The sequence below is a fragment of the Perognathus longimembris genome, chromosome 2 (assembly GCF_023159225.1).
Source record: "Perognathus longimembris pacificus isolate PPM17 chromosome 2, ASM2315922v1, whole genome shotgun sequence".
Classification (NCBI taxonomy): domain Eukaryota; kingdom Metazoa; phylum Chordata; class Mammalia; order Rodentia; family Heteromyidae; genus Perognathus; species Perognathus longimembris.
Window position 1 is genome coordinate 87,044,127 of NC_063162.1, and position 72,089 is coordinate 87,116,215.

The following is a 72,089-nucleotide window of genomic DNA, read 5'->3' on the forward strand; positions in this document are numbered from 1 at the left end:
AACTTCAGAATGGGTGTGGCAGGATATTGATATAACTGTATTATTTAGCACCTGAAAACAGCCTTCCTCTCTAATGCCAAGTGTTGTATGATTATTTATACATTCATATATATTCGGTTGACTCAAAAATACTTCTAATAAGTAGCTGTAGTAATAATAAGATCTGGGAGTATTTTCAGCTGTCCATTTGAATGGTCTTAAGCTACAATTTAAAAAATACATTTATATTTTCTTTTTTTTTCAAATTTTTATTATCAAACTGATACACAGAGAGGTTACAGTTTCATACGTTAGGTATTGGATACATTTCTTGTACTGTTTGTTACCCTGTCCCTCATACCCCCCTCCCTCCTCCCCCTTTCCCTTTCCCCGCCTGAGGTATTCAGTTCACTTTCACCAAACAGTTTTGCAAGTATTGCTTTTGTAGTTGTTTGTCTTTTTTTACCCTGTGTCTCTCAATTTTGGTATTCCCTTTCAATTTCCTACTTCTAATACCAGTATACACGGTTTCCAAAATACTCAGATAAGATTACAGAGATAGTGTAGGTACAACCACTGGAAGGTGATACAAGAACATCATCAATAATAGAAGCTACAGATACAGATGGGACGTTGAAAGTAGTTACAACTGTGATATAACAATCGTTTCCATAGCATGGAGTTCATTTCACTTAGCATTTATATTTTCTATTTAGCTATTTCAAGCTGTTAAGCTTGTGATACGTTGGACTTGCAATTGATTTTGTTTTTTTTTCTTTAGGTTTTTATATATTTTTCAACTACTGAAGTTAATACATACTTTACTCAGGTTACAATTAGAAAACATCCAACAAAACTTTTCTTTGCACAAACTCTAATGGTTAAATCTAAATATTCACTGTATTTTACGTGAATCTTTACAATTGGTGTGTTTGTAGCACAGTGACCCATAAAGCTATTGCTTCTTTACTAAAAAATATGGTTTATATTCTAATTAAAATAATCAGTCTCTTGGTGCTTGTTTTTAAGATGCAATTCTGAGTATGAAAGAGTAAAGAAATTCAGTGAGACATCCTACAATCACATTCCAAAATCTGGCAAGCATATGTTTCCATGTACCACTTATCTTTTCTCTAAGGTTTTTCTAAAGTCAAAATAAAACTATACTTTTATAGTTTATATAAAAATATAGACGTTATTTCATAAATAATGTGCATCAAAAAACAGAGTAATTGAAGTGAAATAAACTTTTGCCTCGTTTCAATACTTCATTATGTTCCTGCTGCTTGAACATAATGCTGTATTCACTATATGTATTTTATTAATATTTTATAGCTGTCTTACAATAGCCAAGGGACAGGGAAACTAGATTGCTTTAAGAAGCTTAATACAAATTATTTATTAACAAAATTCTGTACATAAGAACACAAACTTTGTTTATAGCTTTAACAATCCTGTAGATTAAAGTCTAGATTTAAGTTAATTTGGTGCTTAAATCTATGGCTTATAACAATAATAAACTACTGTAATTGTCATTTCTAACTATAGCCTAGTGGAACCCCAAATGGGAGAAAGGAAAAGAGTATCAATTTTCAAGAACTGAAAGAATGGGGACCAAAAAATGTAATTAAGACGAATACACATGCTGCCAACAAAATGCCATACTCAGCAGCCAACTTGCCATTGAGATTTGGGAGGACCATGAAAGAAACAAGGAGCCCTGGGGCGACTGCCAACCTGCCTCAGAGATTTGGAAGAAATATGGAAGCAAGCATCTTGAGATGTGTTCCTAACCTTCCTCAAAGGTTTGGGAGAATGACAACAGCCAAAAGTGTCACCAAGACACTGAGTGATCTGCTTCCAAGATCCATGCATTCACTGCCTGCCAGTGAGCTACTTTACTCTATGACTTGCCAGCACCAAAAACTTCAGAATCCCCGCCCAAAGCTACCAAGGTAAATACCTGAAAACCAGTCTAAGTGCACTGGCAATTACATAGAAACTTGCAAGAGGGTGACTTCAAAATGAATATCAAAGTTTCTTAAAGAAAGGCAATGACACAAGGAAGTTAATACCTATAAAGTAAGAAATGTACAAGGCCAGGTGTAATAAGTGTAACTATAGAAATGTAATACTAACATGGATTCCCTAAGCCAGGGATGGGTGTAAATCCCACTACTCTATAAGCCACAGTCCATGCAATTACAAGATTGGGAAATTAAACCTAGAACATATTATCTGACCACTAACTTCACTAACATGAAGCTCCACATGAGTTATCCTCAATCCCAAAGAATAGCATTTCAACAACCCAGAGCTCATAGGCAGAATGTTTTCTTCCCCAACTGCCAATCAAATTGTTTCTTTTTCCTGGATATCCTTTAATGAATAACTCCTGATCTAATCATTCTTTAACAGGTAAGTATTTATTATCTACTACATATAAATCAGGGTATAAGTTACTGCACAAGATTAAATTTTTGCTATCATTTTCTAGTACAGAGTCTATGTTAAGAAAAACATTTTTATATATAAAGTAGAATGCAACATTTTAAGGCCTGAAGAGAATAAGGTAACAAGCCTGCATCACTGAATCAGAGAGACCACAAAATACTCCTGCTTTTTCCCTCCATGGTTCTTATTCCCATATAACTTATTATACCTTCAGGTCCATATAATTTCCTTTCTATAAATCCACTAATTTTTCTGTACTGCCATTTCCCTGGTGCCTAAATCTATGTCTGCTATATAGCAAACCCACAGTATTTGATAGAATGAATAAGAGTGTCACTAAGAAGGGCCCACAAAGGGCTGGGGACAGGGGGAGCCCACAGGGAGAAAAGGTCCAGAGCATTTGAAGAGCTGGAAAGTCATCTCTACTTTGAAAATTCAGAGATTGGCAAAAGAGGAAAGGTTTCCAAGCAAAAAGGAGGAAAGTGACAATGATACTAAAGCAAAGTGAGCCACACAGAGCTGAGGTTCCAAGGGAAAAATGAGGGAAGAGGTAACAAGTTAGATAAGAAATGTACTCACTGCCTTACATATGAAACTGTAACCCCTCTGTACTTCCCTTTGACAATAAAGAAGATAGATAGATAGATAGATAGATAGATAGATAGATAGATAGATAGATAGATAGATAGATAGATGGGAAGAGCTGAGGTTCCATGTGGCTCTCTTCCCTGAGGAGGGGACAGAACATGAAGCAGGTAGAGAAAGATCAGACTGCAGACATGTAGGGCCTAGCCAAGGACTTGAGGCACTGTTCATCAGAAGACAGCAATGATTGCCATTTTTGTTGAGGTCCCAGGATATTATACAGGAGTAGAATTAGGCAACTAATCAAGTGTTAAAAATGGGGTGGTAATGTGAGAGGAAGATGAGTTAACACTAAGTTTTGAGCCTGTATGCCTATCACAAATTCAACCTCCACCAATGGTATCATTTATTTCAGGTGAAGAAGTAGGCAATTAGGACTGTGGATCTTCCTTTCAAATGCTTTTGAATCTTTGTTGCTCCTATGTTCAGAGCCCTCTGTACTGCTTACGTTTCAGGAGAGTGATGTTCAAGGAAATAGAGGATGCAAGAGGAAAAGAAGAGAAAGAAGTCTGGGACCATTCCTAAAGAGGCCATGAATCTGCGGACTGTAATCTAGGAATGGGTCTATGGTGAAGACAGCCAGAAAGAGGGGCCACACTTTTTGGATGGGTTATATCACTGGGCACAATTATTATCTTGAAAGTTCTTAAAACAATTTAAAGAATATTTGTAATGTAAAGTTAAAATCATTGTCTGAATAAAAAGAGTATTGTAGGGTAGATGAACGGAGAAGGAAGGGAGAGAATGCAGTCAAAAATTTATTGTATATATCACAAAATTAAGAAAACTAAGGAGAGGAGTGGGTCAAAGGGGGGTGAAAATGTTGAAGGGATGACATAAATCAAGATGCATTGTACACATAAACTGCATTGTTAAATGGCAAAAAAAATCCAGTACATACCCTAAAAAATTAATGAAAGTGAGGGAAGAGGTGGGCTAAGAGGAGTGGGTAAGAAAGTTAAAAGGGGTGACATTGATCAAGATACACTACATTCATCAACTGATGTTTTGAATGGCAACTCCCTTGTACAACTACTTAAATAAAAATATTCAAAAAAGAACATCGTAAGTAACTAAGAGACTTCTGAGAGGAAAAAGGCTACATCTAATTTTTTAATTAAAAAGAAGAGTAATCTCACAAATATTATAATGAAAATTAACAGGATAACCTGATTGACAAGTGAATAGCAAATCACTCATGAACATCCACTCTTTTCTATTTCACTGTTATTGAAATGTAAAACGTATCATGTCTCCAAATACTATTACAAAACAAAGTAAACTTAGATTTCAGGGACAAAATGCAACTCTTAATTCTATTATCTCTTGCATCTAAATCTACAAATTTGCCTCTGTGTTATTCTTTGTTCCTCATTTAACACTGCAATTTTTTGACTTACAGAAAAAAATCTGTCCATTTTTCTACTTACAATTTATAAATTCAATAAACCACAACACAAATGCATAATGACTCAACTTTAGTCCTAAGAATATGAAGTCTTTAATCAGATGTAACTAGGTTATTGAACTGCCTCAACTCCATAGGGGATACACAGGAAATAGTTTTCTCTTCTCCCATGGTGTCTCTGCTGGGTTGTGCAAATCTCCCACTCCTGCTGGGTAGAGATCCCTTAATGATACCCCGAACAGATTCTATAACTTCCTTGGTCACCTCTTGATATTAAAAAACTTTGTCAAGTGAAATAGAAAACTCCAACCCCACAGCCAAGACAAACTGTCTTCTCCATCACTGGCTGAGCTGGGGGGTCAGAAGGGGAGCAAGTTCTGCTCTCTGCCTCTCTTTCCTCCCCACTATAGTGAGAAAGGACATGGCAGGCCTTTGGAGAACAGTCTCCCCTACTATCCTCTCCTGAGTGTTGACATAGGCAAAGCAGGGAAGGAGATATAAAGTGAAAGAGAAGCTGTTACTTTCTTTTTATATAAAGGTTGTAGAAGACTGACAAGGGCCTTTGCATTGTCTGGGACACTGACCTGAGGGACTTAGATTTTGGTTCATCTCTTATTAATCTTCTCTGTTCTCTCCTTACCCTCGTCTTTTGTTTTCCTGGGTACTGGGGCTTGAACTCAAAGCCTCTCATTCTTGCCTGGCTTTTTCACTCAAAGCTAGTGCTCTACACCTTGAGCCACAGCTCAAGTAAAAAGTCTCATGGACTTTTCTGCCCTGGCTAGCTTTGAACTGCATTCCTCAGATCTCATCCCCCTGAATAGCTAGGATTACAGGCATCATCCACCAGTGTCCGGGCCCCAATATCCTCTTATCGCCAGAAAGAAAGACTCAAGGCAGCCACTTCCCAGTAACCACATCATGCTTAGAAAATGCACACAACCTGACCCCACCAAGAGCAAGGTGAAGGCTCCACTCCAGCTGCCATCCCCCATTTGTCTCCAATCTCTTTTCTGTTTAGGAAGGGAGGATGAATCAATGAATCCACTACCTAACCAAACAGCCACTCCGAAATAGGCCCATGTAACACTTATGACCCTACTCTGTAAAGGGTGTCTTCATCCATTTTCTGTTGCTATTTAAAAAAAATACCCGAGACTGGGCACCATTACTCAGAAGTAACATTACTCAGAAGGCTAAGATCTGTGGGTTGTGATTCAAAGCCACCCAAGGAAGGGAAGTCCATAAGACTTTTATCTCCAATTAGTCACAGAGAAAGCCAAAAGTGGCATTGTGGCTCAAGGATAGAGTGCTAGCCTGAGAAAAAAGAGCTCAAGGACAGTGTCCAGACCCAGAGCTCAAGCCCCAGGACCAGCACCAAAACAAAAAACCTGAGCCAGGCACTGGTGGCTCATGGCTGTAATCCTAGCTGTGAAACTCTTGTCTCCAGTTAACCACCAGAAAACCAGAAGTGGAACTGTGGCTCAAAGTGGTAGAGTGCTAGTCTTGAGCAAAAAGGGACGACAGCTCAAGGACGGCACCCAGGCCCTGAGTTTAAGACCCTTAATCAACAACAACAAATAACCTGAGGCTAAATATTTTATAAACCATTTTAAAGTTCAAAAGCTCAGCTTTAGTGAGGACCTCATGACAGAAGGCATCATAGTGGTGTGAGCAATAGGAGAATGGAAAGCATCCAAGAAAGCTTCCAGGCTCATTTTTGACAATTCATTCTGACCAGAATGCAGCTAGTCCTATGATACCTGCATGCCTTCCAAAGGCCGGGACTGTGTACCCTATTAACTTCCCATAGGGCCCTTTCTCTTAAAGATTCTTCTGCCTCATCTTGACAACACCAGGACCAAACCCTTCCACATATGAACCTTTGGAGAACAGATTAAACAATATCCACATCACAGTGCATGCTTCCAGAGACAGAGGCAACTACAACAGGCTCCCTCCATATCACAACTGGGCAGAGCACTGACCCAGGCAGGACTACTGGCACTCTGCCACATCCTGGAAAACCATTACAGTGCCTGACTCCCAACATCCATGATTTTATTTATAAATGCAGGCAACTTAGTGCTTGATACCTCCAGATCTTGTCCCTAGTGGCTAACTCTGAACATCAGAGAAAGTTTCATGCAATTTCCTCCCACCTCTGCTGGCCCCTGTTGCTCAGCACTCCCCACCCCCATCACTTCATGGTGGCCTATAACCCATGCCATAGCAGTGGTTTGATGCTATGGTTTGAGTGTGTTCTCCAAGCATTCACATGGTGAAGATGGTGTCCTCAGTATAAGAGTGTGGGGATATGAGGCCTTCAAGAAGGGGAGTTTATGCCAGGTGTTAGTGCCTCATACCTGTAATCTAAGCTACTCAAGAGGCAGAGATCTGAGGATGGTGTTCAAAGCCAGCTGAGACAGCAAAGTCTAGGAGATTCTTATCTCCAATTAGCCACCTAAAACACCAGAAGTAGACCTATGGCTCAAATGGTAGGTTAGCCTTACACAAAGCCAAGAAAAAAAAAAAAGCTCAGGGACAGCACCCAGGCCTAGTGATGCATAATGAAGTTACAAAGTAGAACCATAACAAAGACCCCAGAAAAGTGGAGAAAACAGCAGCATACTACCACACCAGCTGCAGAAGCCCCTAGAGCTTTGTTAAATGCTTTGACATCATGGCTCTGAAATCCATCATAATTTTGAACAAAGGGGTCTAACATCTTTATTTTGTACCTGGCTCCACATATTATATAGCGTGCAGTTTCCTCTTAACTTGCTGGCTTCACTGACATTCAATTTCTTCCCTGTGTTTACTAATCTGAGCCTAAAATGGAAAATTGAAGGGAATTCAGAACGAAAGGCGATGGGGTTGGACCATTTTCACCAGGGTGGATGGATTTACTCGCAGGACCCAAGAGATGGCTCCTATCTTTTGTTGGAGACTCTCCCTGCATATGTCTGTCTCCCACAAGACAGAAGCTAAGTGAGGTTGACCTAGCCCTTGCCCTGTCTCGTTTCTCTTCTGGGGTCCTTTTGAGTAGGGCTGGCAACAGATGCAGCCTTCCACACACTTGTCTCTCCAGCTGACCCAATCTCTTTAAGCTGTTTTGGGGGCTTTGTCTCTTTCAACCACTAGGAATGGCTCTTTTCATCATAGGAAAGCTCCTTTGTTGATAAAGGGTAAAATTAAATTCCCACACCTAGATATTGGTAGGGAGCATTCACAGCAAGATGATAACTCTCTCCAAAATAACTCTTCCTAAACCCAAGTAGGTAAGGGAGTCAAGTTGATAATCAAACCAGTTTCCCAATCATTTCCGTCAGGAAGTCAGCTGTTAATTTTTCCTTCTATAATGTTGGGATAGTTTGGCTCAGACTTTTGACAACCTTTACAACAATTTGAGTCTCTTATGAGGAATGCTCATAGCTGCTCAAATGATGTTTTCTCTGAAGCATCGCACATTTGGGTCTGAATTTTCCTACGGTAAGAGTTCAGAGTTCTTGGATAGATTCTCCAAGGATTACATTTTTTATTTACATTAAGAATTATGACAATAGAATATAATTTCCAGAATTATTAGAAATAGTTGATAACACTATTCATCTATAAGTTGAATTCGTTATCAGATTGGGCACTAAATGCTGAGAAGACAATTCTGAAACAATCATAATTAAGGGATTTGTTCTGAACTTCTTCAAAATACTAGCTTCTTACATTGGCATCAAACAGCAGCAAGATGGAGAGATATTCTTCTCTTTTCCAGACACAGCTCCCAAATAGTCTCCCCCTTCTTCTCTCCCCTAACACTGCCCTTCACTAAGAAGATCCCTCGGATTGGTCCTACCCTAAGTCCCAGCTAGCCTGTGATGGGGAGCAGGAGGGGCTTTGGGGAGCTTTGAGGAAAGAGGCCTGATGAGGCAATAATTTTCATGGAAGGTGAATTTCCTGTGATTTCAGTTCACCATTTCATATATCATGCAATGACAGGAACCTTGAAAAACACAAAAAGAAAAAAAAGCACCAATTCTGGTACAAATTTCTCAGTGAGAAAAATGAAAGGTCAGTGTTCACCTAACTGTGACCAACAAAATGAAATAAACAGGGAAGGTGAGAGCGCTGGCCTCCACTTCATGTGCTCGTTTTTCTTCCTGGAATTCTGCTTGGAGTGGGACACTCTTCCTTTGGAAGTCATATTATTTAATGAACACATCAAACATCCTGAAAACACTTGTTTTCCCATTCCTGCTTCTCTGATTTTGGTAATTCCTTCAGCTCAAAGACACCCCCCATTCCTTTCTTTTCACCATACAAATCAAACTTGGATGCAGAAAACGTAAATATTGATTTAACTAAGAGACTTTTTTCATTCTTCTCTAAAAAGGTCAGGAACAATGTAGTTCTGAACTCGTGTGTGAGCTCCAGTTATCAGGGGCCATTCTTGTGTCATCTTTCCCTCTACTAAACTTAGCATAGGTCCCCTAAAAAGCTATACATGTACCATGTAACAGACAGGGAGAACACTGGTGGCCCATACCTGTAAGCCTAGCTACTCAGGTGGCTGAGTACCTTCATGGTTCAAAGGCAGCCCAGGCAGAAAAGTCTGCAAAACTCCCACCTTCAAAATCACCAGCAAAATGCAATAGACTCGTGGCATAAGTGGTAGTGCACCAGCTGTGAGCAAGAAAGCTGAGTGAGAGCATGAGGCCCTGAATTTATGCCACAGGGTCAGCCCAAAGACCTATGAAAAGATGGTCTTTTTCAAAACTTTCAGCTACTTCATGTTCTTTGTAGATGGCTACCCAATCTAGAGATGAGATTAGGAAATGCAGTTCATCCAATGGGCACAGTGCTCCAGCTGCTGTCATTACCAAAACTAAAGAGGGACATTGGGTAGGCAAGTCTGCTCAACTCAAGATGCTCACTTCCTTTGTTACCTAAAATATAGAATCTGGAAGTAGCGCTGTGGATCAAAGTGGTGGAGCACTAGACTTGAGTGAAAAAGCCCAAGAACAGTGCCCAGGCCCAAGTTCAAGCCCCACAACTGACCAAAAAAAAAAAAAAAACATAAAATACAGAATCTACTTTGTTTTCTTTCACTAGACACCAGTGGTGCCATTGGCATTTGAGGCTGGACAAGTCTTGTGATAGCTACCTGGTACAGGCTATGATAGTAAGCAGCATCTACAGCCTCTACCCACTAGATGCCTGTAAGCTCACCTGCAAACACTGCCAAATCTCCCAGAGTCTACAGCATCCCCTATGAGGGATCACAGTACTAGGCTATCCTCTGCACCTCTGTCGTCCCTCCTCTCCCCAGCTGAGAAACAACAGTGATTATTGTTAAGAGCATTATTAATGCTCTTTTTTTTTCTTTTTGTCCAGTCCTGGGGTTGAATACAGGGCCTGAGCACTATCCCTGGCTTCTTTTTGCTCAAGGCTAGCACTCTACCATTTGAGCCACAGCGCCCCTTCTGGCTTTTTCTATATATGTGGTACTGAGGAATTGAACTCAGGGCTTCATGTATATGAAGCAAGCACTCTACCACCAGGCCATATTCCCAGCTCCTGTTAATGCTCTTTTAAACACTTCCCTTGTACTCATTTCTATACTTGAGAACTGAACTCAGGAAGAACTTTCTGACCAGAAGAAGATTTGGAGGTGCCTCTCTTATCAGTAATGAGTGGTTGTAAGGGTAAAAGTGTGGTAGTATAAAATCTGGGCAATTTTTTCTTAGAAATATCGAAGAGGGATGAGAATGTGGCCTAGTGGTAGAGTGCTTGCTTAGCATACATGAAGCCCTGGGTTCAATTCCTCAGCACCAAATATACAGAAAAAGCCAACATGGTGCTGTGGCTCAAGAGGTAGAGTGCTAGTCTTGAGCAAAAAGAAGACAGGGACAGTGCTCAGGTCCTGAGTTCAAGCCCCAGGACTGGCAAAGAAAGAAAGAAAGAAAGAAAGAAAGAAAGAAAGAAAGAAAGAAAGAAAGAAAGAAAGAAAGAAAGAAAGAAAGAAAGAAAGAAAGAAAGAAAGAAAGAAAGAAAGAAAGAAAGAAAGAAAGAAAGAAAAGAAAGAAAGAAAGAAAGAAAGAAAGAAAGAAGAAGAAAGAAAGAAAGAAAGAAAGAAAGAAAGAAAGAAAGAAAGAAAGAAAGAAAGAAAGAAAGAAAGAAAGAAAGAAAGAAAGAAAGAAAGAAAAGAAAAGAAGGAAAGAAAGAAAGAAAGAAGAAAGAAAGAAAGAAAGAAAGAAAGAAAGAAAGAAAGAAAGAAAGAAAGAAAGAAAGAAAGAAAGAAAGAAAGAAAGAAAGAGGGCTTGGGATGTGGCCTAGTGGCAAGAGTGCCTGCTTCATATACATGAGGCCCTGGGTTCAATTCCCCAGCACCACATATACAGAAAACGGCCAGAAGCGGCGCTGTGGCTCAAGTGGCAGAGTGCTAGCCTTGAGCAAAAAGAAGCCAGGGACAGTGCTCAGGCTCTGAGTCCAAGCCCCAGGACTGGCCAAAAAAAAAAAAAGAAAGAAAGAAATATCTAAGAGTAACTATTGACTTTTCCTCTGAAGCAGATAAAATGCTACTGTTGGTAAAAGTCAACTCTGTTTCTGCTCCAACAGTGGTGCTATACTGGCCTGGAGAGGCACTAGAAAATTAGGTCACTGGAAGTGGCCTGGCTGTCCATCTGCTTGGGCATGTCTTGTGCTCCTGAGGAGATTTGCTGTCTGTCTCACTCAAGAATTTGGACAGTGGTCAAAGTACACTGTATACATACATGGAAATGGCATAATAAAATACATTATTTTATACAATATGCATCTATAAAATCAATGTGTCTATTTAAATGAATTGTAACAAAACAGTAAAGAAATGGAAATGAATCCAAAGTTAGCAGGTGCTGATGGTTCACACCTGTCATCCTAGCTACTCAGGAGACTGAGATCTGAGGATTTCGGTTCAAAGCCAACCCAAGCAAGAAAGGCTGTGAGACTCTTATCTCCAATTAATCATAGAAAAAGCCAAAAGTGGTGATCTAGCCTTGAGCAAAAGGAACTTAGGGAGAGAGCCCAGGCCCAGAGCTCAAGGCCCAGGATCAGCATACAAAAATAGTCAGAAGTTATTGTGCCCAGGGCCCACCAGTGTGACGTATATACTAGCCTTAACCTTTCCCCAACATGTGTTGCTAAATGCTCAGTAGAAGATATAACCCCTGGGCTGAGAATGTGGTCTACTGGTAGAGTGCTTGCCTCGTATATATGAAGCCCTAGGTTCAATTCCTCAGCACCACATATACAGAAAAAGCCAGGAGTAGTGCTGTGGCTCAAATGATGGAGTACTAGCCTTAAGCAAAAAGAAGCCAGGGACAGTGCTCTGGCCCTGAGTCCAAGCCCCAGGACTGGCAAAAAAAAAAAAAAGGACAATGTAACCCCTTTCGACCTTGGAGTCAGGATTCAGTTAATAAAACACAAACCTCTTTTTATTATTTCCCCATCTTTATTATATCCTATGCTAATTTGAACTTACCATTTTCAAGTGGCCCTGAAGTGTTTATTAGATGTTGTATATTTTATTCCCTGTTAGAAAAATTTTAAAACTTAGACATTTCACCAGGTCCCACTGGTTCATGCCTGTAATCCTACTACTCAGGAGGCTGAGATCTGAGGATCACAGCTCCAAGCCAGCCTGGGCAGGAAAGTCTGTGAGATTTTTACCTCCAATTAACCACCAAAAAGCTGCAAGTGAAGCTGTGACTCAAGTGGTAGAGAACTAGATTTGAACAAAGAAGCTCAGGGACAGCATTCAGACCCCAAGTTCAAGCCCCAGGACCTAAACAGGCACCAAAAAAAAAATTTAAAAAGAGAGATTTCATCTACCGTTTAAAAAATTCTTGAGGTAAAATTTATTGCAGTAAATATACTTAACATGAGAGACAGGTGTAGTGGCCCATACTATAATCGCAGCTATTCTAGAATCCTATATCAGATATGAAGAGAATAGCAGACAAAAAAAAATAGCAAGAACCCATCTCAACAATTAAACCAGGTATGACGAGTCACACTGATCACCTCAGTTACATGGGAGATATCAGGAGAAGGATTCCAGTCAGAGGAGAGCCCTGGACAAAAAACTAAGATTCTATTTGAAAAATAACAAAAGCATAAAAGGCTGGAGGCATGATTCAACTGGTAGAGCACCTGCCTGCCAAGTGCAAGGCTGAGTTCAAACCCTGCCAAAAACTAAAAATATAACATTTGGTGATATTAAATACTTTCACTTGCCTTTTTGCACAGCCTCTCACTATTCACTAATTATGCTCATATTAATACCAAGCTTTAGAATTATTTTGGCTGCCAAAAATAAAAATTTTAACTCCAGGGATAAGAAGAAGGTTGGCAAGGGGAAAAAAGCAGACAAAATGAAGAAGGTAAAAAAACAAAGGGGTGGGGGTGGGGGCAGAAAGAATGCAGTCAAAAATCCAATGTATACCCTACAATATTAAGATGAGGGAAGAGGTGAGAAAGGGAGGGATGGCTGAGAAGGTTGAAAGGGATAACACTGATCAAGATATATCGTACTCCTACATTGCTTTGTTAAATGGAAACTCCAGAATATAAGTACTTAAGCTTTTTGTCAGTCTAGGGCCTAGGGACAGCCTAGGCGCTGTCCCTGAGCCTCTTTTTGCTCAAGGCTAGTGCTCTACCACTTGAGCCACAGTGCCACTTCCTACTTAAGCTTTTTTTAAAAAAATTATCTTTGGCAGTTTTTACAGCTGACCTAACTCTTATGGACTCACCTATTATTTAGGAATGTTGAATTTTTCACCAGAACAGTAAATTATACTACTTTTAAGCATATCTCAAGAAGGGGGTAACTGTTACTAATCTTTTATCTCCTAATTTCTTTCTCATTTCTTCAGTTCTGGGTTGCTCTGGGGCCAGAGTTCAGTATTTATCTTGGAAATACCTGGGATACAAAGGCTTCTGAGAGCAGCCAGATTTTTTTCCAGATCAGCAATGGAAATGAAGGGTTTGATGAGTTTAATTTTCTTGAGAAATGAGAAATGATCAACCATTATTCCTATGTGACTTTCTAACCCTCTGTTCCATCTGTCAAGCTCTTTCACCATTCTTCCTTACTTCATTTATTTGCTTCCCTGGATTTTTTTATATTAAAGTCAATAAAATTAAGAAACTTTGCACTTAATGTTGGAGCAAACATAGTCAAAAGAGATGCCCAAAGATAACTAATAAAAATATTTCCTTAAAGAATGTATTATGGCATTTTCTTCTTATAACATGAATCTAATGTCACACATATACTCCTGAGTAGAGCTTAGGAAATGGAGAAAATTACTACTTATATCCACATCTTAAACTGAGAAAGTAAGGAATGAATATACCAAACAGGAAAATCATCATTAGAGTCACGGGTGGAATTAAATTATAACTAGTTTAATGTAAGGTTAACACTCTCTTTCGGGAAATAGAGAAATATTATTTTAATTCTAAAGAAAAAATGTCACAAAATTTATGTTACTTCTTGACATATTTTGAAGCATTGGTATATTGTGGTTAATAAAATATAAAATATGCAACAAAAGTAATTAGCTACAGGAAGGCACCAACATAATTTTTACACTGCCTTTAAAATACAGTGTAGCTTTTCCCTTGTGATTTAAGGCTCTGAAATGTAAGTGACATGCAAAATTACTTTTTACCACTAGAGGGCAGAAAATGTTCCATATTTGGAAGTCACTAATTTTAAATTCTTCTACCAAAATGACAATAAACTCCACCGACAACCACAACAAAAAAGTCTTTAAGATCTTATTTTATTCTATATGCTATATACAGAATATGCAGACACTAGCCTTAATTTTTGAATTTTTTAAACAAATAATATAGAGTCACTTCAACAGCTTATAGAAAATAAAAGTAAATATCTTTTTTTCTTTTGCATTGTGATTACAGCTAAGAATTAAGGACCACTTATTAGCACAATGGAATCAGTACATCCTGAAGGAAAGGAAGACGACTCAAAGTAAAGCAGATCAGCATCTACTGAGAAAAAACAAAATTCCCTTTGTTAAAACATTTGTGGCACAATACAAAAGTGCTATATATTATAAAAATGAAATAGCTACAGAATTCACAAAGCTATCCAATTTCTAAGTAAGCTATTTATACTAGAGACTCTTAATTTCTACATGTACATACATTCTTTTACCACAAGCTACCAATAGATCTTAATTGTGGCAAACATGTTTTTAGTTTCCTCTTAATTTATCTTGATGACCGGAATAGCATTTTTTCTTCCTTCCCAAGGAAGCCACTTGCATTACAATGACTAAAGCATTACTTACTCTGATTAGAAACCACAACCTCTTCACTTTTTCACTCTCATTCATTAAAACACAAAGTAGTAAATTAAGCTACTTGGATCTCAGTCTAGGTGAGTGACATTTTAACTACTGTCCCTTCAACCTCTTCTCCCTGTCAATCTTGGCCTTGTCCTACATCATAGGACAGAGAGAGGGCACTGGTGGCAGGCTGATGGAGGACTGGAACCAGCAGGGAGCTGAGGTTGTTCATCACTGACTTCAGGGACTTCTGATACATGAGCCTCTCACTTGTCAATCAAGCCTGTGATGGCTTTTACCTTGCATGACTTTACCCACAACAGTAAATCATTTCTGCACTGTTGTTTCTTAATCTAGACAAACCTGCTTTCCCCACTGCTCAGGTCTGTGGGGGCTGTTCACTCTAACACCAATAAACCACACAGTGGTACAGAGAAGCTGTGGATGACACAGGAAAAGGATGCCCCTTCTTATGTACTGCTAAAAGTAATGCATTTCCAAAAGCAGGGCAGCCATGTGCAAAGATAAATAACCATGCTAGTTTGTCGGGCACAGTTCTCATTTGTATTAGTCTGCTGAAACAGTCATAACAAAACTCCATGCATTGACAAGCTTAAGAAAAGAGAGATTTTCTTTCTTGTAACTCTGGAGACTGGAAGTCCGAGATGATGCCAGTGCAGTCAAATTCTGTTGAGGGATATCTTCCTGGCTTATAGACAATCATGGGCTCCCAGTATGTTCACATGTCTTTTCCTTAATTCTTTCCTTGGTGCATATGCAGGAGCCACAAGCTTTCTCTGTGACTCTGTCTGTCTGTTTCTGTCTGTCTGTTTCTCTGTGTGTGTGTGTGTCTCTCTCTCACACACACACACACACGCACACCTAGAAGAGAAAAAGCCACTGAACACTAGCATCACTAAGGTTTTTTGGATATCACAGCCAAAGGTCAGGTCACAGTAGAAAAAGTAAGTTAAGTAGGACCACATCAAACTAAAAAAAAAGGAAATTAAAACTAGAATTACTTTGTAATCCTGTAATCCCTCCTCTGGGTATACAACCAAAAGAATTGAAATCATTTCTTAAAGGATACCTGCACTCCCATGTTCATTGCACCACCACTCACGATGCCCAAGACAGGTAAGTAACAACTTCCATCAACAGGTAAAGAAATGTGCTACATAAATACAATGGAAGATTATTCAGTCCTAAAAAAGCAGGGACTCCTTACCACTGACTACAACATAGATGAGCCTAAAGTAGAGGGTGCTAAATAAACCAAACACACACACACACACACACACACACACACACACACACAAAATTTCATGATCTCACTTATGTGTATAATCTACAAGGATTCAAATATAGTCATGTGCTTCTTGATGACAAGATAAACTCTGAAGATGTATTGTTAGGTGATATTTTGTCATTGTGTGATCATAGAGAGCATTTACACAAACTAAGCAGCTACATCACTAGGTGATATACTCTCATAGGACCACTCTATTTTATGTGATCCATGGGTGACCTAAATATGATTGCATAGCACTAGAGAACCAGAAAGTTGTGATCAGGGCAAGGAATAGGGAAGAAATGGAAAGACCTAGGTCATAAGTTACAAAGTAGCAGATGTATATATTCAAATATACAACACCAGAGCTTACTGAATTCTGCATGGGTCCCTCAAATGTTCCTGTGTTAGGAACTTAAATCTTCAAATTCATGGTAATGATATTTGGAGATGAGAGCTTTGTGCAGTAATTAGGATTCAGTGAGGTCATGAGGGTGGGCCCCAGTGACAGCACACATCTTATCATAAGACTTATGTAAGTCTTATACTTCTTAGTCTTATATAAGACTTATAAAATCTTCATATAGACTATTATAAGACTCTGAGTTAGCACCTTTATTCTGTGCCTTCTGCCATGTTTGAATGCAGCAGGAAGCCCCCATTGGATGTTATGCAGATGCTAGCACCACGAAGTTGGATCTCCCAAAGTTACAAGCTAAACAAACTGTTTTTTTAATGAATTGTCATCCTTATAAGTAGTCTGTGGTCTTCATGTATGGCAGCAGAAAATGGGCAAAGATAGCTATATAAGTGTAAGGTTTGCCAGAAACAAAAATACTTGTCAGTTATTTCTCTAAAACTTCCTGCTTTTTCCTTTGGCTCATGGAGTAGATCAAACCCAAAATGGCTAGCCTTTGAGAGAGAACCTAGGCGGGGGGTCCCTGGAACCCAGCCCATGTAGCACTCTCGAGGGCACAAGTTGGGCCATTGAGACAGATTTTCTAGCCTGGGAGGTGTTTTGACTTTATAGAGTAATCTGGTGAGGATACAGGAGTCCAATAAGGACATTGGGGGGGGGGTCCATAAGGACATAGATAGGGGTCCACAAGGATGTAGACAGAGGGTCTGCAAGGACATAGACGGGAGTCTGCAAGGATGTAGACAGGCTCCACAAGGACATTGGGGGGAGGGAGAGTCTGCAAGAACATAGAGTCAAATTCTCAATTCTGGCATCCCTGAAATGAGAACAGACTGGCCAAAAAGGCATAAGGAATCCCTCTGGCATGGCCAGACAAATAGAGGACCTGTTGACGGGAGTAACTCACCAGACGTGTGAAGAGGAGATGGTGTGGTGGGTGCATAGCCGGCAATGGTAAAGGCCAGAAGTCCAAAGTGAATTTCCTCAGGCTTTTGGCAGTTGGTCGGAGGAGGGGAGGTGAAGGAGGCAGATTAACCCTCAAAAGAGAAGAGGAAGGAAGAGTGACTCCTGACTCTGTCCCCTCCCAAGTTACAGCACCAGATATAAGGTTCACCAAAAAGGAAACCTACCACATGGTTCAGGCAGAAAGGAGTTTATTGGGGATAAAGCAAACTGCCAGCCCACACAAGATGGAGGCATGGGGAGACAGAGGGGAAGAAGAAGGGAAAAAGAGAGAAAAGACCAAGAGAGTAAGAGAGGAAAGGAAAGAGAGCGGAGATTGTGTTGAGCTGGATTATATAGGTAAAGGCAGGAGGTGTGACCAGGTGGATTGGATGTGACCTCAGAGAAGGGGGAAGTAACTGCCTCCAGGTACTGGAGGTACTGGGTGCAGACTTAAACGAGTGGGGGGTATCTGCATGGAGCCCTCCCGGGGGTGGACCTTACAATAAGGTATACGATAATAATAAAACGTCACTTAACTCATCTGTAGCATAAATTTAAAAGTAGACTCCCCCACACACACACAGACATAATTGTCATCCTCATAAGTAGATACATACGCTGGATATTTTTAAATCACTAAATGAGATTCCCCCAATACATTTAGGCAAGAAATCAGATCCAAATTTTACATTTAAAAAATCTTCTTGGGGCTGGGAATGTGACTTAGCGGTAGAGTGCTTGCCTAGCATACATGAAGCCCTGGGTTCGATTCCTCAGCACCACATAACCAGAAAAAGTCAGAAGTGGAGTTGTGAGTCAAGTGGTAGAGCACTAGCCTGAACAAGAAGAAACCAGGAACAGTGCTCAGGCCCTGAGTTCAAGCCCCAGAATTGGCAATATAGATATATAATCTGCCGAAAGGTACTGACTCCTTCAAAAACTGATTCCTTCCTTTTCAAATAGAACTCTGTTGAAGGTCTCTATAATAGATTTAAAAGAAAGACTGTAGAAGATCATTCAAGCTACACATTCTTTTTTTTTTTTTTTTTTTTTTTTTTTTGCCAGTCTTGGGCCTTGGACTCAGGGTCTGAGCACTGTCCCTGGCTTCTCTTTGCTAAGGCCACTTGAGCCACCACGCCACTTCTGGCCATTTTCTATATATGTGGTGCTGGGGAAATCGAACCCAGGGCTTCATGTATACAAGTCAAGCACTCTTGCCACTAGGCCATACTCCCAGCCCTCCCACACAGTTTAAGTGAAGACAAGACAGAGTATTCTAGGCAAATATATTTTCTTTTCATTCCCAAATTTCTTCTTCTTCTTTTTTTTTTTTTTTTTTTTTTGCCAGTCCTGGGGCTTGCACTCAGGGCCTGAGCAATGTCCCTGAGCTTCTTTTGCTCAAGGCTAGCACTCTACCACTTGAGCCACAGCACCACTTCCGGCTTTTTCTGTATATGTGGTACTGAGGAATTGAACCCAGGGCTTCATGCATGCAAGGCAAGCACTCTACCACAGATTCCCAGCCCTCATTCTTATTTGAAGGACTGCTACAGTCAACTACTGGCAGAGAAGAGTAAGTTAAATCACCAGGGCTAGGAATCAATATGTTGGTTTGTTTGTTTTTTGTTTTTGCCAGTCCTGGGGCTTGGAATCAGGACCTGAGCACTGTCCCTGGCTACCTTTTGCTCAAGGCTAGCACTTGACCACTTGAGCCACAGCGCCACCTCTGACTGTTTTCTATATATGTGGTACTGAGGAATCAAACCTAGGGCTTCATGTATACGAGGCAAGCACTTTGCCACTAGGCCATATTCCCAGCCAGAATCAATATGTTGGTCAAACATTTAGATCCAATCCTGACATCTCTCACACGTTTTAGAAGGATTAGTATTTCCAAACACAACAATGGCAACAAAGATCTTATGTTTTCTGGGTGGTAAATTTCACTTTGGGAAAAACATCAGTGATAAACATAATTATCTTCCCAACCCTTTGTATTTATTTGAGTTAAAAATCTTAAGCACATTACAACCTGGGGATCATATCACCACATACCCTGGTCATCCAAACTGGGGTTGCCGCAACTTCTCTGGCACCACCACCAACCACACATAGACAGTGGTATATCTTTATCAAATTCCCCTGATTTAACCTATTAGGCTCAATTATTTCCTCCCTGGAAAGCTCCAACAAGGAGCAAATGGAATTAAAATCTAGCTCACAAAAAAGTTGGAGTAAAGCATACTGGGAGCCTGGAGATAGGGAATAAGTTCAGCCCTCAGGGATTTCACGGGAGGTCCTAAACAGAGGAGCAGCAAAAGAAACAAACAAAACAAGATGAGTTTTAATCAGAAGCAAGACAGAGAGACAGAGAGAAACAGAGAGAGAGAGAGAGAGAGAGAGAGAGAGAGAGAGAGAGAGAGAGAGAGAGAGAGAGAGAATGCTAGTTTCGCCTTACTTAGTTAGCACTGGTTCTCCTGAAGGCCCTACTCTTCCATGTGGGAGGCCTGGAGTCATAATCAGGTGGACAGAGGTAGCAACACTACACATTTACAGTTTTCCCTACCCATGAGCCTTTCTTCCCCCAAGCCAGCTAACTCTAAATAAGTACAGAGCCCAAAATGAATAGCCACTGTCTGCTTAATAGTAGTAAAATAACCAGGTGCCAGTGGCTCTCGCCTACTCAGGAGGCTGAAATCTGAGGATCGTGGTTTGAAGCCAGCCAGGGAGGAAAGACCATGAGACTCTTATTTCCAATTAATTACCGAAGAGCCAGAAGTGAAGCAGTGGCTCAAGTGGTAGAGTGTTAGCTTTGAGTAGAAAGCTCAGGGACAGCAGGCAGGCCCTGAGTTCAAGCCCCAGGAGTACCCAACCCACACACACAGTTATAAAATAGGCCGAGAAAGGCAAAGACACCCATAAGTCCCATCTCCCTTTCCCAGGAGGTCCATACCCTACCTTCTCTGCCTGCAGGCTCACTTCTAGCCTCCTAGTACCAAAATGTACCTCTCCACATCCCTTTCCTTCCTGGAGGGGTAGAGAGGGTGGTGCTGGCCTCTGCCATGACGACAGCCTGGAGAGCCTATAGGTGTAGAAGGATAGTTCACGTTAGTTTTATTGGGGGTTGCAGAACGGTCCAGGGTAATGGAGGAAGGCAGGGGTGGGCCTTTGGGACAGGACAGGTAAAGGAAAGCATCCACAGGCCCACTTGTGCCTTATCCATGCCCCCCACCCCCTGCCAGGGATGGAAGAGCAGAGAGTGTCAGGGGACTACCTAAGGTGTGCATCTGCAGGATCCCGCTGACACCGGCCCTGAGCTCACCAGGGCCAACCTGGCCGGGTTCCCCTGAACTTCCTCCATGTCTGAGGAGCCGCCCCAGGCCTCAGACCCCACACACAAGCCCTCAATCTTGGAAGGGGAAGAGAATTCATCACAGTGTCCGCCAGAGGGCGCGCAAGGGCGGCTGGCCCGGTCACAGAGGGGCGGGGTGAGGGGCGGGGCCAGGGGAAAGCCCATTGGCCCCCCCTCCCTTCACTTCCGGTGCTCCTTCGAATTCCCGCCAGTCGGGGAAGCGCTCCGTAGGTTCTGTCCGCGGGCCCCGGAGCCGCCCGCCCCGGCCGCCGCGCCGGCGCGGGGCAGCGCCCACCACACCCTTTAAAGATGCATTACCTAGTGCCGCTGTCACCGGCACCGTCACAGGCACCCACCGCCTCACCTGGCGCCGGCCCCGCCACCCCTCTCTCTCCCTCTCCCGCACCTGCCAGCAAGCTCCCGGGGGCCGCAGGTGCGGACGACCGCGGAATTCCACGCCCCGAGGACGCCCACCAGCTGGAGGGAGAGGAGGGGGAGACGCGGCCCGGTTGGGGCTCCGGAGCTGAGGACCCAGGTGCGATGGAACGCCGCAGGCGCTGCCCGGCAGGGGGTACCAGAGGGCCCGGAGCCCTGGCCCCGGGTCCCCGCGGTTCCAGCCACAGTTCCCGCTGGGCTCGTCCCTGAGTCCGAGGGACGGCAGGGGGTGGGAGTGTCACCCGCGCAGTTGGGGGCCCAGAATCCCTTTTGAGGGGTCCCACCACCCAAGCCCCACCAGTCTGCAGAGTCTCTTGTCTAAAAACCGCAAACTCTTTAGGACCGCTTTTGATTCTAGTGATGGTTCTTCCTGATTTTTCAGAAAGGCCACGGGGTGGTTAAAAAAAAATCTGCTTAATAGGGAGCTTGAGGGAAGAAATGAGTTGCGGGTGCTATCTGCCAAGTAGTGGGGCTTGTGTGGACCCACAGGTCAGCCAGATAGTGTTCAGAATCTTAGAAACATCTTCCACAAGGTGGATTTGTTTCCGTGGAAATTCATGTCACTAGAATCTGATTGAATTTGTATTTATTACTAGTTTGACCATAGGCGCCCGCAGACTTTCCGTGAGAAAGGATGCCGCTGGTTCTTGGCATTAACGGGTTTGAGCAGTTTACAGATTGGAAATGTGTCTCTTGGCTTGCTTGACGAAAATCTATATGCTATTGACAGTTCCCAGGATATTGTTTCCCAAACCAAATGTGTGCTGGTTCTTTTCCAGATTGTGCCTTTTTAGGCAAGCATGGAGGTGATTCATGGCACCCCCTACTGTTGCAGGGAGCTTGAAGGATCTGATATCCTGTCAGACACCTTGTACTCAGATGAAGTGCACACTCCACTAGAAAAAAATATTCGTCCAACTGCCTCGGAGGACAGGTAACACACACACACACACACACACACACACACACACACACACCAGAAAAAGTACATTTAAAAGAAGGTTTTAGGGGCTGGGAATGTCGCTTAGTGGTAACGTGCTTGCCTAGCATGCATGAAGCCCAGGGTTCAATGCCTCAGTACCACACAAACAGAAAAAGCCAGACGTGGCCCTGTGGCTCAAGTGGTAGAGTGCTAGCCTTGAATAAAAGACGCTCAGGAGGGCTGGGAATATGGCCTAGTGGCAAGAGGGTTCGATTCCCCAGCACCACATATATAGAAAATGGCCAGAAGTGGCTCAAGTGGCAGAGTGCTAGCCTTGAGCAAAGAGAAACCAGGGACAGTGCTCAGGCACTGAGTCCAAGGCCCAGGACTGGCAAAAAAAAAAAGGACACTCAGGGACAGTGCTCACGACCTGAGTTCAAGCCCAGGACTGGTGAAAGAAAGAGAGAGAAAGAGAGAGAGAGAGAGAGTAGGAAGGAAAGAAAGAAAAGAAAAGAAAGAGTTTAGTCAGTCACCTGTGGCTCATGCCTATTGTCGTAGCTATTTGGGAGGCTGAGATCTGAAGTACAAAGCCAGCCTGGGCAGGAAAGTCCATGGGACTCTTATCTCTAACCACCAAAAAGCTAGAAGTGGTGCTGTGGCTCATGTGGTAGAGTGCAAGCCATGAGAAAAAAAGCCCAGGCCCTAAGTTCAAGCCCCAGGACCAGCACACACACCAAGGTTTTACTTGCCTGGCACTGGTGGCTCATACCTATAATCCTAGCTCTGGAGACTGAGATCTGAGGATCAGGGTTTGAAGCCAGTTCAAGAAGAAAAGTTCATGAGATGCCAGTTAATCAGCATAAAATTAGAAGGAGAGGTGTGTCTCAAGTGGTTGCATGCCAGGCTTAAGCAGAAAAAGCCAAGCAAGAGTGTGAGGCCCTGATTTCAAGTCCCAATAATAGAAAAAAAAAGTTTTATTAGTGTAATTTTTAAAATGTACCCTATTATTGTATTATCCTAGGGCTCTTCTGTTGATCACATCATAGGAAAGAAAAAAGAAAAACATGACAAATCTTGTTTTTTTCCACATCTATTAAACCTTCCAGAATCTAGAATGATCACTTCCTGTCTTCGCAAATTAATCTAATTTCATAGTTTTTATTTAATAAAGAGCATTGTCATGGTTTTCTATTGTCCCCTAACACCAGCTGTTCAAAAGTACCCAGAATTTGTTACTCATATTTAAAATTTTTGCTTTACTAAATTTCCTGTGATACATTTATCATGACTAAAATTGTGTCTAACATACCCATGATGACCATATGATAATTCTTTTAATCCCCATGACAACCATATAGAATTGCTATTTTCCCCGTGTAACATAAGAAGTATCAGACACACTTAATTTGCAATGTCATCTTTTTCTGTATATGGTTTACTTGAATTATTGGAAGGAAGTCATCAAAATGCTTAGTAAAAAAGTAGTTTGTTTAATTGCATTCTTGTTTTATGTTCTTCAATTTCATTTGTCCAAATCTCTTATTTTAAAATTCTTTTTAGTGTTAGCCATCTGTAATCCTAGCTACTCCTGAGGCTAAGATATGAGAATTGCACTGAAAAGTCAGGAAAATTGTGAGACTCTTTATCGCCCAATTAATCACCAAAAAGCCAGAAATAGAGTTGTAGCTTAAGTAGTAAAGCATTAGCCTTGAGCAAAATAGAGCCCAGGGACAGCACCCAGGCCCAGAGTTCAAGCCTTAGAAATGGCACTTTAAAATATTTTTTTTCTTGAGAAATTAAACAAGAGTCCACCTGCCTACATTTAAACACTTCCAAAATGAGGCATTACTACCACACAGTCTACTCCATTTTTTCCCGACAGATAATAAACCTCTGTTAGCATTTTCTGACACACTGGTGGTTCAATCAACCAGTTGGGAGATAGGGATATTCTAGAAGTCAGTCCTATTCTTAGATGGCCATCCATAACTTCCAATAACAGAAGTAATAGGATATCACAAAAAAATACTTGTTGGACAAACTTTTGGATATTTGAAGAATACACATTAGTAAACACACAAATTCTTAAGAATATCAAGAACAGTTACACATGAAACTTTGCCCTGCTTGTTTAATTTAACTATTTCCACACAAGGCGCAGTAGCAGTTTTAGAAGTGAGGGAGGTTTTAATATTTTCAGATATCCTCAAAAGTTTAGTTAGGGAAATATCCAGCTCTTCTAATCTAGGAAGAAAAATCCCTAACTTACTACACTATAAAACATAAAAGTTCACCAACTCTTTTGAATTCCAATTTGTACATGTTTCTGTCCTCATCTTCTGAACCCGTTGCCATTGCCCTGGGCATTCTCCTCTCTGGAGTCTTCATTTTCATCTTTACTGATAAAGAATCCCGTAAGAAATCCTTTTGAAAAAAATATTCAGACTTTAGAAGAGTCAAGCATTTCTTCCCACCCACCACTGGAAAAACTGTGGGAAAGTCTTTAGTATTATTTTATGTGGCTCTGCTGAACAGTGTCAAACTTGAGGATATCCATCTATATTCTTAAATACACATCGAGGTAGATAGGAAAAACACTGTAAAGTAGTCCTAGCACTTTATCTCTGTTTGGCAAGAGGAGCAAACTTCCGAAAGAGTTTTTCTTTTTTATTTTCCAAAAATGACATTTAAGTAGTTGGTCCAAAGGGGTTTCAATTCAGCAAGTCCATTCCATTTTTAACAGTTGTGATTGTTAGATAAATTACATTCTAACGAGGACATTTTTCTTCTTTGTAATTTCTACCTGTTGATTCTTAGTTCTTCTCTGTAAAGCCATACAAAATCATAATTTATCTCCTCTAGGCTGGCAGCTCTTCAAAAGCTTGGAGATTCTTTTTGCCTGTCTGAGGCATTTTTCCAGACTCTGCTGCTCTTCTTGTGTCTAAGGATTCATCATCTTGATCACACTTGATGGATCTATTCCAGTTTAGAAACATGTCCTGGGCTGGGAATATGGCCTAGTGGTAAACTCCTCACTTTGTATACATGAAGCCCTGGGTTCAATTCCTCAGCACCACATATATAGAAAAAGCCGGAAGTGGTATTGTGGTTCAAGTGGTAGAGTGCTAGCCTTGAGCAAAAAGAAGCCAGGGACAGTGCTCAGGCCCTGACTGCAAGCCCCAGGACTGGCAAAAAAAAAAAAAAAGAAACATGTCCTTTGTACTGCCAAAGAGAAAGGAAGGTTCTTAATTATAAAAGAAATACATATTCCTTATAAATAGCTTAGAAATCATGGGACATTTTAGAGAAAACAAATCCCCCATCTTTTTCAACAGAAAACAATCATATTAAAACACAAGAAAAATCCTCCTAGCTACTTTTACCCACAATACTAATCACTGTGTTGATATCTATTCATTTTTAATTTTTTTTTATTTCTAGGTAGTTGAACAAAGGAGGCTTGTTTAAGCAGTTAATGAATACAGTACATCTTGATCAGTGTCACTCTCAACATTCTCACCCTCCCTTTGGCCCAACTCTTCCCTCTTCTTAATTTTGTAGTATAGACTATGAATTCCTGGCTGCATTCTCCAGCCCTCCCCACCCCTTCATTCACTTGCCCCTCTTTTTTTTGCCCCCTCCTTTGTATGTACCCATTTCCTGGTGCTGATTTTTGGGGGCTTTGACCTAGTCTTTCTAAAAGATGATACTATCCTACTCAGTTTTTCATGAACTATATTTTTTTCATAAAAGGAATGTTTTTATATAGGGGGAAAAGGACTCCATTCACTTCTGCTTTGTTGTTCTTGCTCAGCTACTTGACTCACAAGAGTGACTGTCAGCCCCAAATTCTAGCTTTTTTTTTTTTCAGTTCAGGGGACATCAAATTAATCAGAATCAAATTAATCTTGGATCAGAGGAAAACCCATGCAGATCTGAGTCATCTGGGATGGTCAGTTGTCTCTGGCTCAAAAGGAATCAAGAGTAGGAATTTCAGCACTGTCATATCTTGCCTTCAGAACGCACTCATGAGCCGGATACTATGGCTTATATTTAGAATCCTGGCCACTCAAAAATCTGATATCTCAGAATCTTTAGTTCAGAGTCAGCCTGGGCAAATACATCAAAGAGACTTAAGTCCAAATAACTAGCAAAAAGCCAGAAATGGGGGTGTGCTTCAAGTGGTAGCACACCACTGTAAGCAAAAAAGCTGAGCTAGCAAATGAAAGTGTGAGGCCCTAAGTTCAAGCCCCAGTACTGGCAAAGAGGGAGAGAAGAAGGGAGGGGAAAGGAAAGGAAAGAAAGAGAGAAAGGAAAGGAGGGAGGGAGAGAGGGAGGAAGGAAGGGAGGGAGAGAGGGAGGAAGGAAGGGAGGGAGAGAGGGAGGAAGGAAGGGAGGGAGGGAGGAAGGGAGGAAGGGAAAGAAAGAGAAAGAAAAGAAAGAAGGAAGGAAAGCACTCGTGGGTAAGCTTTTCACTGAAATATTGATTCCTTTTACCTAAATGGTCCTATGGTTGGTTAATGATTGATCTCAAAGCCTCATAACTGGCATTGCCTTTAAAAGAAACACCTTTGAGGAAATACTTTTTTATTAACTGACTCTAAAATTAAATGCAAAAATGGCCAGCTACTAACAAACTGCAAGATGAAATCATTTGAAACAACATTAACTACAACCATAATCCTATCTAAATAACTAAAACCTGCATTCCCTTTTGATTCACATGAGTTTTTTCACAGTCCCTACGCTGAGAAAACCAGAGTACTTATGTGTTCTCAGAACCTCTCCTCCTAACTCCTTGGTAAAAAGAAGCTAGAATTCCAGAAGCTTCTCTTTCCTTAACATTATTCTGAACTACTCTTGAAAGTATCATGGGTAACTGCTACCACCACTCTATTATTATGGAATACTCATTCAGACCCATTTCTGGCTCCATGGCTGTCAAACCAAACCACAGGGTATCTTGAAAACAAAACAACACAAAGCAAAAAACTTCTGTTGTTGTTTTTATGGGATTGTCCTTCCTAATGATGAAGATTAACATGAATCCTACCGTGTTTTAGCTCTTAGCAGCTAAGATATACCATAGATATACTTAAAAGAATACTCTTTGAAAATGCCCTTTGAAGTATGTTCAAGGAATTTGGTAATTTTAATAGTGATACAAGATGGTTTCCTCCTAAGAGCCTGCTTTTGCTATGAGAGACAACTGTCTGTCTGTTGCACAGTTACCTAGCATTGAATTAGAGACGCTACATCAAAATCACCTGAAGAGCTTTCTAAAATTACAAGTGCCTAGTGTGACTCACTGGGTTTGAAGAGAAAAAGGAATATATCTGTAAAGAAGTTTGGGGTCTTTTTTTTCCCCCAGCTTGTTTTGAGAATGATTGGGCTAGCAGAAAAGTACTAAGAATACTAAGGAAACCAAAGTTAGGACCCTGGCTTATCTAGTCACCAAGAGTAAGCTAATGTTTATGCCTTGACTTCTATTACTTTATTCATTTGAACTCAGGACCCAAGCCTCTCTGTGTTCAAGGCTAGCACTCTACCACTTGAGCCACAGTGCCACTTCTAGCCTTTTCTGTTTATGTGGTACTGAGGAATCAAACCAAGGGCTTCATATATGCTAGGCAAGCACTCTACCGCTAAGCCACATTACCAGCCCACCTTTTAGATTTTTTTGTTTTCTGCAACTTACCAATTTTAGGTGGATGTCAGCCTAAATGATTGATTAACATTTTTTACTGGTTCTTGTTCGGGGACAAAGTAATATATAGGGGTCAGATGCTGAGAAATCAACTCATTTAGTATTTAAATATGGCTTTTGCAAACTTAAATATTAAAGCCTAGATTATCATTAATCACATGTGTTTAAATAATTTTGACTTGTCATGTCCCTCACACCCTGTCTGCTGATCAAAGTCAGAGAACTAGTGGGACCTTTGAGGTATTAGTGCCAGCATCTCTTTCATTGCCCCTGAATCAACCATCACCAATATTCTCTGTGAGTAGATAGTGCGAAGGTTTTGTAAACTTTCTCTGTAAAGATCTAGACAAATGTTTTCAATTCTTCTATCTCTGTCCCTGCTATTCTACTCTGCCCTCTAAGATAAAAAATAGTCATAGTTGGGGCTGGGAATATGGCCTAGTGGCAAGAGTGCTTGCCTCCTACACATGAAGCTCTCGGTTCGATTCCCCCAGCACCACATATATAGAAAATGGCCAGAAGGGGCGCTGTGGCTCAAGTGGCAGAGTGCCAGCCTTGAGAGGGAAGAAGCCAGGGATGGTGCTCAGGCCCTGAGTCCAAGGCCCAGGACTTGGAAAAAAAAAAAAAATAGTCATAGTTGATAGGAATGGTTATGCTGTTGGGTCACAGTAGATGGACTCAGCTAGGGTGCGAGCAGATGGGAATCTGGGGAGTGATAGATAAGGGACTTAGGGTTCACTTTTGGGATGGTGAGAATGACAAATTGGCTATGGTGATAGCTAGGCATTATCTGTGAGTAAACTCAAAGCCCCTGGATTGTGTACCTCACATTGGTGGATTTTTCAGCATGAGTCTTGCCAAAAAAAAAAAAAAAAAAAAAAAAAGCCATTTTTCTCAAAAGAAATGCATTACAACTGTTGAAAAAGGAATCGTGTGTAGACACCCCAAAATTTCACATCATTCCTTCAACAGTCCCATGATGGTGACACACAAGTAATCAGGATTTATTGTCATCTCCCTGACACTGAGAATTAGGTGTTATGAAGCTATGAACTAAAAATATTTACAAAGGCGGCCAGATTCAGGTCACATGTTTCTGTCTTATGTGTGCTTGCTGGACTGCAACTATACACATAGATGTAAACACATACAGGACTGTGTGTATGTGATTGGTCTGAAGTACAGTATACATGTATGAGTGCCAAAGTGAAGCCCCTTTGAACAATAAGCATGCACTTTAACAAAAATGAACATCCAAAATTTAAAACATGTCTTGTCTGGGGTGTATTACTGGAAGGGGTTAGATGAAAGAAGAAGGGGATGGAGGGTGAGTTTAGTTGTATACTTGTAGGAAAATGGAACAAGCAAAGTCTCTGAGACTGGTTTGGAAAGAGGAAGGAGAGTCTAAAGGGTCACGGTGACTCTGAGCAAGATGCATCATTGCCTACCTAAAAGAGAGGTGGTAAAATGAAGCCCCTTGTGCAAGTATTGATGGGAATAAAAAAAATAAGTAAAAGCACTTAATAAGCAGTCAGAACATTAGTTACTGCTGAACAACTTCATCTCTCATTTTTCACAGGTATAAGGAATTAAGGAACTCACTCCAACAATGCCGGCTTCCGTGGGGCACCGAAAGGGAGTATGGTGGGTTAATGCCAGTTGCACTTCCTGATGAACACCGACCAAAATGTGAGCCGCCTCCTGTCCTGGCCAAAGGACATCAGCATTATGGATTTGGGGGAGAACCGTGGCCCAGGTAACTGAGCCTCTCCCATTTCCCACCCCCACACCCAGGGGTCTGTCAGCCACTTGTCATTACTTCTACTCTCCGTCCTTTAACTGAAATCTTCCCCAAGACATATTCTTCCCCAAGACATATTCCTTGTGCTAACTTAGGACACAGATGGAAAAAAAAAAAAAGAATCACGTGATTTCTAACTGTGAAGTACATAATTCTGTTGGCTTTTGCTTGTTTTTTGGACTGACCTTTGAGATTTTTAAAAAAAATATTGTGGTCAGAAATTTTAATTCCATCATCTATCTAAAATTTAATGGGGCTATGAGAAAGAGACATAAAGGGGAGGAAACATGACATTAAAAGTGTTTTATTTCAGCAAAAAGCTGGCCTAATTTGTACAGATTTTCTGGGTTTGAGGGATTTTTTTCATTTATAATTCTTTCACTATTATTTATTATAGTCATTATAATCAGCTCGGCACTATTTTAAAATATTAAAGTATTTCAATAACAGTTTATAAATATTAAAGTCACTCTTTTAGCAACTGTTCAAAACACAAATTAAAACTAAAGAGAGCTGGGCACCAATGGCTCATACCTGTAACACTAGCTGAGGATTATGGTTGAAAGTCAATCTAAGCAAGAAAGTTCATGACACTTTACCAGCAAAAAAAAAAAAAAAAAAACAAATGGAAGTGTAGCTCATGAGTGAAAAGCTAAGGGACTGCATCCAGGTTCTAAGTTCAAGCCCCAGTACTGGCACCAAAAGCAAAAACAAAACCTCATTAAACTAAATAGCACCCATAGCTCACACCTATAATCTTTGCTAGTCAGGATGCAAAGATTAGGGAGGATAAAGGTTTAAGACAAAATTTAGGAAAACACCATAGATGAGGCCTGCTCTTATTTGACCACCACCTCCTAATCCTACTTCCCTTATGAGAAGGAACTGTTACCGCTTCAGTGTGTCTCTTCCCATACCTTTTTACTTATTTACAAAATTATACACATATCTGTTAAAAATATATGAAAGAAGTGGAGCTGTGGCTCAAGTGGTAGAGCACTAGCCTTGAGTTCAGGAACAGCACCCAGGCCCTGAGGTCAAACCCCAGAAATGGTGCGCACACACACACACACACACACACACACACACACACACACACATTTTGTTAATGTATTGTCATTTGATGCATAGAATTAAGCAACTTGGATTGTTTTTCTCATTTTCCAATGTGTAGTCTTATGTTACTACACATATATATACTTTATTTTTAACTTCTCATAATATTCCACAAAATAGATGCATCAGAGACTATTTACCTTGTCATATATTCTTCCTTTATCATTTGTTTACATTAACTGTACTGTAATGTCATTGGATAGGTTTCTTTTTTTTTTTTTTTTTGGCCAGTCCTGGGCCTTGGACTCAGGGCCTGAGCACCATCCCTGGCTTCTTCCCGCTCAAGGCTAGCACCCTGCCAGCTGAGCCACAGCACCCCTTCTGGCCATTTTCCATATATGTGGTGCTGGGGAATCGAACCGAGAGCTTCATGTGTAGGAGGCAAACACTCTTGCCACTAGGCCATATTCCCAGCCCTGGATAGGGTTTCTTAAGCTAATATGCACATTTCCCTTGGGAAGATCCTAACTATGTATGAGTATCTTTAATTCAGTAGATGTAGTACAAATGATTTCTGTTCTTCTGGTAGTGTCTAGGAATACACATTTCCTTATTTCTCTGCCAACTGTATTATAGTTTTAAGTTGTATAATTTTTGTTCATCTAATTAGCAAAAAGGGTATCATGATTCTCAGAATGTATTCCTCATCATTAAATGCTTTGTTTTATTTATGGCTATTTACATTTCCTTTTCTGTTCTTATTCTTTGTCCATTCTTATTGTTTTCTTACTGTTCTTTATGTTCTAGATAGCAATCCTTTGTATAATGTTCTAATTTCCATTTTATTTGAACTCTTTATGCTTCCTTGTATCAAACTTCCTTTTGTTTTTTGGATTTTAAAGAAAAATCTTATTTACCATGGTATGCCAGCCAAGCAAGCACCAGTGGCTCAAACCTATAATCTTAACTACTCAGAAGGCTAAGACCTGGAAGGTCATGGTTCAAAGGCAGCCTGAGCAGAAAAATCTGAGACTCTCTCTAGTTGCCCAGAAAAAAGCAAGGCTAGAGGCATGGCTCAAACTTCAATATTGGCAAACTAATAATAGTAATTCTACCCCTAGTACCAAAGAGGGAACAAACAAATTCCTCTACATTTTCTCTTCTTTTTCCTTTTTTGTGTACAGTACTAGGGTTTGAACTAGTTCTCATTCAGCTTTCTTCATGCTCTACCACTTGAGCCATACCCCCAGCCTAGCTTTTTTGCTTGTTAATTAGAAACACATTTCTTAGATCTTTCTGCCTAGGTTAGCTTCAAATCCCAATCTTCCAACTCTCAACCCAAATTTGTATATATTCATAGCTATATTCACTTATTTGTCTTTTTTTGTTGTTTTCTTTTTGGCAATACTGGGGATTGAACTCAGAATCCTTACTCTTACCAGCAAGGACTCCATGATTGAGCCATGCCTCCAGCCTCTTTTTGTGTTATTTTCAAGATTCTCATTCTATTCCTGGGCTGGTGTGGGTTTCAATCCTCCTAGTTATACTTTCCTGTGTTGCAAGATGACAGGAGGACTCGTCACTGCCCCCAGCCATTGTGCTTCCCCTGGAGCTGAGGAAACATGCATGAGCCAATTCAGCCAGCCACTGGTTAAGCTGGAGTCTCATGAATCCCCCTCTCCACCCCCATCTCCCTCCATGGTCCCCAACCCATCCTGTGCAGGCTTTTGGTCTGTCTTTTACAGTCTCCCCACTATGTTAACTTTAATATTGATGAATTTAATCTTTTCTTATGTCTTTTCAGAAAGCTTCCTATTGAACAATTCTATTACTTGACACAGAACAAAAAAAGTGACCTCTATGGAAATGATTGTCTGTAAGTCTGGGCTCCCCAGCCCTTCTATGAGATCAAATAATCTTAATGGAAATGGGTTACATGAGAAGTCAAAAAGGCTTCCTAATAGGCACTTACAGAGAAAAGAATCATTGTTTTATTAAGCCTAGAAATGAAGAATAAATAAAAAGAACCAATAAACCAAAAGAAATGGTTTGTAACATTTAAGCAAGTCAACAAAAAGTAAGCGCCTACAGGTCATCTGGATTTGTTTCCCTCCCTACCTTCTCAATGTAAACAAATTGTTATATTTCCTAAAAGATTCACAGAAAATGCCATAGTGATAGCCAACACATTTTTAATTGGAATTTAGGGAGAAAGAAGTCATTGTGATCATTTATAAATAACTCAGTAAAATCACTCCCTAAGTGTCTTTTTTGGATAAGTAATATCTTTTCATTTGTCTGTGTAACTTTCATGTATTTTCTAGTATATTGTTTTTCTTGCTCTCTGAAATAGTTTTTCATAAAACACTCTAGTACTGAAGTACTAATGAAAATAGCATTTCTATACCTTCCCTAAGATTTGTTTTGGCTGGGATGTAGCTCAGTGGCAAAGTTCTTGCCTAGCAAGTACAATGTCCTGAGTTTGATCCCCAGTACCAAAAAAGGAAAGACAAAAAAAAAAAAATAGTTAAAACAACCACAACAAAAGAAAGCTATGTCCTATTTGTAGGGTAAAAAGTTAATGCAATATAGCATTGGGCCACTAGATGGTGCCAAAAAGACTAATTTGTGTTTGCTTTATCCTTTCCTGTGAACCAGTTCATTAATCTTGCCTGCTCTACATCTACTTTGCAATCTAGAGAGTAGCTCTTTGAACATTTGTTACTTTCATTTTATCTTTCTAACTTATAAATTTTAAAAAAGATTTCCTCTTTTCATTTTGAATCAAATCCATTTTAGGCATATGCTTTATCGATATCAAATGTGTCACATGAGAACAATTTGTATGCCAAGTTAATGTTTCGTATATAGTTGCCAACCTAGTAACTGGAGATTCCTTAGATATTCACCACCCTCCCCACATCTCACCAACTTAGCCAGGTAGCAGGATAACAGGAAATTACTCATCTTAGTTACACACCCACAAATGTAAGAACTCAAAGATATAAACTTTTATGACTCATGTGAATTATGTATTATAAATACACTTGATTATACATGATTGATATAGCACTTTCTAGTGAATATTCCCTAGCATAGAGGAGCGTTACTAAATCCAAGGATACTTATTTTTACCATGGAATTAATACCATGCCAACTGTTGTGCCTGAAATCTTTCAATCTCATTTGCATAGGCTGAGATTGATTGATGAGATCAAATGTAAGTGGATGCCCTTCTAGTAAGTTTCTCTTCCTACCCCTTCTCGCCTACAGGCTACAGTATTATTTCTTGGCTCACAGGACCTGGTTCAGAGTACTAAGTAAATATACAGCTTGGAATGAGCTGGTTCAGAAACAAGGCTAGCTCTGGGAATTTGGTCAATTTTGTTCTGTCCTCTCTGTTGATTACTGGGCAATATTCACTATCCTAAGAGATCAACAATCCCAGGCAAAGGGACAGAGCACACCCAGTACTTAACCTCCCCAGCCAGGCCACAAGGGTGGCTTTAGGTCACGTAATTGCGCCACTGGCAGGATACCAGGCTCCCTAGGGTTCTTTGGGACTGCCCAGTTAGAAAAGGGAAGGTCAGGGAGACACCAAGCTCTGAAGCTGTTCACCCCTGTACTTTCTGTGAAAGGAAAAGAAATGGAAAAGCGGTAGTCACTAGGGCTGGTGACAGAACAAATGGAATGAAAAAGTATTGGTATACAACAGAGATATGAAAATGACACAGTTCCAGAAATCTTAGTATAAATGTATTATGACAATAGCAGCTTAATGACAATGAGTTGATAAAAAATATTAACAATAGGACTCTGTTCTTAAGTGAGTCATTAGTAGAAATACAGGCCTTATAAGCCTGTAACTTAAAGTAGCTTTTTTTTTTGTTTTTATTCTAGATTGCCTAAACCACCCAGTTCAACAGTAGAGTAAGTATATAACTTCTATTTTCCCCTCCTGTTAAAATCAAGAAAACAATGTTGGCATATTTTATTACTTAGATGGTTGTAAGGATAAAGGGGGGCTCATGATACTTGGAAGGGGAATCTGATGCAAGTCCAAGCTAATATCATTCTGATCTATTCCCAATTGCATCCACTGTCAATCTTTTTTTTAAATAAAAATATAGGCTTTCAAATATAGGCATATTAGAAAGTAAAGAATTTCCATATACTCACAGCCTGTGTCACCCACTATTTACATTAATGTGGCACACATTTGTTCATGAACCAAGATCGATACATTACAATTAATTGCAGCCCATATATTACTGAGATTTACTCAGTTTTTTTCCCTCTCTGGGTATCACCTTGTATTCACTTGGCATGTCTTCTTAGGTACCTCTTATAGCAGTGACAATTCTTAGGCTTTTTTTGCTTTGATGACCATGGAAACTTTGAAGATTATAAGTCAAATGTTTGGTGAAATATCTGCTTCCAAATGGTTTTTACTTTTTTTTTTTTTTAACAAGTTCTGGGGCTTGAATTCAGGACCTGGGCACTGTCCCTGAGCTTCTTTTGCGTGAGGCTAGCACTCTGCCACTTGTGCCACAGTGCCCCTTCTGGCTTTTTTTTGGTAATTAATTGGAGATAAGTCTCCAATAAGAGATAAGTGTCATAGACTTTTCCTTCCAGTGTGACTTTGAACCATAATCCTTAGATCTCAGCCTCCTTAGCCGCTGGGATTACAGGTGTGAGCCACCAGTACCCAGCTGATGCTTTTCTTATGATTAGATGAAGGTAGTATGTTTTGAGAGGAAGGCTACAGAGATAGTATACCACATGCAGGGTACCTGCTTTCAACATGGTCTATTACTGTTGGTGTTCACTTGAGCACTTGGCTCATACTCCTTCACTGTCCAGTTCGCTTGTCCCTTTTGTTCATACTGTAGCTTTAAAAAGAAAGTCACTATGAGTGGACAGAAAGCATCTGGGATTAGGTACCACTTTCCAACATCAGAGAACTCAAATTATTTGGCATTCTTCTGCATAAGAGATGTATTAACTTTGCTATTTATTAATCATTGATTTTCAGTATGGACTTAATGGATTTTTTTCTTGGATTGGTGGTTTTGTTGTTGTTTTGTACTTAGGTACTATTCCAATACCATTTTATTTTGTCCCTTAAATTGGCCATAAGAATATCTTTCGATTTGTGTCTGTATTCTATTGACATTTCCCCTATCCTTGCTGAGTTTAGGGGTGGTATTTGGGGTTTGCTTTTGTTTGTTGTAAGCATGTCCTTATTTTCTGACACTTCAAGATCATCTTGTATATTTTCTTTCCCTCTTCTGGGGTAACCCATAACTCTCCTCCCCCAAAAGAAAATAAGAAAGAAAGAAAGAAAGAAAGAAAGAAAGAAAGAAAGAAAGAGAGAGAGAGAGAGAGAGAGAGAAAGAAAGAAAGAAAGAAAGAAAGAAAGAAAGAAAGAAAGAAAGAAAGAAAGAAAGAAAGAAAGAAAGAAAAAAAACCCTCTTGGGGCTGGGATATGCCTAGTGGCAAGAGTGCTTGCCTCCTATACATGAAGCACTGGGTTCAATTCCCCAGCACCACATATACAAAAAACGGCCAGAAGTGGCGCTGTGGCTCAAGTGGCAGAGTGCTAGCCTTGAGCAAAAAAAGAAGCCAGGGACAGTGCTCAGGCCCTGAGTCCAAGGCCCAGGACTGGCCAAAAAAAAAAAAAAAAAAAAAAAAAAACCCTCTGGTTCCTTTTATTGGAAACTAGTATTAAAAGAAAAAAAAAAACAGATCTGAACACGGGATGTTTTAGGTGCCCTATCAATCTTAACTGAAATTGTTTCAATTAAAATAAAGAACAGTTTCAAAGGTTATCAGAAATAAGGTGTAGGTCATTGGGCAGTTTTCTGTTCTGTTTTGTTTCTTTTTTTTTTTTTTTTTTTTTGCCAGTCCTGGGCCTTGAACTCAGGGCCTGAGCACTGTCCCTGGCTTCTTCCCGCTCAAGGCTAGCACTCTGCCACTTGAGCCACAGCGCTGCTTCTGGCCGTTTTCTGTATATGTGGTGCTGGGGAATCGAACCTAGGGCCTCGTGTATCCGAGGCAGGCACTCTTGCCACTAGGCTATATCCCCAGCCCTGTTTTGTTTCATTTTTAAGGAAACAACTGTGTGAAGAATTCTTTTGTGTTGTGTTTTTTTTTAATTTTCTTTATAAGAGTAGGAAAAGAAAAGCCTTCTTGTTTAAGTTACATTTTTGGGGTTCACCATTCCACTTGCAGTCGAATATGTTTCAAAGTAGGAGACTGGAAGTCCAAAACCAAGGTGTGGGCAGAGATGGCTCCTTCTAGGCCAGAGGAAGAGCATGTGTCCCACACCTTGCCCCTGACACTGGTGGTTTTCAGTCAATCTTTGGCATCCTTCGGATTGTAGATGTGTCTGCTGCCATCTGACTTTATCTTCACATTTCTTGGCATGTGCTTGTGTATATCCAAATTGCCCTTTTGATAAGGACACCGGTCATACTGGATTAGGGTCCCACCCTATAGCAATATGATCCCCTCTTACCTGATTACATGTGGTGAGTCTCTTCCCAAATTGGGTCACAATATAAGGTTTTGGAATTAAGATTTCAACACATGGATTTTGGGGAGAAACACAGTTCAGCTCATACATGGGTCTTGGTCTTTTATGTTATTATCGGGTTAGAAATAACATTTCTCTGTTCTGTGAATCTCTTAAGCTTGATTTTCTTCTAGTTCACACAGCTTGTACTTTTTTTTCTAAACCTGTCAGCTCTCCAAATGATAGGAAAAGTATGTCACTATAATTTTTAATTGTAACCTTCACTTTCTTATTCTTGCAATATTCCAGCCATTTTGACTTTTCTAATTTCAAAACAGTCTGAATGTATAAACAAGCAGTATATTTTGTTGATTAATTGCTCAAAGAAACAGATGGCCTGGATTGAAGGTTCAACTCAAGATGGTTACATTAGCCAGGCTCAGTGGCTCACACCTTTAACCCTAGCTGACTCAGAAGGATGAGATCTGAGGATTAAGGTTCAAAACCAGCCCAGGCAGAACAACAGTTTCCATGAGACTATCATCTCCAATTAACCACTGAAAAACCGGAAATGGTGCTGCAGCTCAAAGTGGTAGAGCACTAGCCTTGAGCAAAAATGCTCAGGGACAACACCCAGGTCCTGAGTTCAAGCCCCACAACTGACAAAAGAAAAAAAAAAAGGAAAGAAAAAGCAAAGATGGTTACATTACTGAACTAAATGCCCCAAATCATTCTATAAAATAAGGTACCTGAATCCTCTTAATCTAAGAAGCACAAATTTAAAACAACTAGAAAGTATTTGAATACATCCTAAAAACTAAAAAATTCCTGCTTCATGTGCTTTATGTTATGAAAGTTATTCACTGATAATTAGTTATGATTTATTTTAAAAATTAAATTTACAGCCGAGTGCTGGTAGCTCATGCCTATAATCCTAGCTACTCAGGAAAGTAAGAACCAAGGATTGAGGTTCAAAGCCAGCCTGGGTAGAAAAATCCAGGATCCTCTCATCTACAATTGATCATCAACAAGCCACAAGTGGAGATGTGGCTCAAATGGTAAAGTGCCAGCCTTGAACAGAAAAGTCAAGCAAGAGCACAAAGCCCTGAGTTCAAGCCCCAGTACCAACACACACACACACACACACACACACACACACACACACACACACACAAAATAAGTTTAGTTTTGATTTCACTTACAATATTAAGGCATCTCACATTTTTTATTGTAGATAATCTATATATATAATTCTAACTCCATGAGTGTAGGAACTTTCTGGGTCTGATTCCAGGAATTAGTATGGTATCTGTTATAACAAAAGATCCCAATTAATATTTGATAACTAATTATTTCCATTGCATTTCTTTCTCTTCTGTTTTTGTTTTATGAAATAAATCTAAGAGAAATCTGCTTGCCATATCCAATTGAGCACCCCTACCATACACACATATGTCGCGGAGCCATGTTCCCAACCTTCACATCGCCAAAGGACCTGTACACTGGCATTAAAGCCCATGCCCAGCAGCCTTTTCCTCCCACGATGCCAACCAAGGCCTATGATTCAACGGTTTTGAAGACAAGAGGTAAAAATGTGACTTGAAATGATGTCCACTTATTAGGGTTTATTCAATAATACAATTAAAGCAAGGAGCACAAAGGATTCAAAACACTAATTTGTAGATTAGTAGGTTAAGAAAACCATCCTCAGCCGGGCACTGGTGGCTCATGCCTGTAATCCTAACTACTCAGGAGGCTGGGATCTGACAGTCGTGGTTCAAACCCAGCCGGGGCAGTAAAGTCCACGGGACTCTTATCTCCAAGTAACCACCAGAAAACCAAAAGTGGTGCTGTGGCTCAAGTAATAGAGTGCTACCCTTGAGCTGTCAAGCTCAGGGACAGCACCCAGGCCCAGAGTTCAAGCCCCACCACTGACCAAGAAAAAAAAAAAAAACTATCCTCAACTGGCACTATACTAGGCCATCAGCAAGGACCCTACTATAGACCAATTAAGTCAGACTCTGCAGACACTGCTGATGCTTCTTAATTCCACACAGCCTCCCAAGGCACAATCAGAAACTCAAAGTTTGTAGAATTGGTTGTATTTGGGATTTTACTCTTTGTTCTTTCTTTCTTATTACCTTTAAGAAGTCTACAGAAAGGTTTCAATATATCATGTCAGTCTATAAGCACATTAATGAATGTTACCCCTTCCATCTTCCTCCCCCATCTCTCCCAACCCTCCCTACCCATCCCTTCTCTGTTTTCCTAGTTCTTGTTCTCTCATGAGTTTAGCTTTTGAAATTCCATTCTAAGAGTTGGTCCAATCTTGGAAGTCTGTTTATGAGGCAGCAATTGTGGTTAAATTGAATGCTCACCATTTAAAAAAGGCTCAGAAAGTCATGGGAGCCATTTATTCAGATCCTGTTGACACACTGGAACATCTGATTGGATTTGTCCATTAGAGCGGGTGGAAGTCTCCCTAACAGTCATTGGTCTCCCCACAGTAGACACCTCAGTCTATGCTGAGATGATCTGCAAATGTGTGAAGTCCTGGAAAAAGACGGAAAATATTAGAAAGAGGGCAACTAAAGGTAACAAAAGGAACATGGTAGGCAGAGATAAATATTGTCTGAATGAAGTTAGATTGAAGGTAAGATAGACTCAAGAATTGTTCTATATAGTACAGTTTCTTTAGCACAAAAAGCAGGGGCAGGATACCCAGCAGACAGTAATGTTTGGAGAAGGTGTGGCAGAGGGCTTAAGAGCATGAACTCTAGAGTTGGGTGGGGTGTGGGTGGAAGTCTAGATCTTCACTTGTTCACTGTGTCACAGGCAAGGTTTTACTCTGCCTCCGCTTCTCACTATGTCAGTGGGAATATTAGTACCGAGTTCATAGATAACACAGGTGTTACCAATTAGTACCTCCTTTTTTTTTTTTTAATTTCTGTTGGTCAATGTGGAATCTCAGGACTTTTTTTACCTTGGATTGGTTTTGAATCAGGATCCTCAGATATCAACCTCCTGAACAACTATGATTATAGGCATGAGCAATTGATATCTTTATTGCTCTGCAGTGTGGGTGCATGCTGAACTTTTCCATTATCTCTTTGGCCAGTCAGCATGAACAAAGGCATGTGAGCTGTGTCAAATTCTGTGACTATTTAGTGTCTTATCTTAGGGGAACAAACCAAGGGAGTGCTGTGCAAAAGAATTCTAAGAAAAGATATCGTAATAATTGGATATAACTTCTGCAGTTACATTTAGTGCATAATTAGTAAGAATTAACAGAAATATGTGTTAAATTCATAAAAACCACTTTTAAAGGTACTTGTAGATAAAAGAATGATAGAAACACATTGTTCTTCCAAGCATCTCCTCTCTGACTTCTTACTTTTAGGAGGTTTTAAAAATAGAGTACACTTCAATAATCTTTATGGAAAAAGATCTTTCCATGAACTAGTACTGCATTTGCTTTCTATTCTTCCAATTTATTTAATTTTTATTAGAAAAGTAGGTTAAGGCTCTAGAAGCAGATTGCCTGAGTGAATTCTCACCTATTAGCTGTGTGACCATGAAAAAGTTGCTTATTCTCTGTGCCTCATCAGTGTCTTCATTTATTGTAGTACATTTCTCATAGTAATGTTATAAAAATACATATGATAGTATATATGCATATTGTATATATAATACTAATATATACATATATATACACAATACTAAGTACAATGAGTGACACATAGTAAATGTCCAATAAGTGCCAGCCTTTGTTCTCATTATATTTGAGTGTGGGTCTTCAGAGCATTCTTTAACTTGAAACCTAGGATGAGACCTAAGGAGGCCATGCTATGTTTGGTAAAGTTTATCATGTTACAAACCAAACCCCCCAAAGTTATATTTCTTTAAATGTTCACTCATTCAGTATCTTTTAGTCAATCATGTACTAATTCTATCTTGGAAAACACTTTATATTTAGGCAGAGACAAGCTAAAACAAGTAATAAAGAAATGTATTTGTTAAGCCTCCAGAAACCAGAATAGGGTTCAGGAAACTTTATTACACATCGAAAAACTTCTCATATTAAGTACCAAGTGGCTTCTAGGACCACTAGCATTATAGACTTGTTGTCAACCATGTGGCCTTATGTTGCTCACACAAGGGCTCCAGAATTCAAAAGCAGGCTGCAACTAGGCCTGGGGGTGTGTCAAAAGTGATAGAGTGCATGCCTGGCAAGGCATGAGTTCAAACCCCAGTTCTAGAAAAAGAAATGTGACTTGGGGCTTTGTGGGGCTGGGAGTGATTAGGTCACGTGCTTAGCTGTCACTAACAGCAAAAATGTACACCAATATGTGTCTCTATCTAGATTGTCTTCTTTTGCTGCATCCATGAAACCCATTAGCTAAAGGACTCTGTGTATTCAGGATAACATTTCTTTCCTTAAAAATTTCAGGTAATCCTTACAGATATGAACTGCTTGACTATCCCATGGATTCAAAGAAGAAAGCATTAACTTGGCCAGGTCAAGGTGTATATTATGACGTAAGTATCTTACGAGATGTGTGTTTAAGCTAAAGTAAAATGGGCATTTATCCGATACGTTTATAAAAATTCAACAGGTGGACATTTTATTTTCTAACGAGGTAAAAACTTTGAAATTGTTACTGTGGTTCATATCACCTTTACTAAAATGCTTTCCTCAGCTTCTGGTAGCAGTGTAACATTTTCACAGTTCTATAACACAGCAAGGTTATCCCCAGCAAGACCATGAAGAAGGCATTGCTTCATACACTCTGAGTCTCCAGCCCTATTCTTGGGATTCATAATATATGAAGTCGTTCTAAATATGCACAGAGTAAATGGGAGAGTTTTTAGATTTATAGCTACCATCATGCCAATCATGATGTATACATTTCTATCAAGTCTAACATAAAACAGGGGTCACCATTTGTTAAGAAATTTCTATACAGTAACCACTTCCGATATATCATCTAGCCCTTCGAAGGATTAATATCATCAATCCTATTTTAGAAATAGGAACACTAAGGCTCAGATACCTTTTATCCCCAAGGTTTTGAAATCAAAGCCTCACACTTCCTATCCTGGCATTCTGGCACTTGATCCATACCCCCCAGCTCAATTTTTTTTTTTTTTTTTTTTTTGGCCAGTCCTGGGGCCTTGGACTCAGGGCCTGAGCACTGTCCCTGGCTTCTTCCCGCTCAAGGCTAGCACTCCGCCACTTGAGCCACAGCGCCGCTTCTGGCCATTTTCTGTATATGTGGTGCTGGGGAATCGAACCTAGGGCCTCGTGTATCCGAGGCAGGCACTCTTGCCACTAGGCTATATCCCCAGCCCCCAGCTCAATTTTTACTGGTTATTTTTTAGATAGGCTCCTGAGAACTCTACCTGGGTTGGCCTCAAACCTCAATTAAACACTCAGACTCCCTGGTAACTGAGATTACAGGTATAAGCCACTCGTGCTCAGCTTCTGACAGTTTCTGACTGTGTCATGATCACAAAACTCTGGTTTGTGAGACTCTAGTCTCTGCACTTCACCTCGGTGCCATAACTTCACATGGATTAATATGGAAATTCTAAAACATGAACAAAAGTAGGCATTTGAAAATAATAGTAACTGCCATTTGTTACCCAGGCTGCTTAGGATGGACAATGTTAGGTATTTTCCATACGTTATTTGTACCCGACAATCATAACTTCTTAGCATAAAAATACAATATACTTATAAACGAAATGAGATCCAATAAAGAACTAGTGCTGAAATGCTAAAGTATCGCCAAATGACAATATGGTCTCTACATTAAGACTTTACTTGCTCCCTGTTAAGCCTGAGTTAGCCCAATTATTCAAGACTAAAACAAAAAAGAACAACAAAGATCTTGTTAAAAATTTTATTTACCACAACAGTATGATTTTCTGATATTTTATTGATTTATGGAGCTTTGGTTCCTTGCCCAGAGCCCTCAGAACCTTGCACACATCATTTCATGTATAGGTACTGGATAAATGTTTCTTATTGGACATCAGTCTTTTGTGGAGTGGGGAATCTGCCTAGATACTAACTTGTCAGGAAATGGAATTCCTCCTCCTTCTTCTATGTCAGACACAAACTGTACCCTGGGTACAGTGTACTTCACAAGTGAACCCCTCCCACATGAATGATTTCTAACAGCTACACTCTCTCGCAGTTCAGCATAACAACACTTTACTACACATTAAATTCATCAGCTCCCCACTCAAATATTTCCCGATTCCTAGGCTATACTAAATCACATATTTCCTATTTTTACTCTGTGTGGCAGCCTATATTTTAATGGGTAACTACCATTAGTTTAACCTGCCCCACGTTCATCCAGCCCCTTAGAACAATATTTGAAGAAAAAAGTCCTTCTTATTTCAGGTAAATCGGTTTACTTAAAAATAATGGAATAATGAGAAAGATAAGGAAAACTAACAAGACTTTCTTAACTCCTAAGTAAGAAAGCCATGTATATCTTTTATTTTTCTTTGTTCTTTTTTTTTCTTTTTCTTTTTTGGTTGATTGTAGGGCTTGAACTTAGGGCTTGAATTCAGGGCCTGGGCGCTCTCCCTGAGCCCCCTCCCTGTGCTCAAGACTAGTGCTCTGCCATGTTGAACCAGTGTCCCTTCCAGTTTTCTGGTGGTTAATTGGAGACAAGAGTCTCACAGACTTTCCTGCCTGGGCTGGCTTTGAACCACCATCCTCAGATCTCAACCTCCTAGGATTACAGATGTGAGCCACCAGCACCTAGCAAGCCATGTGTTTCTTAAAGGTGTAGAGACATAATTAATTCTTGTTGAGACAAACTTCCAGGTGCCATTTACCATAACTACACAACACATGTGTACTTACTGCTTCATCCTTCCTGGATTGCTAGTAATCATGCCACCCTTATGCCCAGAAACTTTAGGAGGACTACCTGTGACCCTCTTGCTGTGCCCTTCTCCATGGAGCAGTAAATTCATGAGGTCAAGGAGACCCCAATTCCATCTGGGGCCCACACTCCTTGGGCCACAAAATTCCCTACCCAGTGGACTCCTAGGAACTCTTTCTCAGGTTTTATCTTTACTAGAGTTAGTGCTATTGAGCCAATACACACCTGTAACCCAAAAGGGTAGCTATGGATGTCCATGGTTGGAAGTAGGGGTGATGGGAGGATAGACCAGGTAGAAGAAAACAGTGAGTTACTAAGGCCAGAGTTAGCATCTGGCTCTTCCTGAACCACCAACTACTGGTACAGAACTCAGTGTTTCAAGGAATCTAAGATGAACCTGGATTTCCAGGTATTTTGTCAAAGTAGGAGAATGGAATGTTTTGATTAACCATTTATTTGCTTGATTTAGATTAAACTTTTTAGGAACTTGGTGCTGGAGGCTCACACCTATATTACTAGCTTACTCAGGAGGCTGAAATCTGAGGACCATGGTTCAGAGTCAACCCAGACAGAAAGTCCATGAGACTCTTATCTCCAATTAACAACCAAAAAAACCAAGCATAGAGCTGTGGCTCAGATAGTGGTAGAGTGCCAGTCTTGAATGAGAAAAGCTTAGGAACAATACCCAAACCCTGAGTTCAACCCCCACTATCAGCACAAAATTAGTGAACTAAACTATTTAGACAGGATATGACTTTCTTTTTGTATTTTAACCCAGGCTCTGAAAATCTTAAGGCTGAGCTAAACTACTAACACAATAAATATATAATATTCAATAAATTTTAATTCATACTGTACACTGTCATTGATATTTCGGCTTCTGATGCTCTGGGTCCACAACTCTGCATTGCCACTCAAGGTTCAGTTCCTGTAGGATGACATGAGCTGGTCTCTTCTCTTATTTACTCCCTCCAACTCCACTCCCAGCCCTACTTCTCCATTCAGTTAGGATCAATCTCTCCCCCTGAGCCCTTTGCAAGTCACTTTCTTTTTTTTTTTTTTTGGCCAGTCGTGGGCCTTGGACTCAGGGCCTGAGCACTGTCCCTGGCTTCTTCCCGCTCAAGGCTAGCACTCTGCCACTTGAGCCACAGCGCCGCTTCTGGCCGTTTTCTGTATATGTGGTGCTGGGGAATCGAACCTAGGGCCTCGTGTATCCGAGGCAGGCACTCTTGCCACTAGGCTATATCCCCAGCCCGCAAGTCACTTTCTTAACCTCCTAGCAAGGATGCTTCTGGATGGCAAGATCTGGCCTATTCTTGTTCTCCTGCACTACTGTGTTTAGTAAACACTATTATCAATCTGAGAAAAGTGAAGTTCTAAGTAAGCAGAAAGACTGCAGTGAAAGTTACTCATGTACACCTCTGGAAAATGCAAATAAAACTTCATAGTTTTAGATGTCTGAAAAATGAAAATTGGATTTGAATGATTTCGAGTGATTTAATCTTCATTAGAGAGTTGTAAAATACATATGGCTTTATTTCAGGCAGCTCAGGAAAAATAGAAAGCACACTATTTTGACTAAAATTCTTAAAAATTGTCTGCTTTGTATCCCTAAAAATATTTCACTAGAAGTAGAGTATCTAGGGATATTTCTCCAATATAAGTTATTAGAGCCTTTTACAAAAAGACTTGACCATTTCTCTGATAAAATACTGTGCTTAACTCTAAGTATGGTGATAGGTAAAGCCACCATGCCTGCCTTAAATATTAGTAATTAATGAAAAATATAAAGTATCTGACTTCAACCTAGAATTTCCTTTGCCCGATGAGACCTTACTGTTCTAATAATGTCATTAATATCTATAATCTTTATGTTCTTATTCTAGTTTCCTAAATGTGTTGACAAAAATAAACCAGTGTTCTACCCCAAACCTCCTAAAACTTATGCTCCTAACCCTTTAAATTCATGGGATTCTCTAAACTCCATGAGAGAAGCCAACATACAAAGAAATCTGGAGAGGTCCCACTGGATCACGTCCTACAATCATGATTTCACAGGTATGAGTTCATTTCAGTACAAGGAAAAAAATAAGAAAAAAATCAAATAGTCAATGAATGCCATCCCAAGCTTTCATCTTTTTACCTATTTATATTTCTCAATCTAAGTACTAATATAGGTTAAGGTGGGGGTTAACTTTTTTTATAATGGATATCTGGAAGATAGCATTAATTTTCATTTGATTGGTTTTAATTTTATTAGAAGGGAAAAAACACCTTTTTCTATAATGGATAATTTAATTAGCATTCTTTACTGAACTACCAAAATAATAAGACAGTGTTTCCATTAAGGTCTTGGGCCCATGAACCCCCTTGAACTGGATGATTACCAACAAAAGGAGGTAGCAGAGCTAACTGGAGAGATAGGATTTGACCCACCGCCTGTAAGTAATTGCAGTCAACTCTCAATTTGGGGGGGGGGGAGAATTTCCAAGTTCTGGGGTCTTTCTTGCTCTGTCCATGTTCAGTTTGTTTCATGAGCATTACCAGCCAGCATAACTCATTTTAGAAGTCAATTCAGAACTGATTAATAATTTGTATATTTTTGTCTACTATTTGGAAAAGCAAGACTTACTTTCTTCGTGGCATTTTTCAACGTATTTTTTATTATGCTTCTGTTGTTAAGATACCTAAGGGAATTGGTTTACAAAACAATAGAGCTTTGCTAGTGACTTAATGAGATTCTGGATCTATGTATATCTTGTATGTTGATTTTTGAAGAGATGAAGAGTTATTCCTGATACAATAATTGAGAGTTGGCTGAATTACAACCAAGAACCAAAACATGCTCTGCATGCATCCATAGATACATTTATTTTTTTTCAAATTTTTATTATCAAACTGATGTACAGAGAGGTTACAGTTTCATACGTTAGGCATTGGATACATTTCTTGTACTGTTTGTTACCTCGTCCCTCATACCCCCCCATACCCCCCCCCATAGATACATTTATTGTTGGTGTTTGGGGTTGGTTTTTTTTTTTGAAGGGGGGGCAGTACTGGGGGTTTGAACTCAGAACCTTGCCCTTGCCCTTACTAGGTAGGTGCTCTACCTCTGAACCATACCTGCAGCTCTTTTTCACAGTGGTTATTTTAGAAGTAGGGTCTTACTTCCTGCCCAGGCATCATCCTATTTTTCACTTCCCACCATGGCTGGGATGACAAGCCTGTGTGCCATACTCTACTTCTTATCATTGAGATAGTGGCTCATGAACTTTTCTGCCCTGGCTGGCCTGAAACACATCTTCCCTATTGCAGCCTCCCTTGTAGCTAGTGATGACAGGCACCCTTCATCAGTGCTCAGTTTCTATAATGACGGGCTTGAAAGAATCAAGCCCTTTGATAACAAAAGTTAGCTTAAATTATGTAAATGAAATAACCTAGTAATATGTATATATGCATTATTTTATTGGAGGCCTAAATTTTAATCCTCCATAAGTACAAATTGTGAAAACAAAATATCTTCAAAGATAAAAGTTGTAGAAAGAGGCTGGGGATATGGCCTAGTGGCAAGAGTGCCTGCCTCATATACATGATGCCCTGGGCTCGATTCCCCAGCACCACATATACAGAAAATGGCCAGAAGTGGCGCTGTGGCTCAAGTGGCAGAGTGCTAGCCTTGAGCAAAAAGAAGCCAGGGACAGTGCTCAGGCCCTGAGTCCAAGCCCCAGGACTGGCCAAAAAAAAAAAAAAAAAAAAAAAAAAAAAAAAAAAAAAGTTGTAGAAAGACACATAAAAGACACCTATAAGTTTATTTCAATATGAACTCTTTTTGACTAAACTGAGCATATTTTATATTAGGTTTTCAGCATTTCCTAATATGATTGATATAAAAATCAAACAACAGAAATGGATCCATGGACTGTACTTTATCATTTCCATAGGGGTTTGATTTTGATTATTCACTTGCAATGGGTATTCTCTATCATAGGAAAGATTATATACATATACTTTGTTAGGGCTGTGTGTACCAAATGCTTTACTCTGGTAATACATACTTTAGTAATGATAAAAGTAGGCATGAGGGCTGGGGATATGGCCTAGTGGCAAGAGTGCCTGCCTCATATACATGAGGCCCTGGGTTCGATTCCCCAGCACCGCATATACAGAAAATGGCCAGAAGTGGCGCTGTGGCTCAAGTGGCAGAGTGCTAGCCTTGAGCAAAAAGAAGCCAGGGACAGTGCTCAGGCCCTGAGTCCAACCCCCAGACTGGCAAAAAAACAACAACAACAACAAAAAAAAAAAAACCTTTTACTCTATACAAAAAATTTCATGCCTACTTTTTTTTTTTTTTTTTTTTGGCCAGTCCTGGGGCTTGGACTCAGGGCCTGAGCACTGTCCCTGGCTTCTTGCTCAAGGCTACCACTCTGCCATTTGAGCCACAGCGCCACTTCTGGCCATTTCATATATATGTGGTGCTGGGGAATAGAACCCAGGACTTCATGTATATGAGGCGAGCACTCTTGCCACTAGGCCATATTCCCAGCCCAGTAAAAGGTATTTAAATCTACTTGTGGCATAAGAAGATACTGTTGAAATCTGATATGACATATTCTTTATTTCAGTGACAGATACAAGAAAGTGGCTCACTTCTGTAACCCTAGCTACTTAGTAAGCTAGGATTACATGTGTGAACTATTGTTCTTGATCCAGAGGATTCAGACTCAAAGGCAGTCCAGGTAGAAAAATCAACCATACAGCCAGGCACTGGTGGCTCACACCTGTAAGCCTAGCTACTCAGGGGGCTGAGTACAAAGCCAGTCCGGGCAGGAAAGTCTGTGAGACTCTTGTCTCCAATTAACCACCAGAAAACTGGAAGTGGCACTATGGCTCAAGTCCTAGAGCACCAATCTTGAGCTGAAGAGCTCAGGGACAGTGCCCATGCCCAGAGTTCAAGCCTCACAACCAAAAAAAAAGAAAGAAAAGTATCAAAATACTCAGTCTCCAAAACAACCAACAAAAAGCAGGGGTAGTAACATGGCTCACAAGCCAGGCAAGCTCCAAGCTCTTAATTCAAGCACCCACACCACTGGGGGGAGGGGGGATCATCTTCATCCATTCACTGAAATTACATAAATATTAAGAGTACTTTCACTGAGTTTTAACAAATATGTATACTTGCATTACTTAGGCTCCACCACATCATCATTCCAGAGTTCCCTATTTCCTTTTCAAGTCAATTCCTCCTCCTCCCTCTTCTCCCCACCAGACATATCTCTATCAATGATTTGGAATACACTTGCTACATTTGCAGTTTCCATAAATGAAAAAAAAAGAGTTTATAATTCTTCTAAAACATCTCAAAAAGAAGCATAGATGAGATACAGGTAAAGCTTAGTGGTAGAGCACATGGTTAGCATGCACAAGGCATGATGTTCAATCCTTAGCATCTAACTATTTATTAAATCAGTTATTGCCTGATTAAGTGGGGGGGGGGGAACAGTTATTTGGACCCCACTGGCTCATGCCTGTAATCCTAGTTACTCAGAAGGATGAGATCTGAGAACTACAGCCTGGGCAGGAAAGTCCATGAGACTTTTGTCTCCAAGTAACCACCAGAAGGCCAGAAGTGGAGGTGTGGCTCAAGTGATAGAGTGCCAGCCTTGAGTAAAAAACCTCAAGGACTGCTTAAAGGCCCCAGGTTCAGGCCTCCCAGTGTTAACACAAACACACACACACACACACACACACACACACACACACACATACAGAGGCAGACTTACTACCTCAGACCAGTACCTCTTAAGGCATACCAAGCATCTGAGATGCTTATTAAATTGCTGGGCTTGTCATACAACTGAGTACTAGAGTGCTCATTTAGCATTCATGAAGCCCTGCATTTGCTCCCAAGAAGTGTGTGTGTGTATGTGTGTGTGTGTGCATAAAAGAAGCATAGATGACATACAGGTATAGCTTAGTAGTAGAACATGTATACATATATGTATATATGTTTCTGAGCCCCTCTGAGTCATAATCTTAAAAGGTCAAGCTTAGGAATAGCACTTCTTCACAGCTCAGTAAGAGGTTCTGATTCTGCAAAGGTTTGAACATCCTTGCCTACTCTAATGGAACACACTTTGACTAAGACTTAAACAGGGCTGGGAATATGGCCTAATGGCAAGAGAGCTGGCCTCGTATACATGAAGCCCTGGGTTCGATTCTCCAGCACCACATATCTAGAAAACAGCCAGAAGTGGCACTGTGGCTCAAGTGGCGGAGTGCTAGCCTTGAGCAAAAAGGAAGCCAGGGACAATGCTCAGGCCCTGAGTCCAAGCCCCAGACTGGCCAAAAAAAAGACTTAAACAACTATACACAGAGTTAATATCATTTTCTAGTGATGGTCATAAGTTTATTCCAGTGATTCCTTCATATCTTTGAAAACATGAAAGAGCTCCCACATATACAGGTTTCTTTATAGCCAAATAGAAAATCTGTCTGTTTCTATTATCTAAAGCTAGTAAAGAAAATAATATGTTTATTTGGGTCCAAATTTCAGTGTCTTTTGGGGAAGTGTAACACTGGGGTTTGAACTCAAGGACTCACATTTCCACACAGGTACTCTTACCACATGAGCTATTCCACTAGCCCTGTTGGCTCTGATTATTTTTGAGATAAGCATCTCACTTTATGCCGGCACTGGCTTGGACTATAGCTAGGATGATGGGCATGTACTACTGTATTTGGGCTGAGATAAGAGTCTCCAAAACTTTTAACCCAGCTGGCCTTGAACATGGATCCCATCTCCATCTCCCAAGTAGCTAGGATTACAGGCTTGTGTCACCCCACTCAGAACTGGGTATCTTTAACAGAACCTGCTATGTGCATGCTCCAACCCATCTCATGTTTACTCAGTGAAAATGGTTATGATTGTTGAGCTATTGTTTGCAGCAATGTCTTTGTCATGCTGCATTTGCTCATTTAAACATTTCTCCTTTTTATTCCTTCACTATAGCAAGAAAAGTTCCACCCTGTCTTTAGACCCCCCAGACCTATGGACGGGCGAATTTCACGACTTCTTCAAGACCGACGTCCTTTGGAGGCTATTGTCCATGAAGGACCAACTTCCTGTCCAGATTGTACACCTAGAGTTTTGTGCAATTTTCATACCTTCATCCCCAGTTCTACAGAAATGACGGCCCTAAGTGATAACACACTGGCTGGCATGGTTCACAAAAACAAAGATATTCAAGAGAAGATTAAGGAAGAACAAGGTTTGCTGTCTCCCTATCCACTTCCGTCTTGTGACTTAACCAAAGACATGACTAACATTTATGACTTAAAATCACTTCCAAAAATCACGGATACTAAAAAGACAGATGATTTGTACTGGAGACAGCTGCCATTGAAATCTCCACCCATACCTTACTATAAACCAAACCACTACCTTCACTATGATCAGCTTAAATCTTCCCTACACGATCCACTTACTGCGTGTCAAAATCCTCTCAGCCTTAACTATAGGATCTTACAAAATAAGCCAGATATGGGTACCTTCGCTCTAGAACGTTTTTTAAGTAAGCCAGACGAACAACTGGACAAAGACAATGAAGACACAAAGTCTCTTCTGGGTTGGATGCCTAAAGTTGGATCGGTCAAGTCTCACACCAACTTATTGGAGCTGAAGAACTCTTTTTCGAAAAGTAATGCACAGAAGCAGTTCCATAATTCGCTGCTAGGAGATCACAAAGACCTCAGGGATAAACTGAATGCAGGAATGAAACATCAATTCTATGGACATAATTCGTATTATTTCTATAATTGAAACAATTTCGTCTTCCTTTCAAAACCCAGCCTATTGCAAAAAAAAAAAGAAAAAAAAATAACAATCACCTTTTTTGCTGGGTTTGGTTTCTAGGTTTTGTTTAAGTCATAACAACCTTGTTAATGGGTTTATGTTTTCAGGAATTTAAGTTAGGATGTAGTCAGGAACCCAGACAAAGGTGATTTTCTGACTTCTTGAAAAGTTTAACAGTTTATGAATAAATTAGAGCCAGAAAAAAAGGGGTGGTCTGTAGTCTCATTTAAAATACACCCTAAAGAAGTTTTTTAATGTAATTTTATTGTTATTATGAAGATATTGTACAGAGAGTTTACCATTTCATAAGTCAGGTAATGTGCACAATTCTTTTTGGATAATGTCACCCCTTCTTTCACTTCCCCCAAGTTTCCCACTCCCGTCCCTGCACAGGTTACACAGTTCATTTAACACTTGAAAGGTTTCCAGAAATAATAAAAATCAATGTATACAACAAAACTTATATACCATCATTTTATAAGAAATAAGAATCTTAAGAAAAAGTCTTGTTGACCAATAGCAATATAATCCACAGCACCTTACTAAAATAAATATGTCAACATTGCCTCCTTTTTCCTGTACGTTCCAGTCCTGGGGCTTGAACTCGGGGCCTGGGCACTGTCCCAGGTTGTTCAAAGATAGTGCTCTACTACTTGGTCCACAGCTCTACTTCTGGCTTTTTGTTGATTATTAGAAGATAAGAGTCTCACAGACTTTCCTTCCTAGAAAGGCTTTGAATTTCTTTTATGCAGAAAATATTTCATTGTGAAGCTCTAGCAATGGCTTTCATTACTTATAATTTCTTGGAGGAGGGTATTTTGTGGGGTGTTTTGTTTTTATTTTGAGACAGGGCCCAGGCTGGCCTTCTGTATGCTGAGACTGCAGGTGTGTGCCACTACGCCTCCTATTCACACCCATGGAACTCATAGCACACAGATCTCATTTGTTTACTAGTGAGTTTTCTATGTGTGTATGTATGTCTGTGTGTGTTGTTACTAAAGCTTGAACTCAGGGTCTCACACACTCTCACCTAGCTTTTTTGCTCAAGGGTAGCACTCACTCTGCCACTTGACCTTCCATCTCCCCTTCCAGCTTTTTATTGGTTAATTGGAGTCTTGTAAGTCTCACAAACTTTTCTTCTCCAGGCTGGCTTCAAACCATGATCCTCAAATCTCTGTCTCCTGAGTAGCTAGGATTACAGGATTAAGCCACCAGGGCCTAGCATACATACTCTTACTGTCACATACAATGGTAGAACCTTTCCAAAAGGTTTCAGTTTCCTTTGCTCAGATCCACTAGAGAAAGTGATTCCTATACCAGCTATACCCTTATAAAATTTCTTACCAGGTGCTGGTATCTCATCCCTGTAATTCTAGCTACACAGAAGGCTGGATCTGTTCTCCTTTAAAAAGTTTCCTTTTAGTCCAAGGATATTTTGCCAGATATTCTCCTTGAGCTTCTCCAGAATGTGTTCATTCAGAGCTCTGGACAGATAGTGCAAGGTTAAAAGTATCGTTAGCTACTATAGCCCAGTGGGGAGTGAGACCTCAAATAACCATCTAATATTGGGCTTATTCTTAGCACCTGGCTCATAATTGCTTTTGAATATTTTCCCCCCTTAGCTTTAGATTTTGTTTTTATTCTCATAGTACCTGCTATTCTTCCCAACTCTCACTAGGGACTACCTCTTAAAGTTCTAACCACTTTTCAATACTGTTAAGTTGGGATAAGCATCCAACACAAGAACCTGGGGAGTAGGGGAGGAAGCATGTCCCAAGTTATGGCAAGTAGCCATTTGTTTAATTAGTTGTCTACTTCTTAAAGGAAAATAAAACTTCTTTCATTTCCTTAAGAAACAAATAGTTACAATTACATTCAATTTCTCAGGTGTCACATTCAACCTTTCTACTGTGCACATTTCAAAGGGATGGACTTAGACCTTCTGAGACATTCAGAAGGTGAAAGAGGACTTAGGCCCTGTAGATTTTCCAACAAAACAGAAGGGAGAGAATGGTAGATGGTCTCTCTCATCTGTAAAAAAAAAAAAAAATTATTTACCCTTAGATAGATACTATTGATACTATGGATACTATGAAATCGCACTTAAAACACTTAGAAAAAATAAAAGCAAGTTAAAAATTACAATAAATAGTAAGGAGGCAATTTTTTCAGATAAGCCAGAGTTTATCAGTATATAATTACTGAACTAAAGTATAAATGCATCTCATAGTAAATATATACTTTATAAATATACTTACTATATATACTATATATACTATACACTATATATATACACTATATATACTGTATTTAGTAAGTATATACTTATATATAGGTTTGGGGATACTTATATATGATTGTACATTAATACATATATGTATTAATATATAATCATGTATACATTAATACATGATATATAATTAATACATTATTATACAACATTTAATAATATGATATATAATATATTATATTATATATTATAGATATAATATATTATATATATTATAATATCTATATCTATATATTATACATTGTATATTATACATTGTACATTAATACATAATGAATATGTAAGTACACATAGATATGACTATACTTACATGTATTTATATTTACAATTTTTTCCTCTACATTGCTTTTCATAGCTTGGTTTTTCCCAGTGTGTAGGAATTCTCAGGAACCAGAGCTGGGACTCCTCTGGAGAAATTTGTTTCTTTGCATCAGACATCAGCACAGGGTGCCCATCCAGAAGGACTCTGTTCATTGTTTAAGACAGGCTTTCCCTGGACTGCAAATAGAATGAAATCAAACCTAAGCCTATCTGAAGGTACACTGTGTTTATGAATTCTAATGATACATTTCCCTCTCAGTAGTAAAGTGAAAACAGGACTGAGCCTTTATACTCAGGCATGCCAAAATTATGCATTTTGCTGCACTTCCTTTTGCCGAGCTGCTAGGACAGATTCAAATTCTTTTACTCCAAATTCTTTTACTCCAGCCAAGGTCCTTAAGATAGCCCTGGAATCTGCATGTGCTGATCACATTAGGTTTTAGTTGCTCTTCTCTACCCTAAGCCCTGCTGCCAAACAGATTTTTTCTTTTTGGTACCATAACTGGAGCTTCTACTTGGGGCCTCAAGCTCTCATTTGGCTTTTTCACCCAAAGCTTTCACTCTACCACTTGAGCCATACCACCACCTCAAGTATTTTGGTGGTTAACTGGAGATAAGAGTTTCTCTGAGGTTGCCCAGGCTAGCTTTGAACCATAATCCTCACTTCTCAGCCACCTGAGTAGCTAGGAATACAAGCTAGGATTACTATCAGCATCTGGCTCAGCAGATTTTTTTGTGTGTGGCCTTAGTACACATTTTGACTGGGGAGAGAGATTTTACTAGTTTTTTTTTTTAATCAGGAGGGATTTTATATATATACTCAACCACAATGTTGCTGAAAGGAAAAATAAAAGGCATTTGTTTTAGAATAACTACACCTATCACCAGCCACCAGCCAACCTAAGGGAGGTGGGAAGAACAGAACAGACATGAATACAAAACAAAGCAACAAACTGAATGTTCTACCCAGCCGATAATATCAGGTATCTTGGATAAACTATAAGCATTATGAAATCAATTTAGTACTTGAAAGCATAAATACTATAACACAGAATCTGTTAGTATTATAGTATATAGTAGTATAGTATAGTATATAGTAGTATTATAGTATATACCATAATATATATAGTATATCGTATAGTATATATAGTATATACTATAGTATATAGTAGTATAGTATTATTAGTATTATAGTATAGAATCTGTAGAATCTGCCTTAGGAATAAGTGATGTTAAGTGTACATTTCTGTTATCCATCCTCTTCCTCTGTCTCTCTCAATAGCAATCTGTGTCCATAATTTCCTTAGTTAGATAAAAAAAAAAATTAATGCTGGCACCAGTGGTTCACACCAGTAGTCCTAGCTATTCAGGAGGCTGAGATCTGAAGATCAAGGTTGGAAGCCGGCCCAGGCAAACAGGAGAAACTCCTATTTCCAATTAATCTGAAAAAAAACTGAAAGCAGGGATGTAACTCAAGTGTTAGAACACAGCCTTGAGGGAAAAAGCCAAGGAGAGTGGGAGGCCCTGATTTCAAGCTTCAGTACCAGTACAAACACACTGGTAAGACATCTTTATCTGTTTTTTGTTGGTTGGTTGTGGGGTTTGAACTCAAGGCCTAGGAACTGTCCCTGAGCTTTTTTTGCTCAAGGCTAGTGCTCTGCCACTTTAAGCCACAGAGACACTTCTGGTTTTCTGGTGGTTAATTGTAGATAAGTTCTCATGGGACTTTTCTGCCCAAACTGGCTTTGAACCACAATCCTCAGATCTCAGCCTCCTGAGTAGCTAGGATTACAGGTGTGAGCCACCATCACCCAGCTTGGTTTGGTTTTTGATGGGGGGCACAATACAGGGGTTTGGATTTGTGCTTGCTCAACTTGCACTAAACCTTGGGCTACCCTAAGTCCTTTTTTGCTTCACTTTCAAAATTTGCATTTTTGCCCATGGTGGTATTGGAGCATGATTTTCCTAGTTAGAGCTCCTGTATAAATTGGGATTACAAGTGTGCATGCACCCTCATGCTTGCCCTATTTGTTGAGATAGGTCTAACTTTGTGATCAAATTGTGATTCTTCCAACTTCTGCCTCTTGAGTAGCTGGGAGTACAAGCATGCAGCTCAATGCCAGGCCATAATTAATTAAGAAGCACATTTTCCTTGGAGTATGGGTAGCAAACACAGGACTTGGCTCCTTAAGAACACACTTAATTTGCAAGTTGGGTTTTTTTTCTGTTCAGTTGGGGTTCTTGTTTTTTGGGTTTTTTTGTTTTTTTTGGATTTTGTCAAAGGAACCTCATTAAGGAACACTTAAATCCTCAGTATCTTAGTAGACTCCAGCGCCTATAAAAGGTCCTAACTGTTGTGTTTTGTTGTTTTATAGGAAGACTGTGGTAGTTGTGTGTGGTATGAGACAAAAAGGAATTTAGGAGCCAGGATTTGGTTCAAATCAACAAAACAAAAGCATAAAGCTCTCCCTAAGTGTGGGTGCCACATCCACAAATTCAACAACAGTGGGTCATATACTATGCAATGAAGCCTACAATGTTCTATGTGCATTGGGCATATTCTTGTCATAATGTCCTAATATAATTATTGTATTACTTTTATTAGTGTACCTTAGTTGTACAAGGGAGGGTGTCTTTGTGACATTTCCACACATGTATATGTGTCCCAATCCACATCACCCCCTATATCACTCTCCCTTACTCCCTCTCACATCTTAAAATAATTTCAGGCAGATGCTGGAGCCTCACGACTGTAATCCTAGTTACCTAGGAAGTTGAGATCTGAGGATGGGGGTTAGAAGCCAGAGGGAGAAGGAAGTCCATAAGGTTCTTATTTCCAACTAACCAGCAAACAGTTGGAAGTGGAAGTATGGCTCCATCTTTGACCAAAAAGAGAGAGAGGGGAGAGAGAGGGGAGGGGGGGAGAGGGAGAGGGAGAGGGAGAGAGGGAGAGAGGGAGAGAGAGGGAAAGAGAGGGAGAGAGAGGGAGGGAGGGAGGGAGGGAGGGAGAGAGAGAGAGAGAGAGAGAGAGAGAGAGAGAGAGAGAGAGAGAGAGAGTGAGAGAGCGCTCCAGGCCCTGAGCTCAAACCCCAGTATCAGCACACACAGGGACACACCAACAGGTACCATTGTTCTATGTTCATTCCTATAAACAAAAGACTTTGATCATATTTATCCTGAACTACCAGCCCCTGTTGGCCCAGCCCCTTCCTCCTGGCTAGCAGCCCACACAAGCAGAGCTTGTACTGACACCCCCTTTTTAGTGTGTATTAAGTACACGGGGAGGGGGACATGTGAGTCAAATAGCAACTCCCAGTGACAGAACGGAGCATGTGAGAAGGGCGACTCTGAAGTCCTAAGAGGAAGCTGTCCTAGTAAAATCTGCCATTTTTATAGGAATGTGAATCCTCTAGACGCCCGAGGGTTCCCTGAACGCAAACCCCTCCCTCTTTTCCTCCCAGTGCTTGCCCGAACACCCTCGCCGATCTCCGCGCGAGGCTGTCCGTGTGGAACCGGAGACGGGCACCTGCCCCAGGCTAGAGACGCCGATCTGGAAAGCCGGCGGGACCAGAACAAGGTCACGAGTTCGGGTCTAACTACAAGTCTAGAAGCAGGCGTTCCCTCGGGGACGCAGCTGGTGCCAGATCGGGAAGTTATAGCGGATCCGGGGTAAAGGGTGCAGGCTGACTGGAGGTAGACAGGAGACTTCCAGATGCGTCCGAGTGAGGAAAACTCCCTCAGGGTGGGGCGGAATGACCGCACTGACAGCTCTGAGATCAAGGCGACGCCCTTCATCCATCCGAGTCCCGCCTCGCGCTCTGCTTCCAGAGTGCCCATGCGCACTAAGGCCAGAGGGTGACGTCATCCTCCAGGCTAGCTCCCGACGTCAAACTCCTCCGGGCCTGTCGTAAAGGGCCGGGCAAGCGAGGCCTCTAGAGAAAGGGCACACACGACGCACACCCTACCCTGCTAGCTGGCACACGCGCGCGCTGCTTGCCGGCGCGGATGCTGAAGCCAATTAGGTTATGCTACGTCATCGCGTCCAAGCCGGTCCGGCCGAACGTCGGGCCGTGGGAGGGCAGCGCAAGTGCGGTTGCACCGACAGCGATACTTAGGCGCCGGCCGGCGTGTCCTTGGGCCAGAGAGCGGGACGTCTGGCTTTCGAGCTGCTGTCTGCTGCAGTAGCGACGGAGGAGCGGTGAGGCTGGGGAGTGGGGAAGCGGAACTGTGGGAAACATAAACCTGGGAGATTGTCGGGCGGGGGAGGGTTGGGAACGCGAGGGAGCCAGGCAGGCAGGGCCAACGGGACCGGCACCGGGGCCGAGCCGGGGTGTTGGGTGTTGGGTGTTGGGGGGGGCGGCAGGGGGAGAGGAAGGTCTGTCCTAAGATGTAGCCGAATTCTAGCGAGGGCAACGGGCGGGCCCGGCCGCTGGGCTGAGGGCAGCGTGGATGCTGAGCCAAGGAAGACACGGGCGATCCCGCTGTTGGTGCCGAGTGACCGCGAGGCGCTGGGCTAGACTTCTGGCGGGCCCGCGTTCTTGGGAGGGCAACGCTACTTCTAGAGTAAGGGGTCAACTTTTTCCCCGGCCACTTAGCATTCCTCTGCCCACGCGTCTCGATCGGTGGATCCCATCAATCTTCTCGAAGCCGATGGATGGGTGACCTCGTGGCCATCCCACGGGGATCTCAAAGGTGGAGGGTGGGGATGGCCCTGTCCCTTCCCTCCCACGACCTTCCTTTGAATAACTAAAGAACAGGTGACCTGTTCCGGCAGAAACCGGTCGCCCTCTTTTTTTTCCCCGTTCCGGTGCTGCGGCTTGAACTCAAGGCCTGGACGCCCTTCGCTCAAGGCTGGCGCTCCTCCACTTGAGCCGAAGCTCCACTTGCATCGCTCTTTTTTTTTAATGTCGTTAAGAGATAAAAGAGTTTCGTGAGCTTTACTGAGCTGGCTTCTAACTGCGATCCTTAGATCTCAGCCTCCTAACTCGCTAGGATTACAGGGGTGAATCACTGATCCCGGACCATTTCTTTTTTGCAAATTGATATGTATGGTCTTCTATACAAAGAAAAGTCGCATTAAATTGTAGCACAGATAATTGGCCTTAAAATTGGGGTATTCTGTAGTCTTGGTTTAATATAATTTCAATTCAACTTTAGGTTTGTGCCCTTTTTTTTTTTTCTGACCTTGACCTCATCTTTTGAAAATGAAGTTTGAGCCAGGCTCCAACTTTCACCTACTTAGGCCTAAACACACAAATATCATTGTTTGCTTTTTTTTGTTTTTAAGGAATTTCTCCTAAGTCATGTTTTTAGCATGAAAAAGTAGTGGAAATGTACTAAGTAAAACAAGTTTCCTTCTAATACTTAATGTCATAGATTAGCAGTGGATTAGTAATTAAGCTACTGAAGTAAGCATAGGTTTTCAATGCATTTGTTACTGAAGGAAAAAATTACTTTTTGGTCTTTTGTTTTAGAATTTAAAATGGGTGATGTTGAGAAAGGCAAGAAGATTTTTGTTCAGAAGTGTGCCCAGTGCCACACCGTTGAAAAGGGAGGCAAGCACAAGACTGGGCCTAATCTCCATGGTCTGTTTGGTCGGAAGACAGGTCAAGCAGCTGGATTCACTTACACAGATGCCAATAAGAACAAAGGTAAGAGGGGATTATTCAGTAATAAACGGTACAGCACAAATTGCATGAACATAAGCTATGGCAAACTCTTACTGTGAGTGTAAAACCCCTAACCAGTGCATCCCTTTTTTTTGTTTGTTTAGGAATAACCTGGGGAGAGGATACACTGATGGAGTACTTGGAGAATCCCAAAAAGTACATCCCAGGAACAAAAATGATCTTCGCTGGCATTAAGAAGAAGGGAGAAAGGGCAGACTTGATAGCTTACCTCAAAAAAGCTACAAATGAATAATAGCCACTGCCTTATTTATTTATTGCAAAACAAATGTCTCATGGCTTTTTAATGTGTACCATAATTCAATTGATCTCTAATACCAGATTTCATATCATGAATGGCTGGCAGAATATTTTTGGGCAGTCCTGATTTAAGTAAAACTGGCTTATGGTTAAGTGGATGTGATCTTTAAAAAAAAAATACTGTCATTTGTTCCCCTTTCTGTGATATGATTGGACTTAACTAATGTTCAATTTTTCAACAAGTTAGGGAATACCATCTCCAAATCTGTCAGATTGGTTTTATATTCAGATTTATATAGCTAACTATGAGAACATCTTTTAAACATGGGGGGGAATCCCTTCACTGTCTGATAATCAAGCAAAATTAACCTGTTTGAATTTGTGATCCTTAACTTGTTAAAGGCAGTGGTTGAAGATGAGGAAGCAATGTCTATATTTTTGGTCTTCACTAAGCCAATTTAATTACAATTCCCTGTCTCTGAAATCTGCCTTTTACTTATTGAAAGATATTTTAGTGTGGCTTATGTATAAATGTCAAATAAAGAATATTTAACACTTCTCACATTTTACAGTTGGTCTGTAAGTTCAGATGCTTTTAAAAGTGACTGTGATAGATACAATACCAACTTTATTTTTGAATACTAAGACAAAGTTATAATTCAGGATTTTCTTTATGCAGCTATTCACAAGTTTTTGTGGAACTATTATGTATGTGTGATTGATAGTGGTGCTTTTTGCCAACTTAGAGAAAATGATTGAGATTTATGTGGCCATAAGACTTAAGGTAATTAAAGACAATATTACGTGATCTTTTGGTGTGGTTGGTTTAATGATTGGTGCCAAAACTTACTGTTAAAAGCTACAGTAACCCTAAATGTCAGGCAGCAGTGTTTCAGTCAACTGACTAGATTGACCTTGGGTCCTCCTATAGGTTAACCAGAACTAAGACATCACTTAAATTGTAGAGTTGAATTTCTTTGACCTGAGTTGTTACGCCAAATAAGCTTCTGATGATTAGCAGCTTGAGAATTTCATGAAGAGTAGCAAGTCAGTTCTGGGTTAGTGTTGAGACTCGTATCCACGTGGGATGGTGAGGATGGGAAGAGGACTCGCGGTATTCAAACAGATAACACTAGACAGTTATGGACTAAGGTAAGAGGAACTGAAAGCCAGGAAATGGAGCTTAGGGGTGCTTTTTTTTGCGCCAGTACTGGGGCTTCAACTCGGGGCCTGGTTTTTGCACTTAAGAAGACTGGTACTCTAACCCTTGATACATACCTCTGAATTACAGCTTTTTACTGGTTAATTGGAGCTAAGAATCTCAAGGGTTATTTCTGCTCAGTTGACTTTGACCTTTGGTACTCATATCTCAGCCACCTGAACAGCTAGGATTATAGGTGGGAGCTCCTGGCTCTCTGATAATTCTCTTGGCAGTACTGAGTACTGTGCACAGACCAGGTTCTTGGATTGCATGTTTGGTCTCAGAGTGATGATTGGCCTGCTGGTTGCACTTATAGGGTATAACAACATATTAAATTGGGTTTCAGATTATTTTAGTTAGATTTTGGTGTATTTAAGAAAGTAGTCAGGGGCTGGGGATATAGCCTAGTGGCAAGAGTGCCTGCCTCGGATACACGAGGCCCTAGGTTCGATTCCCCAGCACCACATATACAGAAAAAACGGCCAGAAGCGGCGCTGTGGCTCACGTGGCAGAGTGCTAGCCTTGAGCGGGAAGAAGCCAGGGACAGTGCTCAGGCCCTGAGTCCAAGGCCCAGGACTGGCCAAAAAAAAAAAAAAAAAAAGAAAGTAGTCATACCCTAAGCCAAGGGTCTCTTGAAAGTCTCAGGATGTTGAAGCTAGAAGAGATCTTTGGTTGGTGTCTATTTTACGTTAACCTGTACTGAATATATAATGAAAGAACAGCATAGCCAAAACCAGAACCAGGGTACCCTTACTCCAGTTTTAGTTAGAATCCCATTTCTAGACACAGTAATAAGCACTCTTCCCTTCTATTCACTAGAAAAATACAGCTGTGTTCCATGTGAGAATATTTAATATGTATGTAAATTTGAGCTTAACATTTTACATTTATTTAACATGCTTAAGTAGTGTAGAGGAAGAGCCACTGCCAGTCTGTTCTAATGTGTGGCGTAAAGTAGAGAATACTGAGCATGACACGGAAAAAAAGACTAGTGTGTTAATAGACAATAGCCTGTAAGCCCAACCTAATTATACACAGTTTCATTCATCCCAGCACTAAGGAGACTGAGGTAGGATCCTAAGCTCAGGACTACATAATGAGTTGCTGACCAGCCTGGCCTCAGGTACCTGACACCAAAAAAAAAAGAAAGTTTAATAGTTGCGACAAACTGTATAGTACACAAATCCTAGTCTTCCTTTTTTCTTTTTCTTTTTGGTGCTTGAACTGGGATCTTAAACTACTGCTTGTCTTTTTCTTTCAAAGCTAGTACACAGCTACTTAAGCCATACCGCTCCTGGCTTTTTGCTGGTTGGAGGTAAGAGTGTCATGGACTTTTCTTCCTCAGCTGGCCAGCCTCTTTTTGGCGGGTGGAAAGGGGCTGGTGCTGGGTTTTGAATTTAGGGCCAGGGTCACTGGCCTTGAACATTTTGCTCAAAGCTAGTCCTCTACCACATTAGCCACACCTCCACTTTCTTGGGTGATTAATTGGGAGATAATAGTTTCATGGACATTGCTGCCCAGGCTGGGATCCTCAGCCTCTTGAGTAGCAGGACTATAGGCGAGAGCTACTAGCATCCAGTTGTAGCCTTATTTTCTTGCTTTTTATGTGGCATTTGAAGAAAAAAAAAATACCTTGGTCCTTGGTTTAGATCTGCTTTGCCAATATCAGTAGCAACCTCAAGCTAGGTGCCAGTTGCTCTCGCCTGTGAGCTACTCTGGAAACAGTTGAGAATTGAGAGTTGAAGCCTGCTAGCACATAGCCAATAAACTTATCTCCAATTAACCAGCAGAAAACTGGAAGTGGAAGTGTTGCTCAAAAGTGCCAGCTTTGGACTGGGAATGTGGCTTAGCGAATGCTTGCCTAGCATGCGTGAAGCCCTGGGTTCAATTCCTCAGCACCACATAAACAGAAAAGGCCGGTGCTGTGGCTTAAGTGGTAGAGTACTAGCCCTGAGTAAAAAGAAGCCAGGGACAACGCTCAGGCCCTGAGTACGAGCCTCAGTACTGGCAAAAAAAAAAAAGTACCAACCTTAAGTGACAAAGCTAAGCAAAAGCATGAGGCCCTGAGTTCAAGCCTCAATACTGGTGCACACACACACACACACACACACACACACACACACACATGCACAAAACCCAAAACTCACTGCCATTTGGAGAATAATAATAGTCCCTACTTCAAGAGTCTTTGAATGACAGATACAAAACTCTTATTAATTATGGTAAGTACTGGGTTTCTTCACGTTTTACCAAATTACTTGTAAGCTCCATAGCAAAAAAAAAAAAAAAATTACTTCCATAGTTAGCAGTAATAACCTGAGTCAAATCCATTGACTGATAATTACATTTGAGACCCTGAATCACTTTTTTTTTTTTCTTGGTCAGTCGTGGGGCTTGAACTTGGCCTGAGCACTCTCCCTAAGCTCTTCAGCTCAAGGTTAGCTCTGTACCACTTGAGCCATGGCACCACTTCTGGTTTTCTGGTGGTTAATTGGAGATAAGCATCTCATGGACTTTTCTGCCTGGGCTGGCCTTAAACCAGATCCTCTGATCTCAGCCTCCTGGGATTGCAGGCGTGAGCCACTGATGCCCGGCGACCACTCATCTTTTTCATCTCTCTTGCCTTAAGTTATTTTTACATTCGTGTTGAGCAAACCAACACAAAAATCTTTATGCACATGTGACTGAAATAATCTGTTAATAGTCTCAATGCATACTTTAGCATGACATTTCCCCAAATTCTCATTTCTTAACACAGATCACTTTGTAGCAATAGTGTGCACTCATGGTATAATTCATCCTCACCACTTAATGCAGTGTACAGGCGAGGTGCTGCCCCTCTTAAGAGCTCAGAGGCGAGTACTACAAAAGGTCACGGATTCATTACCTGAGTGGTAGTATCATGTGTACTGACACTTGTATTTCCATGATGTCTTCTAAAACTCACGTAAACTAGGTCATCACTTGCACACTTCTGTGATAGAAGCTGGGCTGGCTTCTCTGAAGCCATTACAAGTAGAGCCTATCCATTCTTCCACATTGTCTACAACAGAGGTCTTATCATAATGGCCTCTTCCAGATTATCACTTCCTCTTAGTCGTATGAGGGTGAGATTCCTGACATGTTCATGTGCCCTTGCTGTCATTTCTGCACATCTGAGCCATCATTATTACAGCCAGAAGAGGGGCTGCAGCTTTTGGGCCACCCACACCACAACATAATTCACTTGAGAACTTCAACTGAGATATGATATCTAAACCCTTTTTTCTTTTTTGTGCCAGCACTAGGATTTGAACTCAGGGCCTCATACTCTCACTTAGCTCAAGGCTGGTGCTATACCACTTGAGCCACACTTCCATTACCAGCTTTTTGCTTATAAATTGGACTTTTTCTACCCAGGGTAGCTTTGAGTCATTATCCTCAGATCTTACCCTCCTGAGTTGCTAGGATTACTGGAGTGAGCCACCAGTGCCCAACTTTAGCTCTTCCCCTTTAATTAGCTTAAAAGTGAACTAATGACCCACTCTTAATGCCTCCATAGCCTCAATTATTTCTTACTTGATTTAACTCTTATCAGTGCTTCCTTACTCCTCAACTACCCCATTTCTGAAGTTAGAAAAATCTCACCTGTACCAGTTTGAGCACAATCTCATATTGTTCATCTCTCCTTTCTCAATTTTTAGTTTAATCAAAAATTCTAGGGGCCAGTAATATGGCCTAGTGGTAAAAGTGCTTGCCTCATATACATGAAGCCCTGGGTTTGATTCCTCAGCACCACATATATAGAAAAAGCCAGAAATGGCGCTGTGGCTCAAGTGGTAGAGTGCTAGCCTTGAGCGAAAAAGAAGCCAGGGACAGGGCTCAGTCCCTGAGTTCAAGCCCCAGGACTGGCAAAAAACAAAACAAAATTCTAGGTCCCATCCAGGCATCTTCTAGTTGAGGCAGACAAATCTGAGAGACCTTTATCTCCAGCTAACTAGCAAAAAGCCAGAAGTGGAGCTGTGGTCACGTGGGAGAGCACCAGCCTTGAGTGGAAAAAGCTAAGAGACAGTGTACCCAGGCACTAAATTCGAGCCCAACTACCAGCACACACACACACACACACAACAACAACAACAACAACAACAACAACAACAATTCAGGTCCCCATCATTATTTTGTGTACTCCCTAATCCAGCCTTTATGGGGTGGGGAGGGTTGTTTGTTGTTCTGTTTTGTGTTTTTAAATCACTGCATTCCTTCTTCTGCATGCTCTGCCTGAGTCACCTGAGCTTCCTTCCGTGTTGTCTGCTCTGTAGAACACCTGGGAGCAGGCTGGCCCTCTGCTTTCTCAACTTTCACACCTGAGCCTCAAGAGACCATCACACACTTCTGTAGTTGGCACCATCTCTGAGTCAGCTGAGCCAGCAGAAACCCTGGGAAACGAGCACTTTCTCTCTACCCTCCCCCAGTCTAGAGGTTTTCGCAGAGGACTGTCACACTCCTCCAGCTATCTCTCCCCATCCTTGGTCTCAGGCAGATGGCCTTGCCTCCCAGTTTGGATACAAATTCTGTGTTCCCAACTACAACAGAGGCTTTTGTCATGTCCCCACCCTCCACCTTGAGCAGTGTTGTTGTAACTTTGAGATGGTGCAGAATGTTCAATGATATGGTGATAGGAGCTCCAAATGCTAGAAATTCCACACAGTTAGCCCCATGCCCCTTGCCATCCTCCTATCCGCTACATTCCTCTGGTATGGAAGGCGGAGGAGCCACTTGCCTGCCTTCCTTTCAGTGCACTAACTTTGCATGGAAGCCATGCTTCAACAATACAGATGTGCTGTATGTGTAAGTTCTGGAAATGAAAGCTTTTCTTTTCTTTTTTTTTTTTCTTTTTTCCAGTCCTAGGGCTTGGGACTCAGGGCCTGAGCACTGTTCCTGGCTTCTTTTTGCTCAAGGCTAGCACTCTACCTCTCTCTTGAGCCACAGCGCCACTTCTGGCCTTTTCTGTTTATGTGGTGCTGAAGAATCAAACCCAGGGCTTCATGCATGCTAGACAGGCACTCTACCACTAACCCACATTCTCAGCCTCAGCTTTCTTATTCAGCTTAAGTTTAATGGAGTTGTGCCTATTCCTACCTGAATTGGGCATGTACAGTGTGATGAGACCAAGAGATGACAACTCTTTTCTCGCTTTGGAATGTAATAGAAACCAATATTTTCCAAATAACTGGCACCAAGCTGGTACATATTATATTAACAGTTAAAAGAAAACTACCTTTTTTTCCCCTGGACCTTGGCACTGTCCCTAAGCTTCTGCTCAAGGTTCGCACTCTATCACTTGAGCTACAGCACCACTTTTGGCTTTTTCTGTGATTAATTAGAGATAATAGTCTCACAGACTTTCTGTACCTGGCTGGCTTTGAACAGCAACCCTCAGATCTCAGCCTCCTAAATAGCTAGGATGACACGTATGAGCCATAGGTGCCCCCTTTAAATACTTTTTATTAGTGAACTTTGGAGGTAAACAGCTCAGGAATCTGAGCCCTCTATTGACATTGCATAGCAGAATCATAGAAATTAACTTTTGTGTACCTTAGATTTCTTATCATATTAATATAATTTTATTAGCTCACTAGTTACATTAGACCGTAGGGTGGCTGACCCTTGGTAAAAACGCAGATGTTAGCTCTGTGTGTGTGTGTGTGTGTGTGTATGTGTCTGTGTGTGTGTGTGTGTGTGTGTGTGTGTTTCTTTTTTCTTTTCTTTTTTTCTTTTTGGTCAGTCAGGGCAATTGAACTCAGCCTGGGCGCTGTCCTTGAGCTCTTCAGCTCAAGATTAGCATTCTACCACTTGAACCATAGCACCACTTCCAGTTTTCTGGTGGTTAATTGGAAATAAGAGACTCACGGACTTTTGTGCCTGGGAAGGCTTTCAACTGCAATTCTCAGATCTCAGCCTCCTGAGTAGCTAGGATTACAGGTGTGAGCCACTAGTGCCCAGCCGAAGTCATATATTTAATTGCCTTTTAGACATCTTGATTTGATCCCTCAAACATACTGTGATTAGCTGAAATAATTCCTCATGCCTTAATCTCTGAAAACTACACAGGGACTTTATGAATGTGATTAAGGATCCTTTATGTGTATATGTGTGTGTGTGTGTGTGTGTATCAGTAGTGGAACTTGAACTCAGAGCTTGGATGCTGTCTTTTAGCTTTTTCTCTCAAGTCTAGTGCTCTACCACTTGAAGCACACCTCTACTTCCAGCTTTTTGCTGGTAAATTTCCTGCCCAGGCTGGCTTCAAACTATAATCATCAGATTTCAGCCTCCTGAACAGCTAGGATTATAGGGGTGAGCCACTGGTTCCTGGCTAAATTAATGATCTTGAGATGGGAATTACCCTAGTTTATACAAGTTTTTGCCATTATAAAGGTCCATATAGCTAGCTGGGCACCTGTGTCTGAAGCCACAGGAGAGCGTGAGGCCAACACAAACACTCACACAAAAGGTCCTTATAATTGAAGGAAGAGGGGATTGAGTCAGAAAAGATGATATGACAAAGGGAAAAGATTGGACTGATGTGACCGTCAGCCAAAGAATGCCACCAGTCGCTAGAAACGGGAACAGGCAGGCCACTGATTCTTCTTTTGAATGTCCATAAGGAACCAGCTCTGCTAGTACTGGGATTTTAGCCCACGGAGGCCCCCTAATTTTGGTCTTCTGACCTCCAGAACCATAATAGAATAAAGTTTAAAGTAACTGGCTAAAATAACAATGGAAAATCAATGCAGGCACCTCAACACTAATATCCCTGAATCAAATTCATTAACTTTCCCCTCAAACTTGATCTTCTATTTCCTATCTTTATTATTAAATCATGCAAAGTGGAAATTAGTCATATCGAAGTAGACATAGTTACCCCTCCCTAGTAACTACAGTCCTGGCAAAGGCCATTTTGCTGGAATGTGGCCCTGTGATGCTGCTCCTGGAATATGGGCTGGGGGCAGACTAGGTGGGGCTATCCAACAGCAGGAAAGCCCACAAGGCATTTTAAATAACAATACAGAAGTGATAGTAACGGATTTCAGCTAGAAAGGAATTGCCAGCCTGGTGATGGTGGCTCACGCCTGTAATCCTAGCTACTCAGGAGGCTGAAATCTGAGGATCCCTGTTCAAAGTCTACCTGGGCAGGAAAGTCCATGAGACTCTTTATTTCCAATGAACCACCAGAAAACTGGAAGTAGAATCATGGCTCAAAGTGGTAGAGCACTAGCCTTCAGCAAAAAGAGCTCAGGGACAGTGCCCAGGCCCTGAGTTCAAGGCCCATGACCAGCAGAAAGAAAAGGGAAGGGAGGGAGGGTGGGAGGGAGGGAGGGAGGGAGGGAGGGAGGGAGGGAGGGAGGAAGAAAGAAAAGAAAAAGGAAATAAAGAGGAATTGCCCATCTGACAGAAATTGATGGCAGCCTGACCTTTTGTAGATCAGATTAATGACTATTTTGTGTGCAACCAGTTTGTATAAAACTCAGGGATCCCCTCCTTTGGGATACAGAATTCTGGCACTAGCCTGGTTTGGGTTGCTGGCAATAAACATCTCTCTTTGGTGGTCTTGATTTTTGCTGGTCTGCATTGCCATTACAATATATCCTATGACTATTTCACCCCTTATCTTTCACTCATCACTAGTTGTTTTCAGTTTTAGATATTAACTACTTTTTTTTTTCTTGGCCAGTCCTGGGGATTGGACTCAGGGCCTGAGCACTGTCCCCCACTTCCTTTTGCTCAAGGCTACCACTCTACCTCTTGAGGCACAGCACCACTTCCAGCATTTTCTGTTTATGTGGTGCTGGGGAATTGAACCCAGGGCTTCATGCATGCTAGGCAAGCACTCTGCCACTAAGCCACATTCCCTGCCTGATACTAACTTGTAAAATCAGTTCCTTATTCAGTCCTGCTGGCATGGTTTTCCATCTGCACTCTTCATTGTGGAACAGTGGTTCTTGGCAGGAGGTGAACTGGACATGTAGAGGGTATTTAGCAATGTCTAGAGACATTTTTGGTTGTGTCACTACTGTTGGAGGACCGCTAATGGCTGCCACTTAGATTTCACCAGGGAATTATTGAATAGATACCAGTGGTTCCCCAGTACACAGCACAGCCCTTCAACAAATTATGCATCTCGAGACATCAGTAGTGCCGAAGTTGAAAACCCTGGAGGGAGAGAGGAAGAAAGGAAGAGGGTGGGGGAGAGAACAGAGGGAAGAGGGGAGAGAGAGGAGCCAATACTGGGGCTTGAACTCAGGACCTTGGTTTTTAACCATTTGAGGTTAGCCAGCATTCAACCACTTGAACCATGCCTCTAGCCTGTCTTTTTGCAGTGTAGGTGGGGATAAGAGTCTCTTGGATTTCTCTGCCCAAGCTGGCTTCAAACCTCAGCTCTCAATCCTCCGGCCTCAACCTCCTGAGTAGCTCGAATTGCAGGAAGCCACCCCTCACCATTCCTTGCTATTCTCTTCCCCAAGATTTCCTCCTTCCAAGTGACAATGCTTTCTCCATTCTCTTTAAGTTAAAAACAACAAACCCACCCTGTCTTTTCTCATTGTTCCTGGGAAAAATGCCCCCGGCAGGATATTTTATATCTTCAGCTTTCCACTCCCCCACTTCCTTCTTTCTCCAGAAACGGAGAATGAGTCACCCAGTGAACTTGCCTTAATGACGAGAGAACACCCCTTTCCCCAGCTATCTAGAAGTATCTGTCCTGTTTAGTTTGGGGATTCCAAATTAGCTCTCTCTACACCCAGGCCAGAGAGCGAGCACTTGGGCTTTCTGGAAAAGCCTTTGTAGATTATACTGCTCTCTCACCTCTCTCCTTCTAAAACTTCTGGAATACATGCTTGGCTGGCTCCCAATCACTCGAGAAAGAAAGCAGGTCTGGACATTTTCCCATTTGTCTCTCCCCATATGACCCCCAATTCTCTGCTAAAGACTAGAGATTGTTCAATGTGTGACTATTTTGCTACACAAAGTCAAATATCCTTATCTAAAAGAATAATGGCAACTGTTTTATGGCCTTGGTAATTCTCCAGTTAGATGGGCACCAGGCATTCTCTGTGCCCGTCTCATTTAACAGTCAGCCATCTTGAGCACAGAGTGTCGTCATTATTAGGTGATCAACTCCACTCTTAAATATTGGGGATCCAACAGAGCCTGGGAAGCTGAGATGAGTCTCCAATTCTACCCTTGGCTTCACTACAAGACTGACAGAAATCCACTCCATCAGGAAACTGAAGCTGAAGGATAGTAAAGGATTCATTAGTTAATTGTGGAGTTAAGATGCAAAGTCAGAGCTCTCTTGCTCGGAAGCATCCTACTTCCAGTCTCTTCATTCTCCTAATCTGATGCTACAACCAATTTCAATCCTACCTTGTTATTGCAACTGCCAATGGGTCCGTCTGTAAGAAAGTACAAGTTTCAGAGTGATCTGTCATCTTGATAGAACAACTAAAATATAATGACAACGCACGACATTTTTAGAAACTGATAATAAAATTTAAGAATATGCCTTCCATCAACAGATACATACGTAATAGAATATTATACAGCCTTTAAAAAGAAGAAAAAATTGCTACAGATCTGGAGGACAGTACGCTGAGTGACAGAATGGAGACACAGAAAGATGAAAATTGCTCAACTTTACTTATATGTAGAATCGAATCTGGTTGAACTTAGAAAAAGGAAGCGTAACTGTGGTTAGCAGAAGCTCACAGGGGACTGGGTGGTATGAGGAGAGCTTCAGTCAAAGCATACAAAAGCGTAGAGATTTATTTCATAGAAAGTTGAAATGTACACTCATTATCTGGCTCATGCCTATAATCCTAGCTGCTGAGATCTCAAAATTGTGATGTGAAGCCAACCAAAGCTGACATCTGCCATACTTTTATCTGTAACTAACCAGTAAAAAGCCGGAAGTGGAGGGGGGCTCACGTGGTAGAGTACCAACCTTGAGTGGAGCGGCTAATGAGCATGCAAAGGCCTAAGCTGAAGCCAAAGTACTGGATGACTATAGTTTACAAAAATATGTGTTTCAGGGGCTGGGAATATGGCCTAGTGGTAGAGTGCTCGCCTCGTATACATGAAGCCCTGGGTTTGATTCCTCAGCACCACATATATAGAAAAAACTGGAAGTGGTGCTGTAGCTCAAGTGGTAAAGTGCTAGCCTTGAGCAAAGAGAAGCCAGGGACAGTGCTCAGTCCCCTGAGTTCAAGCCCCAGGACTGGCAAAAAAACAAAAATGTGTATTTCAAATTTACTGGAAAGAGATTTGAAATAT

At 41.0% G+C, this 72,089-nt stretch overlaps 3 protein-coding genes across 3 annotated transcripts in view; all 3 read left to right on the plus strand.

The window, feature by feature from the left end:
* The window catches only part of Npvf (neuropeptide VF precursor), a 3,842-nt gene extending 239 nt beyond the window's left edge, over window positions 1–3,603 (plus strand). Inside the window, exons 2-3 of the mRNA XM_048337282.1 lie at window positions 1,528–1,934; window positions 3,534–3,603. Of these exons, the coding sequence (XP_048193239.1) occupies window positions 1,528–1,934; window positions 3,534–3,603 (477 nt within the window). The remainder of the gene's footprint in view (window positions 1–1,527; window positions 1,935–3,533) is intronic.
* A 17,468-nt stretch (window positions 3,604–21,071) lies between these two features.
* On the plus strand, window positions 21,072–52,096 carry C2H7orf31 (chromosome 2 C7orf31 homolog). Its single transcript, XM_048339665.1, has 10 exons — window positions 21,072–21,379; window positions 22,059–22,213; window positions 29,488–29,664; window positions 32,570–32,641; window positions 34,666–34,695; window positions 38,687–38,868; window positions 41,733–41,821; window positions 46,077–46,248; window positions 46,540–46,631; window positions 51,200–52,096. Exons 2-10 carry the CDS (start codon window positions 22,080–22,082, stop codon window positions 52,007–52,009), a joined length of 1,758 nt encoding a protein of 585 aa, XP_048195622.1. The 5' UTR covers window positions 21,072–21,379; window positions 22,059–22,079; the 3' UTR covers window positions 52,010–52,096.
* Window positions 52,097–58,726: 6,630 nt separating this feature from the next.
* LOC125346809 (cytochrome c, somatic) lies at window positions 58,727–61,388 on the plus strand. Its single transcript, XM_048339666.1, has 3 exons — window positions 58,727–58,851; window positions 60,128–60,304; window positions 60,427–61,388. The coding sequence occupies exons 2-3, from the start codon at window positions 60,136–60,138 to the stop codon at window positions 60,573–60,575; spliced, it is 318 nt and encodes a 105-aa protein (XP_048195623.1). The 5' UTR covers window positions 58,727–58,851; window positions 60,128–60,135; the 3' UTR covers window positions 60,576–61,388.
* Window positions 61,389–72,089: the final 10,701 nt, after the last annotated feature.

Bases quoted from the DNA above. Each gene is read 5' to 3' on its own strand.
- LOC125346809 (XM_048339666.1), top strand. From the start codon at position 60,136: ATGGGTGATGTTGAGAAAGGCAAGAAGATTTTTGTTCAGAAGTGTGCC. The intron at 60,305-60,426 runs GTAAGAGGGGAT...TTGTTTGTTTAG, and splicing joins AGATGCCAATAAGAACAAAG to GAATAACCTGGGGAGAGGAT.
- C2H7orf31 (XM_048339665.1), top strand. From the start codon at position 22,080: ATGGAGGTGATTCATGGCACCCCCTACTGTTGCAGGGAGCTTGAAGGA. The intron at 41,822-46,076 runs GTAAGTATCTTA...TTCTTATTCTAG, and splicing joins GTCAAGGTGTATATTATGAC to TTTCCTAAATGTGTTGACAA. The intron at 46,632-51,199 runs GTAAGTAATTGC...CCTTCACTATAG, and splicing joins TAGGATTTGACCCACCGCCT to CAAGAAAAGTTCCACCCTGT.